Raw genomic sequence first — 72,089 nt, 5'->3', positions numbered from 1 at the left:
TGTTTACATTCCTTGCTTCGTCCATCACACGTTATTTTGTTTCCAGATTAGCAGAATGTCTTCAGTTCAAATACTACCTGATACCCAATTTTGACCTTAAGTTTTTTTGTATATTTACTCCAAATGGTCAATTAGCCAATTTTATTTCTTCACGAAATATTGTAGAGCAACGGGGTATTTCGGAGGACGTTCGCGTCTGTGATGCATTGATGGGAGGCTTTATAGTGTGAGTGTGGCAGCCTCAACATTAGCACGGTGCGCCGTGGTGGGATAAAGACGTCACAGTGGTAGCACAAGAGGAGCAGCCAGTGTAAGAGGTGGGTGGGGGCGGGGGGGGGGGGGCGGAAGCTGGGGAGTTTGTTTTGAGGCTCGCGCGGTGTGACGGCTCCGCGGTCGGCCGGCGCGCCGGAAGGTTTTTGTCGGGCCCCAGGGATGAGGGATGATTCCTTCCTCTGCGCACGGCGCCGAACCTCCCTCGCCGCCCTCCCGCGCCAGTATTATTCATAATTGGATACGGGTGGCAGCGCTGGCTGACCGCGCAGGGGTTACCGCCCCCTTCCTCGGCCACTGAGAAAAAGAAGAATAAAAAAAGTAGCGTATATAGTAGCGATGCAGCGGGGGCAGTTTGGGGAAGGGCACGGCAGAACCGCAGAAATTGGATTAAGTCGGCTCTGCTCTCTTCTCTTCTGCGTTCTAGGCCGTTAAGCCGGGCCGCCCGCAAACCACCACGTGACTTGGGCCACGGGTAGGGGTGGTGGTGGTGGGGGGGGGGGGGAGTGATGGGAGCATGGGGACGGGGTATTAAAGGGAGGAAAAGAGCCGGCAGGGGCCGCTGGACGCTCGTAGCCTCCTGCTCGGACACGGTCATCCCTTGAGCCATCATCTCTCATCTCGAGATCAAGAGTGCTACAACTGCAAACACCCACTTGGCTTTAATTTATTTTGAATAATGTGAGAAATGTTGTGCAGTCAGCTTGATGACACCAGCTTTAAAGACAAGGTGTCCCAGGAGAGAAAGTCAATATTCAGGGATATGACAGGAACGATCATTTGAAGGAAGAGCCTCGCAAGGACATATAAGCTATTCAGACTGGTTTCCGAGATAGAACACATTAAATGTACATTGTTATTTATTTATGTATTATTGAATACATTCTCAGGATTACACATGTACATTTTTACAACAGTTCATAAACATTGAGACATGCAGTATACATAATATCAATTGAAAAATATATATTTTTAATAGATTGGCGTCTGCGGGTTATATACTGAGGTGACAAAAGCCATAGGATATCTGGTGTCGGACCCCTTTTTGCACTGCGTACTGCAGGAACTCGATGTAGCATGTCGTGAACAAGTCGTTGGAAGTCCCCTGTAGAAATATTGAGCCATGCTGTCTCTATAGTCGTACATAAATGCGAAAGCGTTGCCACTGCAGGATTTTGTGGAAGAACAGACGTCTCGATTACGTCCCAAAAGTTTTCGTTGGATTTGATGTCGGGCGATCTGGGCGGCCAGATCATTCTCTCGAACTGTAAACAATTTCGAACAATCGTGGCTCAATGACGGTGTAATGTCATCCATAAAAATTCCATCGTTGTTTGGGTACATGAAGTCAACGAAAGGCTGAAGAATGTCCCCAAGTAGCCGAAAATAACCATTTACAGTCAATAATCGGATTAGTGGGACCAGTGGACCCAGTTCATTCTACACTCCTGGAAATGGAAAGAAGAACAAATTGACACCGGTGTGTCAGACCCACCATACTTGCTCCGGACACTGCGAGAGGGCTGTACAAGCAATGATCACACGCACGGCACAGCGGACACACCAGGAACCGCGGTGTTGGCCGTCGAATGGCGCTAGCTGCGCAGCATTTGTGCACCGCCGCCGTCAGTGTCAGCCAGTTTGCCGTGGCATACGGAGCTCCATCGCAGTCTTTAACACTGGTAGCATGCCGCGACAGCATGGACGTGAACCGTATGTGCAGTTGACGGACTTTGAGCGAGGGCGTATAGTGGGCATGCGGGAGGCCGGGTGGACGTACCGCCGAATCGCTCAACACGTGGGGCGTGAGGTCTCCACAGTACATCGATGTTGTCGCCAGTGGTCGGCGGAAGGTGCACGTGCCCGTCGACCTGGGACCGGACCGCAGCGACGCACGGATGCACGCCAAGACCGTAGGATCCTACGCAGTGCCGTAGGGGACCGCACCGCCACTTCCCAGCAAATTAGGGACACTGTTGCTCCTGGGGTATCGGCGAGGACCATTCGCAACCGTCTCCATGAAGCTGGGCTACGGTCCCGCACACCGTTAGGCCGTCTTCCGCTCACGCCCCAACATCGTGCAGCCCGCCTCCAGTGGTGTCGCGACAGGCGTGAATGGAGGGACGAATGGAGACGTGTCGTCTTCAGCGATGAGAGTCGCTTCTGCCTTGGTGCCAATGATGGTCGTATGCGTGTTTGGCGCCGTGCAGGTGAGCGCCACAATCAGGACTGCATACGACCGAGGCACACAGGGCCAACACCCGGCATCATGGTGCGGGGAGCGATCTCCTACACTGGCCGTACACCACTGGTGATCGTCGAGGGGACACTGAATAGTGCACGGTACATCCAAACCGTCATCGAACCCATCGTTCTACCATTCCTAGACCGGCAAGGGAACTTGCTGTTCCAACAGGACAATGCACGTCCGCATGTATCCCGTGCCACCCAACGTGCTCTAGAAGGTGTAAGTCAACTACCCTGGCCAGCAAGATCTCCGGATCTGTCCCCCATTGAGCATGTTTGGAACTGGATGAAGCGTCGTCTCACGCGGTCTGCACGTCCAGCACGAACGCTGGTCCAACTGAGGCGCCAGGTGGAAATGGCATGGCAAGCCGTTCCACAGGACTACATCCAGCATCTCTACGATCGTCTCCATGGGAGAATAGCAGCCTGCATTGCTGCGAAAGGTGGATATACACTGTACTAGTGCCGACATTGTGCATGCTCTGTTGCCTGTGTCTATGTGCCTGTGGTTCTGTCAGTGTGATCATGTGATGTATCTGACCCCAGGAATGTGTCAATAAAGTTTCCCCTTCCTGGGACAATGAATTCACGGTGTTCTTATTTCAATTTCCAGGAGTGTATGTAAACACATTCCACACTATTGTGGAGCCACCACCAGCTTTCACAGTGCCTTGTTGGTAACCTGGGTCCATAGCTTCGGGGGCCTGCGACACACCCGAACCACACTGTCTGCTCTTACCAAATGTAATCGGTACTCATCTGACCATGGTACTGTTTTCCAGTCTTCCAGTGTCCAACCAATGTGATCATGAGCCCAGGAGAGGCGCTGCAGGCGATGTTGTCTCTTAGCTAAGGCACTCGCGTCGGTCTTCTGCTTCCATAGCGCATTAGCGCCAAATTTCGCCGCACTGTCCTAACAGGTACGTTCGTCATACGTCCAGCATTGATTCCTGCGGTTATTTCACGCAGTGTTGTTTGTCTGTTAGCACTGACAACGCTACGCAAGTGCAGCTGGTCTCGGTCGTTAAGTGAAGACCCTAGGCCACTCTGATGTCTGTGGGGAGAGGTAGTGCCTGGAATGTGATATTCTCTGCTCAATCTTGACACCGAATCTCGGAATATTGAATTCGCTAACGATTTCTAAAATGGAATGTTCAGTGCGTCTAGCTCCAATTACCATTACGCATTCAAAGTCTGTTAATTTCCATCATGCGGTCATAGTCACGTCGGAAACCTTTTCACTTGAACCAGCTCAGTATAAATGATACCTCCGTCAATGCACTACACTTTTATATCTTGTTTACCATTACGAGATACTACTGCCATCTGTGTTTGTGCATATAGCTATACTATGACTTGGCACCTCAATGTAGTACACGTCACGTTACGGCTATTGTACACTCCGCTACAAATGTTCTAAGATCCCAGCGTCAAATTCTGTGCATTTGTGCGCTCTTGAGTTGCTTGTGCAGGTGCTCCTGCACATTCCGTAATGAGGGGAGAGAATTTCGTGTCACATATTCACCTTTCGTTTGTACGCCTCAGACTTCATTTAACTCCATAATGAAATTCTAATGGCGTAGGGTGTGTCGATCTAGGTGGCCAGTTAATTGTATTATCACGACCGATGCAGCGATTAGGGTAAGTGGGCTGAGATATTCCCTCACATGTGTGGTAAAATGTGGAGGAGCTCCGTCAAGCTGGAAGTATATTGCAGTCCACTTGGCGAAAGGAACGTCCTCGCGGTATTCAACAAACCAATTTTCCCAAAAAATGCAAGTAATTCTGTCCCATCATTAGCTCTTCTAAAACGACTGGACCTATCAACATGTTACGGATCATGCCGCACCAAACATTGGTGGAAAAACGAACCTAGTAAGTGGCTTCCATTGTAGCGTGTGAATTGTCCTGCGACCATCGATGTGTGTTGTTGATCCCATTCCGTGTAAACATGGCTTCATCAGTGAATAGCAGTAATGGAAGCAAATGGAGACTGTCGTTTAATCAGTGACAAAATTGACGCCTTGGGGCAATGTCGCTAATTGCAGACTGTGAATACGCTCAATGTGAAATAAGTACAAGGTTCCCGCATGTAATCTTTGCCATACACATGTTCCTGCATAAGATTCTGAACTACACGTTCAGAAGAAAAACGAAAACTTGGAAGAATACCTGTTTCACTCAATGTAGGTCTACTGAATGATCTGGTAAACACTCTCCGATCAGATTTTCGGTATGCTGGAAAGCACTGATTGTATTCTTCGACAGCAGAAGGAGCTCTACAATCGCAGAAGTCCTAAACATAACCCATTTCTGCCGGTTCTCCATTATTGTAGTTGTATGGAATTTTAGCCACAGCGTGTACAAACACAGTTAACCATGCCTCTGTCTGATACATCCTCAGTCCCTCGCACTACTTCATTCATAACACTACATGGACAACTGCTCTTACTAGGGGCTAGTTTAGTGGCAGAAAGACATCCCGAGCAAAGAAGTTGAAAGAAACGAGGTAGTTTGGCTAGGATAAAGAGCCAAAAAGCTTGCTTGGGTAAGACACACACGTGCGTTCCACTATCCCAAAAACAAATGTACATTAAACTTGTTGTATCTTGGAAACCATTCGGGATGGTGCATAAAAGCACATGAAATTTTTATAAATCTAACGAATATTCCTATCACATCACCGAATATTGACTCCTCCTCCTGTGATACGCTGTAAGTATCTGTATGTAATAATTTAAAAATGAAATGATAGAAAAATTAAAGAGCTACACGGAGAAGACCAAAAATCGATTTCGGAAAGAGGTAACGTACCAGATTAGACTTTTTGGTCATAATCTTAGAAGAAGAAGAAAGAGCAAAGAAAATCAGAAAACTTTAATTCATCCATGGGGATACTTGAAATTGCTGATAAAAAAAGAAGAAATATTTTGGGCGAGGTGACAGGAGGGTAAGAACTTTATTCCTTTATTTTGAAGAATTGTGAGAAGAATTCCTGTATCAAACAACGGTTCAAACCTTGAACCCTGGCATTCACGAGGAATCTGCTACCAACAGCACAATATCCCTCCAGTACAAAAAGTTACGAGAGTGGATTAGTAATAGATAAAAATTAAGGAGATGAATTTAATGTTTCAGTCTCCTATCACTTGAGTACAATGCACAAAACGTTCAAACAGCTACATGGAGCCGGCCGCGGTGGCAGAGCGGTTCTAGGCGCTTCAGTCCGGAACCGCGCGACCGCTACGGTCGCAGGTTCGAATCCTGCCTCGGGCATGGGTGTGTGTGATGTCTTAGGTTAGTTAGGTTTAAGTAGTTCTAAGTTCTAAGGGACTGATGACCTCATATGTTAAGTCCCATTGTGGAGCGGCCAGGAAAGTCTTTCTTTGCCATGTTGTTCAACTTGTGAGTCACAGTCGTACATTCTTCGACCTTGGCGAACTATCAGAGACCCATTTTGCACTTCGTCGTTTTGTGGCGGGTTCGCATTGATAACAATGGGAGGAATTTTCTTGCAGGGTTAGGAGATATTTTTTATTGTTGATTCTAATTATTTTTATGCTTTCTTATCTAGTGATTGGTTTGTGGTTATGTTCTCTTATGTGTTCTGCAAACGTTGAGTGGTTTGTCCCATAAAAGAATAATAACACACCACAAAAAAGAAGCAGAACATTGTGAACAGTGCGAAAAAGTTTGGAATACAAAATTGTGCTTATGTGTCGGAAATAAAAGTGGTTGTGGGACCTCCAGACCAGCTGAGAGGAGAGGCAGATCATAGCAAACTGTAAGTAATTACTTATTTACGTAAAAAACGCGAAGTGAACTGTTTGATAATCTAAAAATAACAAAACAGTATCATTATAGATCCCACTTTAGAGCAAGAAAAATGCGAAACGCATCTGGCAAAAGTAAATTGAATTGCACTAAGAAAAGGCGGTTTTATTTACAAAACAAGTATTTCTGTGCTTGCCGTAGAGGATGGCCACGCAAACAAACTTGCTTTTGTTTCACTTTTGCAACGTCATGTTCCATATTATTAGAGATACGCTATTGCTTTAGAGTGGTGGTGTATATATGTGTCAGTCTTTTACTTTGCTTTGTTTTCTTCCTTACTATTGTTCATCCGCTTCCAAGATGCTACTCCAGGCGGGTGTAAAATGAATGTGCGCGACGGAAAATACTGAACGCGAAAATGAAGACTTGGCCCTGTCTGACACCCCCATGAAGCAGATCTTAGGATCTCTTGATGGTGATATTATCTCCTCCTTCTTGCTCTTTAACATATAAATTACAACATCAACATTAATGAATAATTAAGGGAACTAGTAACTAGAAACGATAAACGCTGTTTCTGCTTATACATTTACTGTGGATTAAAACCCCTTTATATATTACAAATATTTATATATCAATGTCCAATGGACATAAAGAGGTACTAATGGATTTCATAACTAATATGATTGATCAGTTGCCCAAATCTGCCCCTTTTTATGGCTACGCGATCTAATATAAATAACACAAGATGACTGACATCACCTATGTGCTACGCACACGTGATGACATTTATTTTGTTCTCTTTTGCTGTCAATATTTTTCGAAGCCCAAATATATATGCAATTAAGTCCCTCCAACCTCACGATGTACGTAGCAGGCAGATGAACAGCAATCTCTGCCTTTGCTGATTTTGCACAGATGGCTTGACGTCTTTCCTGATGTTATGCAAAACATCACCAAAGTGGTTATTGACGCTCTTGTGCGACAATTTGGCTTGAATCCAACAGCTTTTCTGAAAAGTACGACTTCAAATAAATTATGGAATATCCAGGTGGGGATAATATTTTCAATTTACTCACAGACGCCGATTTTCAGTCATATTTGATCGTAACGCCTGATTTATGTAATTGTAGGAGCATGTCATTTATTGAGGACAAAAGACATATAACGTAACATGTCCAATGCAATGTCCCTCATCAAAGTATTTTTTGGTAACTAATCACTCCTCACTGTAATTCAGTACAAAGCCACATTCTTCATTTACAGCTTGCATATCAGCTCCTCTATGCTCTTACATCACTTGCAGACTTCCACCAACTTGACTGTTAACAAAATCGCTTGTGTAAGCTTTACATACGGTTGGTAGATAAGTATTTGTGGTTTGTACAGTGATGAATACAGTTTTGTAATACAGTTTCCTTAAATGAGATATTTTCATTTTATATGGGTGATGGTCTGTTGTACGATTGGGTTTTGTAATTTCAATAAAAATACTGGTGTGCAGCTGTTTCAGTGTTACATTATAACATCTGATAATAAATATACAGTAATATAAAATAATTACAAATACCAAGGGAGTGTAGTAAAGGCAAAATGCAAATGATTTCATGTTAGTGGTGCGAGGACTCTTAACACAGAGCTGCAGTTTAACGCCACGGTTATTTATTTGTACGTCGTAGAAACGATGATATAAGTGACAGAAATTATTAGAAGAAGAATAAAAATCTCAGAAGAACTTACATCAATCAAAAATTCGGACACGCCATGATATGAATTAGGCGAACAGCTGATTGTAATCGACAGGCTGATTGCCGTAAAGCACTGCGTACCTAAGTAACGTGGTGAAGATGTTGTCAATTGTGGCCTTTAATCATTTATAACACTTTACTCAAAAACATTACACGTGATGAATAAATCAGTACACTCTACAGAGTGCTGCTGATAATCCTCTCTTGAGATAAAAGTTAACTACATGTACACTAGTTACCAAGTATGAAACAAAGAGAGTTACACTCCGATTGTGCAAAGTCCTTACTTTCCCTGAAAAGCGAGTCGCCTCAGTACCAAACTGGAGATGTGGGAATGAAATTTACCAGCTATCAATTACAGTTTTAATTTCAATAGAGTTACTCACTCGACTGGGGCAGCTATTTATACATTTATTGGGCATATAATAAAATTTTTAGATGCTAAAATATCACAAGTTTGCATCCTTTGCAATTAACAGAAAACATTTCTTTGTTTCATTTCGATAAACTGTTAGAGATGTTACTTTTTCATGACACACATACTTCATCCCAGACATGGTTTTAGGCCCGCCCCCTTTTTTAATGATGTAGTTAGTTTCTCTGGGATCTTCGAGTAACGCTGATAGGGACCTTTTTGGAAAGAAATCAGACTGAGCTTTCCGCAGGATTCTATCATGGTTAAAACTCATTAAAAAGCGAAGATCGCACAAAATATTTTTTTATTGAATACAACCGGTTTCAACAGCCTTAGCTGTATCGCATCATGCTTGAGCTGAACTTCCCGATCGACATCAAGCACGTTTGTGTTGGCAACACTTCACTCCAGTTGGACGCACCAGAGGATTCGGTCAATATATCACCGAATTTCGCGATCAATCCGTATGAAATTTAGACGTTCTGCCAACAAGAATCGTACTGTACTGCATAGTTCGTCTCTGAAGTTCATTTTTAGTTACCGCGTCATTTCAGTCATACTCTCTCTGCTGACAATGCGCCACTGTCATAGCGCTATGGTCTAAGCGCGTGTAACTTGTTTTCTGAAGTCTCTAAGTACAATAATAAAACCAAACTTCCGTCTAGTGAATCCACCTTTGGCACAGTAAAGAGTGAAATACACTGTCATAAAATTCTTTAACAGTAGTGTTCTAGACATAAAACGCCCAACAGACAGCGGAAGCGTTTTCTAATGCAAAGTAAACAGCACGTAGTTTTTTTATTATGTATGCAGTCTTTCGTTCAATTGCCAAGTTCCATTTCATAGCGTTTATAGTAAATGTGCCTATGGAACATGGAAATAACTAACAGACTAATGGAAGCGATGCCTAACTCACGGCAACAATTTCCACTAATGTTCTAAGAGCTGCAGGCAACCTAAACCACGATCTCTTCTGAACTGCTATTCAGCTGTGTAGCGAACTTTTATTTAACAACGAGTTCAGTTCTGCAATTCGTGTAAGGAAGAACTTAAAAGTGTGGTAAATATACACTCCTGGAAATTGAAATAAGAACACCGTGAATTCATTGTCCCAGGAAGGGGAAACTTTATTGACACATTGCTGGGGTCAGATACATCACATGATCACACTGACAGAACCACAGGCACATAGACACAGGCAACAGAGCATGCACAATGTCGGCACTAGTACAGTGTATATCCACCTTTCGCAGCAATGCAGGCTGCTATTCTCCCATGGAGACGATCGTAGAGATGCTGGATGTAGTCCTGTGGAACGGATTGCCATGCCATTTCCACCTGGCGCCTCAGTTGGACCAGCGTTCGTGCTGGACGTGCAGACCGCGTGAGACGACGCTTCATCCAGTCCCAAACATGCTCAATGGGGGACAGATCCGGAGATCTTGCTGGCCACGGTAGTTGACATACACTTTCTAGAGCACGTTGGGTGGCACGGGATACATGCGGACGTGCATTGTCCTGTTGGAACAGCAAGTTCCCTTGCCGGTCTAGGAATGGTAGAACGATGGGTTCGATGACGGTTTGGATATACCGTGCACTATTCAGTGTCCCCTCGACGATCACCAGTGGTGTACGGCCAGTGTAGGAGATCGCTCCCCACACCATGATGCCGGGTGTTGGCCCTGTGTGCCTCGGTCGTATGCAGTGGCGCTCACCTGCACGGCGCCAAACACGCATACGACCATCATTGGCACCAAGGCAGAAGCGACTCTCATCGCTGAAGACGACACGTCTCCATTCGTCCCTCCATTCACGCCTGTCGCGACACCACTGGTGGCGGGCTGCACGATGTTGGGGCGTGAGCGGAAGACGGCCTAACGGTGTGCGGGACCGTAGCCCAGCTTCATGGAGACGGTTGCGAATGGTCCTCGCCGATACCCCAGGAGCAACAGTGTCCCTAATTTGCTGGGAAGAGGCGGTGCGGTCCCCTACGGCACTGCGTAGGATCCTACGGTCTTGGCGTGCATCCGTGCGTCGCTGCGGTCCGGTCCCAGGTCGACGGGCACGTGCACCTTCCGCCGACCACTGGCGACAACATCGATGTACTGTGGAGACCTCACGCCCCACGTGTTGAGCAATTCGGCGGTACGTCCACCCGGCCTCCCGCATGCCCACTATACGCCCTCGCTCAAAGTCCGTCAACTGCACATACGGTTCACGTCCACGCTGTCGCGGCATGCTACCAGTGTTAAAGACTGCGATGGAGCTCCGTATGCCACGGCAAACTGGCTGACACTGACGGCGGCGGTGCACAAATGCTGCGCAGCTAGCGCCATTCGACGGCCAACACCGCGGTTCCTGGTGTGTCCGCTGTGCCGTGCGTGTGATCATTGCTTGTACAGCCCTCTCGCAGTGTCCGGAGCAAGTATGGTGGGTCTGACACACCGGTGTCAATGTGTTCTTTTTTCCATTTCCAGGAGTGTATTAATAAGTCTGAGGCATATTGAAGAATTTAAACTGAATTTTGGGATTTGTATTATTTCGGCAAGTCCGTTTTGTGTTTTGCATTTGCGGAAGTCGGAGAGGTTAGAGGCTCATTTTTGTTCGACATAGATGTTAAAATAATGTCGAAATAAATACAGTAAGGGAAGGCAGTTGCCGAGGTCTACTTGAAGGAATCATCCCAGAATTCAGCTGAAGTGGAATCTTAATTTACCATTGGGTCTTATCGCACTCCTTTGCGAATACAGTTACACTGTGCCTCATCGCTCAGTTGGGGGAAGGAACAAAGATTGAGGAATCGGGAGACATAAACCGCCGAATCCCCTATGCGGGAAATGTTTGGTTGGTTTGCGAGGTGCCGGGGCTAGCAGTGTATTTAACACTAAATTCTTCTAGGATCTACATATGTAAATGATGCTCTAAGCCCCCCCTATTCTAACTCCGACTTTTGCTGTTGCACAAGGATTAAAAAAAAAAAAATACGCGAACTGACTCTAATCAACCCTGCCAGTGGAGTAGAAGAGAGTTTGGCACCTGCAATAATTTAATTTGATAAATAAGTTAAATAAACGAAGGTTTCATTAACATAGTGAGGAATGATAGGGTTGCTCTACCGATTAACAGAATGAAAGTTCTGTCCAAAATAACAATATGATTTATTAAGACTAAACACAAAATAATAAACAAAAACACATGAAACATTTACAATACATCAAATTGGCTCAAATTGGATGCTCATACAAACACTGTAAAGGTGAAGTTGTCCCTAAACTAGATTGTGAGGTTTAAGACGAAGTGGTATGTGGAGCCAATTCCTTGCCACTCAAATCTCAAGAGAGACACACAGCTAACCCAACATTAATTGCTGCTACTCAAGACAGAACAAAGTTAGAAAAAGACAAACAGGCGCGCTCTGCTGAGCTCTGATTATCATCTAGGAAAATCCCTATCTGCCGGTGCTGCGGACATACATTACCAAACTGTCTTCTTAACTGCCAGAACACGATCTGGCGTACCGGAGGCGATGGCTGGTTGCTTCGAAGTCCTCGACCGAAAGGGGAGAGCCGACTACCCCTGAGTACCCGTACAGGCCGAACACAGAACATTCCCGCCCCCACGACAGTGGCCGTGGTTAAATGTTCCAATCAGCAACTCGAAAACCGGCGGAAAATACCACTCCATTGCCGGAGCACTACCATTCCACCAATGGAGATCCTTGGCGCCAATTTCTGCGCTGATTTTGCTACGTCACGGAACTATGCCCTGAGCAAGCCAATCACAGTTACTATTTTGCAGAAAACGCGGGAATTTTCCCGCCACAACTGCCTGGGTACACAAGTCATTCCCACGCCTCGCTGGTAGTCCGCCAGAAAGTGTTTTCGCTAAGTTTCTGCGAAGTAACGGAACCTCTAGCCCAGCCGCTACTTCAGGCCCCTCCGGGCGTGTCTTTTGACCATGTCGGCGTCTGGAAAGCATTCTCTCGACTGCCTCACACCCGTCGGCTTAACCCTCTCGAGATCCGCAGAGCCCGCCTGTCACCGGACCACCTGGGTGACGAGAGACGCTGCGTGGGAAGTCCGCGTGTGAAGGAATAGCAACTTTTCACCGCATGCGATTAGAGAGGAAAATCGTAAGATAGAAATATGAGAGGGGGCTCATGCCACCTCTCAGGTTTATTTTGGGGGAGGGAACCAAACAACGAGCTCATCATCCCATCGGGTTAGGGAAGGATTGAGAAGGAAGTCGCCCGTGCCCTTTCAAAGGAACCGTCCCGGCATTTGCCTGAAGCGATTTGGGGAAATCACGGGAAACCTAAATTAGGATGGCCAGACGCTGGTTTCAACCGTCGTCCTCCGAATGCGAGTCCATTGTGCTAACCACTGAGCCACCTCACTCGGTATATGCTGGAAATGCTAATATTCAAGATATGTAACGGGTTTTCGAAACTTGGAGAGGCACTTATCTGCAATCATTGCTTTAATCTAATCGGTTGTACAAACGTGTTCATTATATTTCAAAAATTGCATGATCCTTTTGTTCCTGAATAAAAAGCGGTAAGCTCAAAGGTAAATGTGCGTCCATTTCTTAGGTAGCAGCCAAGGAACACTGAAGAAAATATGGAATATTTCAGTTGCATAATTACAGAAATAAAGTGCCGGTAGGACAAAGAATACAGTTTTTACAATTGAATTTAAGTTTTATTTGTTTCCAAATAAAAATTTTAATCAGTTAATATTTTTCTCCTCCATATTCAGTACCCACTGAATCCTAGAAATGTTTTCTCCTTTTGTTGTTTACTGTTGTGTGCCTTCTGAGTTCATTTATGCATTTGAGTGCACTTACATCTCCATTCCGAATTTGTGAGAAACAGATGTTTATTTGTACTCGACTTGTAGTATTCGTTCCTGGATTGATTCTTTCTCCAAGTTTCTCCAATACCTTCATCAGTAAAACATGAAACAACTTCCGACATAGGAAATTTTCATAGTTTATAGCATGCAAACACTGTTCTAGGTATACAAGTTGAAATTACGGACTTTAAACTTCCACTGAGTTTCTGTTTTACCATGTCAGTATTTCTTATAAGGTCTTCACCAGCAAGCTTATTAAACACAGTTTTTTTGGCGTTCTTAATTATGAGTGCTAAAACTGTGGATGCTCTTCATTTTTGCTAGAACATAGATCCCTTTAATTTTATACTAATATTTAGTACCGTTTGTTTTTATATTTAGGTATACATATAGATCTTTTTTCCTTCTTAGTTATGACTGGTATTGTTAATACATGCTCTTTGATATCCAAAGAATTTTGCATGCTTCGCGAAGCGTATTTACAACCGCATGGAATAACGGGAACTGCGGGAACGAATTCACCAGACGCGGTGAGAGCTAGCGGCAACTAGCAGTAAGCTGTTATTTCTCCATTTATATGTCAGTAACATAATGCAGCGTTATGACTGGAATAAGGTGGACTGTCTAACGTTCAGGACCATGTAGCTCAGTGCAGAAATGGCAACTAATGGGCAGAAGAGGAAATTCAATGGCCTACAGAAAGGTAGAAGTGAAACATCAGTCGTTGGAACTCTCGAACTGTGATTAACATGTCTGGAAGAGAATTAACAAAAGAGGAAGATTCAGTTCTATCGAAAGGAGGCAACTTTGCAGTCACGCCATTAAAGGTTCCTACGGAGGACATTATAGCGAATGTGAAGGCAGGAATCCGTTTGTTATCATCGAATTCCGCGGATGAACTCAGGACTGAAACAGCCAGAATATTACGCCAAGTGAAACCACCTACCAGCAATTTGTCTCAAGCGGAAAGGAGGGCACTGAAGGAAATCAATGCTGATAAGAGCATTATTGTACTTGCAGCTGATAAAGGAAATGCTACGGTTTTGCTGAACACCGAAGATAATCACAAGAAGATTGGTGACCTTTTGGATCCCACAACGCATAAAAAGCTTCAGAACGATCCTACAACCAAAATTTTGGGGAATACCAAGCAACTGGTAAAACAATCTTCTCTTTCTTCGGATGAAGACGAAAGCTTATCCACCCAGACTATATGGACTCCCAAAGGCACGTAAACGACAGATCCCGTTGAGACCGATTGTGAGTGCTATAGGACCTCCAACACAAGAGGTGGCCAGATATCTCGCCTGCTTGCTGCAACCATACATTGGCAGAACGGACAGTTACATTAAAAACTCGGCGCATTTTATTGAAAAACTGAGGGTGATTGAAGTTAGCCCAAGTGATACTCTTGTGAGCTTCGATGTAGTGTCATTGTTTACCATGGTGCCTGTAAACGAAGTTATTTCATATGTGCAGATATTTTTCTGACTGATATTGTGACTTTATTTAAACACTGCCTGGCGACAACTTATTTCCAGTACAACAACGAGTTTTCCGAACAGATCGTCGGGGTGGCGATAGGAAGCCCTCTCAGCTCAGCTGTTGCCAATTTATTTATGGAGATCTTCGAACAGCGAGCACTGCAGACTGCCAGTAAAAAGCCAACCAAATGGTATCACTATGTTGATGACACATTTGTAGTGGGGTCTTATGGTGAAGAAGAGCTGGATGACTTCTTGGTGCATCTGAACAGTATTAACCCAAAGATACAACAGTTTACGATGGAGCAAGAGAGCAACGGTCAACTCAATTTCCTGGATGTATCGATAATCAAACGGGTGGATGGGACGCTGGGCCACAAGGTATATAGAAAGGATACTCACACGGATCGATACCTCCACAAGGAATCAAACCATCATCCTAGGTAAAAAAGAGGTGTCATGAAAATCTGCGGGCCGGCTTAGTTGCAAGATGAATTAAATCACGTACGGTCAGCCTTCATGAAAGACGGATGTACCACCAAGGAAATTGATCGAGTCCTCCATCAAAGAAGAAAAGAAGCCAGAAGTCCAGAGCAACAATGGTCACCTACTGGAAAAGTTTTCCTACCGTTCATTAATCAAGTCACGGACCGTATCGGGAAAGTTCTGGTCAAGTATGGGATCGAAACAACCAAGAAGATTAAGGAATATTTAAGAACTGCAAAAGACGCCCGACACCCCCTAGCAACACCTGGGGTATACAAAATTCCATGCAGTTGTGGACAAGTATATACTGGCACAACGAAAAGAAGTGTAAACACCCGCTTAGCCGAACTTAAAAGAAACTGTCGTTTAGGACACATCGAAAGATCGGCCGTAGCTGAGCATGTTTTTCGAGATGGGAACCACGAAATTAAATTTAATGAGACAAGCGTTCTAGCACGAACATCCCATTATCATGCGCGCATGTTTAGAGAAGCAATAGAGATTCACGAATACCATAATAATTTTAGTACAAAAGAGAATGTTTTAAAGTTGGACAAAATATGGATGTCGACGTTGCGCCATCAGAATGACAACGCGATTCAAAATGTTTAAAAGTGTGTGAAATTTTATGGGACTTAACTGCTAAGGTCATCAGTCCCTAAGCTTACACACTACTTAACCTAAATTATCCTACGTACAAACACACACACCCATGCCCGAGGGAGGACTCGAACCTCCGCCGGGACCAGCCGCACAGTCCATGACTGCAGCGCCCAGACCGCTCGGCTAATCCCGCTCGGCGACAACACGATTACTCTTAATCGAGAATGATGACGCCTTCCAAAGATAGGCATACCGTCGGCATCACGTGACCTATGGTGGTGCCCTCTATGCGCTCTATAAATGTGAGAATACCTGGAGCCTCAGTGGCAGTAGCCGGACGACCTCAGAAGATGTCTCCCGCAGAGGGAGACGAAAAGTTAGGTGGAAATTTTATGCATCGACCACGGACTCTCAGCCCGGAAGTTTCATCTGAAGACATCACCGGCCGTGAAAGCCTCCATTGTATGATTAAATTTCTTCATTGTTGACATATTTTCACAGTAACAATGGAATTTGCTATAGCAATTAAATTGTGCAAAGAAAGAAAAGAAACACCCCTGCATTTCACAGCAAGAAACATTGTTGATGTATCAAATAGGAAACAGACTTGGTAATAGTTGAAATATGAACCAAAGACGCCCACATCTCTTAGGGCGTACGCAAACTAATACGCCCGAAAACTTGCTGTGACGCGAAGTTGGCATGGCACTTGAAGCGCAACGTATTGGAAATATGTCACTGTCTCGGGATAAATCATCGTATTTGTGTGACATACAACTGCATTTACGAAGAAAGCAGCAGGGCATTTGAAGGGCGAAAACAAAAATTTTGAGATTTTTGAGCCGAATTCAATAATATCTCCCCTTACGCCTCGTCAACGACAGCGTCATTAAAGACGTAGAAGATACTCGTATTTGGGACGGAAACGAAGGAGGTAGCCTGTGTCCATTTCTGAGGAACCATCCCGGCATTCGACTTACACATTTTAGGGAAATCAAAGGAAATATAAATCTCGATGTTCGAACGGGGGATATGTAATTCAGTCCTTCCGAGTGCGAGTTCAGTGGCTTCTTACTACGCCACAACGCTCGATCCACTCAGCTGACCTCCGAAAGTTAGTTCCGGTTTGCAGATCCAGATGTAGGACATGAGCGGCAAATGCACAAGCAGTGCCAAACGTTGGTGCACCACAACGACGGGTACGGAACTCTGAATGTAGGAGCAGCCAGATGTGTGTTAACAGCCGCAGCTAGGCGGCTAGGTCATTATATCTGCACGGCTGCACCGCACACGAACAGTTGGCGCTAGTCGGGTAATGCGGTTAGCATCTGGATTCGCTACAGGGGACACTTCCCTCCCCTCTGCAGTGTTCTTTACTGCGTGACTGCTGGAGCGAGATAACAGCCTACTGCCTTTCTGCACCCAAAAGTGACGGACCGAGACTATTTATATGATAAATAGTAGAGGACATCCTTACTGATCTCCGTTAGATGGGCATTAGACCACTGTGCGAGACATATTTCTGTCCCTGACGTTGTTTCTCCTAGTGCTGGGGACATCCTTGGAAGCTAGATGATTAATTTGTTGCTTGATTTTAGAAATAAAAACAAACTCAGCATGCCGGACCTTTACTTAACTAGACGAGTGCGAGGTTACGTATCAACAGTTCGGCCTGCTAAGCTCGTTTGAGTTCGTAAATCACCTAACAAACTAATCAGCTAGCACCTGTGGATGCTTGTACCACTAAGAGATGAAACACGCTGTAGATCACGGCCTAATACCCAAATAAATAAGATTACCCAGGATGTAAATCCCGGCCGTGAATGCGTGTAAAATAGTGGGGAATAATTTCGACGTCTTAGAGTATATGCTGCAGGCCATCTCGCCGTGTGTGGCGGTGAGCACTTCATGTACTTGTGTCATATCCTCTCCTTCCTCTTCCAGTCGCGAAACGTGCTCGGGAAGCAAGTCTGACGGTAAGCCTCCGTGTGCGTCCGAAACTCTATAACATTACCTTCTTGGTCTTTTCGCAAGGTACGAGTAGAGAAAAAACTGTGCGTTGGTTAGCTCTTCTAGAATTGTCATTCTCGCAATTTTAACGGTAAACCATACCGTGATGCACAGTTTCGATGAGCATCTACAAGACGCTTTCGCGCTTACTAAAAGATCCAGTAACGAAACACGTTTCTCTTCCGTAGACATTTGCCATGTCTTGTATCAGTCGGTCCTGGTTACGGTTTCAGGCAGGGAGTGATACGTATTTGGCAGAACGAAGGTTTTGGAAGTTACCTCTTCTGTGGGTGGACTACAACTCCTAAGGACTCCTCCAATGAAACTGAGCCTGGCATGTACAGTTCCTCCTATTAGGTCTAGGTGGTCATTCTACTTTAAATCGCGCAATACGTGTTCTCCCTTATATTTATTGGCTACTATTGTCTCATTAATGTGTGTTTCCGTCTCTTTATGTGCAATACATTACAATTATTTATGTTGAGGGTCAATTGCAAATCCCTGCGTCAAGCGTCTATCCTCTGCAGGTTTTCTACATTTCACTACTATTTACAGCATTGTGGCATTTCTACTTACAGCAATATCTTCCACGACTAGCTTCGTTGATCTTCCGTATTTGTCCCCTCGTTCGGTTATGTTGTGTAAGTAGGCTGTTTAGTTTTTTTTATTGGTAACGCCACTTCAGTATGAAAATCACCGGCTGTGCCGTGTGCAGTCTGTGGCTGCTTTGCATTGTTGTAATACTCAACCATTGTAGTGTTAGGCAGCTGGCTGTGAACAGCGCGTAGCGTTGCTCAGTTGGAGGTGAGCCGCCAGCAGTGGTGGATGTGGGGAGAGAGATGGCGGAGTTTTGTAATTTGTCATGATATCAAGGTAAATACATTGTTTGTTCTCTATTAATATCTTTCATTTGCTAACTATCCCTATCAGTAGTTAGTGCCTTCCATAGTTTGAATCTTTTATTTAGCTGGCAGTAGTGGCGCTCGCTGTATTGCAGTAGCTTGAGCAGCGATGATTTTTGTGAGGTAAGTGATTTGTGAAAGAGATAGTTTAATGTTAGTCAGGGCCATTCTCTTCTAGAGATTATTGAAAGTCAGATTGCGTTGCGCTAACAAAATATTGTGTGTTGAAAGTCAGATTGCGTTGCGCTAAAAAAATATTGTGTGTCAGGTTAAGCACAGTCCTGTAAAATTGTTCAAAGGGGAAGTTTCATATGTCGACCCTTAGCCGAGGATACCTCACTGGAATCTTCTGATTTTTTCTTGTAGTTTGTGTAATTAGTGTAGATTTTGTTTATTGCTAGCGCGTAATTATAGAGAGAATTTCCTTTGTAGTTGTAGTTTTTCATTGTTGTACAGTAAAACAGGTGTGGCATGCATGTAGATTTGCACCAAGTATTTCGCAGCTGCAATTAACTAGATATTATTTTCAGTGTTATGTTAATGTGTTCTCTTATTTTTGCTCTTCAAATTGTGTTTTTCTGTGTTGTCGTGTGAAATACTGTGACAATAATGGCGTGTGAAAATCGTAATACTAGGCTCCAAACTAAATTGAGAAATGACAGTGAAGACGAAAGCAGTATGTTAGCGCCGCAGAATAATGAATTAACTAATGTTAACAGTAGTAATTTGGTAATTGCGCATAGGGAAATGGAGCGGGTTGCAAACAATGGCGTAGACAATGAAACAATCAGTGAGCAGGAAAGCATTATCGATCGGTCGGTCGGCAATAGCTCGCCTCAGGAAGCCGAAATGACACGACACGATCTCGCAAATACTGTAGATTCAGGTTCTGGGTCATCACCGTTTTCTCAAATGAGTCAAGACACATTTTCTGCTTGTCAAAATGTGAATGTTGCCGGTGAAAATGCACTGCCAAAAAGCATAGAGAAACAGATTCCAGACACTAATACATTATTATTGCAATTAATGCAACAAATGGGACAAAATCTTCAAAAGTTAGACGCAATGGGACAAAAGCTTGAAAAATTAGACACAATTGAACAAAATCAGAAACAAATGTTAGACAGAATGGAACAAAATCTTCAAAAGTTAGACACCACACTTGAACAAACACGTGAAGATTTAACTACTGAGTTACATCCCATTGAATCGAAATGTCAAAATGTCTGTAACGACGTAAAAACACAAATTTGTGAGCATTTCCAACCTATTTTTTCGCGGCATGAAAATGCACTACAGAATCACGAAGCAGCCATAAAAGAACTGCAAACTACTGTTCATGAAAATCATGAGACCTTGCAAGCTAAATTTGACTGAGTTGCATCTACCGATTCGGTTACGCAACTTGCAAAAACTCAAGAAAACTTAAAGGACACAGTAGAAAGACACATGGAGGAAATTAGTACATTATCAGAGAAAGTAGTTGAACTTTCGGATCAGGTCACTAACTTATCTACAAAGGTAGATGATGATCTGAATGACACAAGACCTGTAGTCTTCACTGACACAGAAGAGTATGAACAAATTAGAAAATTCAAACAAAATCAGAATCAAATTAATACGCAACACCAAAGAGAAATCCGCGAAGTACAAGATCAGCTGACACAGGTAGTACATGAATTACGTATTTCAGAGGACACTTGCGCCCCAATACGGAAAGAGGGACATAGAAATACGGAACAACCACAACATAATAACACAGGACGATTCGGAAATTATGAAAGAAATTGGCAAGGCACACCGAATTTAGAGATGGAACCGCCGACACGACCTAGCAATGACCGATATGCTACTCGCCGACACAATGATTTTTACTATAAGCTGTTAAGAAGAAAAAAAAAAAGGAAAAAGGGGGCAGAATAACTTCAGGCGCAGCGGTTCGGCGCGCAGTTACGATTCCGGGAGAAATTCTCCACCACATGACCGACAAACAAGAAACTATGTAAACTACCGATATAACGACAGACCTGAATTTCATCAGAACTGGCGGGATTATAACAGAGCTGGGCCCTCTCGGCAAGGCGAATTTCTAGAGGTTCGGTCTCCGAATCCCATTAACGACGCGCGCCAACAGACAATGACCCGCACCGCAGGGAACCGCGTGCGCCGGCTGGCTCCGAGAAAAATATCATAGACGCTAACCTTGAGAAAAATTCCAGTATTCTTTACCGACGTATACCGCACGATAATTGCATTCAAGTTCACACTCTGAGTACTAGGAAGAGTAAAGGTTTACACCACATTTCACACGTAAAACTGTTTATTGAGAGATAATGTGCTTTCTTAACTTGAGATTTTAATGCAACATTTTGGTTTACTTGCAAATACATTATGGATTCAAGGTGCTTTCTGAGAGATACCAGGTGACACAGTGGTTAGTTTATTTGACAGCTACACGACTATATCACGACGCTACTAATGTGTGACACAATTCACCTTGTTGCTTTTGCGGTGTATCTGTTTTATATCTGCACAGTTTTTCTGACTTCTTGTGGAAAGTAAAACACGTTTTAGTATTTAACTTTTGTGGTATAGCAACAATGAGACAGCCTTTTCCGTGGCACAACAATACGTCACAGCACAGTACTTTCCTCATCACAACAATAAGCGTAATAACTAAGATATCTATACGCAAAGCATTTCACTTTTGTGTATCATCAGGTAAGTACATTGACTTCTGCAGAACTTAGCTTTCAGAGGACGATAACTACGACACTTCCACAGAATTATCTTACAACAAGACGCACAGTTTAGCGCTACAGGACACGTATTTGAGTGATTAATTTTGTACTTAAAACATTTATTTTTAAAGATTTTTGAATTACAAAGAAAGTTTTCCGAGATATATTTCATTCCATTGCTGTAATCTGTAACACATGAGGATATAATTATATTTATCCTCAGGGGGGTACACGTTTACTTTGTGTACCATGTGTGTGGCAACCACAAGGAACCCTAGCTAATATGGTATTTGCTTATACAACTTTACACATCGGTACCATATTTCTCCAACACAGTATTACACAGCTATCAGATCATTTAACTGAAAGACAAAATTTTTTTTACTACGTCAGTTACAGATGTTTACGCAATTACACAGTTGGATAACTTCACACTTATGAAACTGTATTTTGTCTGTACTTTGTAAACTGTTCATATTTTTTCGGAACCATTGTGGTACTATGAGAGCTTTGAATGATGTATTTGGTATGGGATCATGATTTTTAAAGTACGTTTGAGGTAGATAACACTTTTGAAATGAGCAGAGAATTTTTTTTTAGGTTTTAAAATATTCAGGAAGCTACGACGATTTTGAGATTTGGCTGAGGTTTTATGATGTTATGACGACGATGTGTATTATGCTGCTGAGGTATGTTTATGGTCAAGGAGCTGATGCTATATGAGTTATTTGATTATGTTATGTATTTATTAACAGGAAATATTGAAGAAGCGTCGACGAATTTGTATATGTGTAATAAGGTAAGGAGTAATGAATAATGATTAGGGCACTCTGATTTGTGGAAAAGGATGTTGGAAACCAAGAATCGTACTTTAAGAGTTATGAAATGTGTGTAAATGCGTGAATGTATCACAATGACGGCGAAAATTTCTTGGACACTTATATTCATAGGATTTTGTTTCTACAGATTTGCAACGCTAATTCTTGACCTGTGAAATATTTTTATGTGAGACTGTCGTAGCGGAAACTGCTGTCGTAAATATTTCGGTAAGAAAGTTCAGTGACCACCTGCACGTAATGCGTCGTGGGCACGCAGCTGGGCGACAGCCACCCGAAAAAAAAAGCCATTAGCCTTCCAGCGGCACAGGTAAAAAAAAAAAGGGGGAGGCCATTATCCTCGCTATTGACGTTCCTTTAAAGAAAGCATCGCAACATTTCACGGCTATTGTCGTGCTAATTGAGAGAAATGCCATATGGCTTGCTTTATGTATTTATTAACTCATTATGTTTAATATCTAGTTTCTAGCTACAATGCAGCACTGGTTAAAATAAAATTTTATAGATGTACTAATATAAATATTTTCTGTCTACAGATCGAGTAAATAATAATTTTTGTCAAAAAAAAAAAAAGGAGTGAATGGTAATATTTTTTTTACAATAAGTTGTTGTGGTGCACCACTTTAATTACTTAGACATTAAGATGTGATTATACATTTCCCTTATCTGCATTGTTATCTTTAGTGTACTATTTTTTCTGCTTGAGCTATGTCATGTTTAGGTATAAGTTGCTGCTGTTTGCCAGGCATAGTGTTATTGAATTTGACTTTGTATTATTCTGTTAAGCCAGTTTTACTAATGATTTCTTTTTATTGTTTGCTGCACATTGCCTTATATTAGTTGTAATATTGCAATTGCTTCGCTAATTTCTAAAATGCTGCTTCGCAAATCTGCGTTTTTTTTATTGCTGTTTATATTAATTGTTTTATGTGATGCTGCATTGCCTCGTCCCTTAGTTTAACATCTGAGCTCAGTAGATATAAGTTAGCTTAAGAGGGGGTAGCCTATAAGATAATGAGTAGCGATTAATTGGGAAAAAAATGCATTGAGAAGCTATACGAGTAAAGTACAGAAAGCAGGTATAGGTAGGATTTTCTTGGGAATAAATAATGAGGTAAGAAATATGTGAAATAAATACAGAAAGCATGCTTGGATAGGATTTTTTTGGTAGAAGCAAAGGTTGAAATAAGACGAAAGATCTATGGAATGAAGTTTTAGGTTGGACTGCAGTACCAAATGTTACACTGAAAACGAACCCTGTCCTTTCCATTGTGTTATCCCCCTATGTGTTTGTGTACCATTGTGTATTTGTTTTCTTCCTGTCTCTGTGTAGTTTCATAGAATTTTTTTCTCTTCTAATACTAAGCTACATTCACTATGATGAGGAATACTGTTATCCTCAAATATAATTGGTATTAATAATATGTTATTTACCTTGTAAATATGCTTAGACTTTATTTATTTTATTTTGTTTTAATGCTCATGTGTGAAGTTGATGTTTGAATAATTATTCTGATCTTTATGTATGTACTTATGTCATTATTTTTGTAACATTGATGTATATGTTTATTTCTATTCTTTTGTAAAGCCCCTATTACCGCAAATGTTATTTGTATTGTTATGTTCTTTAATGATGTATTTTGTATCTTTGTAATTGTATTCTTATGTTCTAAAATTGTAATTGACACCAGTTCATCAAATTAAGTAACTTCTAAGTTACATTTCACTGCACACGTTTCTGTTGGTCATAGTATATGGACAATATGTGAGAAGTAGGGACTGTTAGTGTTTGCACGTGTGTTAATAATTCAGCAAGGGACTGGATAACAGCATTGCTGGTTCTAAGGACAATTAAAAAATTTTTTTGTGAGTGCACAAGTGGTGGTTATGGCCTTGCTACATTATCCGCAAGACTCTTCGATGGTGATTGTGCACCTGCACAGTCGCAGCAGATGGATGCTGGCCATCTCTACAAGGACTACAGTGGGTCTGCACCTCTGGTGGCCCACCAGTACCGTCATTTCTACAAGGACTACAGTGGGTCTACCTCTTTGATGATCCATCAATACCATTATTTCTACAAGTACTGCAGTGGGTCTGCGCCTCTGGTGGCCCACCAATACCATAATCTCTACCAGGACTACAGTGGGTCTGCTCTGTGATGACCTACCAAACGATATTCTTCAAAACTTCGATAGACTACGCTGTGGGTTTGCTCTGTTGTGGCCCATTACGTGTCAGCATGTCAAGAGTCAGCACTGTCTTTCCGTTGGAAGGACAACGATACTTCTTCAAAACTGCATGGAAATCCACTACGTCTATGTGCATTTTCTTTTACTGCTCAGACTTTGAGAAAAACACTGCAATGTGATGAATGATCAGGACTGTCTTTATGGACTGTGAGAAAATTTTAGCTTTTGACCAACATTGTATCAATAAGTGTGTGCATTTGATTTCTTAGTTATTGTAATTATGAAAATTTTTTTCAAATCTGTATTGGGCACTGCCCTACCCAATTTGTAAAATTTTTTGTGGGGAGCATGGGGGCTATGTAAGTAGGCTGTTTAGTTTTTTTTATTGGTAACGCCACTTCAGTATGAAAATCACCGGCTGTGCCGTGTGCAGTCTGTGGCTGCTTTGCATTGTTGTAATACTCAACCATTGTAGTGTTAGGCAGCTGGCTGTGAACAGCGCGTAGCGTTGCTCAGTTGGAGGTGAGCCGCCAGCAGTGGTGGATGTGGGGAGAGAGATGGCGGAGTTTTGTAATTTGTCATGATATCAAGGTAAATACATTGTTTGTTCTCTATTAATATCTTTCATTTGCTAACTATCCCTATCAGTAGTTAGTGCCTTCCATAGTTTGAATCTTTTATTTAGCTGGCAGTAGTGGCGCTCGCTGTATTGCAGTAGCTTGAGCAGCGATGATTTTTGTGAGGTAAGTGATTTGTGAAAGAGATAGTTTAATGTTAGTCAGGGCCATTCTCTTCTAGAGATTATTGAAAGTCAGATTGCGTTGCGCTAACAAAATATTGTGTGTTGAAAGTCAGATTGCGTTGCGCTAAAAAAATATTGTGTGTCAGGTTAAGCACAGTCTTGTACTATTGTTCAAAGGGGAAGTTTCAGTTGAGAAAAAACACAACACCTTGAACGACTAGACGTAGAATGTTCATATTCACAGGACATGTATATTAGTATGTTCTGCAGAACTGATTAGCATTTGAATTATGTCGGCCGATGGGGTCAAGGTCGATATCGATATCGGGCACACCACCTGCCGGTAAAATGTGTGTGCGGCTCTCGTTGTCGCTGTAAACTGTAGGCAATTGGTCAGTGTGACTTGAGCGAACATGCAGGATGCTTCGCAGACGTATGCGACAACCGTATTTTCAAATCAATGAGTTTGAAAGAGGGCGCATTATTGGCATGAGAGAATGTAGTGCATCCATCCGGGAAACTACTATTAGTGTGGGACGAAGTGTTTCGGCAGTGCAACGGGTGTGTGCAGAATGGTTCACGGTAGGCTGTAGAACACGACAAGATGGGTAAGGTCGCACCCTACAGACCAACCCCGGAGAAGATCGACACCTCATCCGAATGGCATTGCAGGACAGATCTGCATCCTCCTCGGTTCTGGCGCAACAGTGGAACATTGTAACACGTCGACACTATCAGGAGTGACAGTCCGACGTTGTTTATTGCGGCATGGGTTACGTGAGCGTCGTCCGTTTTTCCGCCCACCTTTGACGAATGTGCAGAAACGTACTAGACAGCAATGGAGTATGGAACGACGTCACTGGGAACAGAAATGGCATCAGATAGTGTTTTCGGACGAATCCAAGTTCTGTTTTTTTGAAAATGATGGTCGCATTTTGGTTCGCCGCAGACAAGGGGGCAGCATCACAGTGACTACATTTGCACAAGACACAAAGTGCCAACTCAGGGCCTTATGGTGTGGAGTGCTAGGGGGTACAACAAAAAATAGCAACTGAAGCTTGTCCAGGACGCTGTGATCAGTCTGACCTACGTGAACGACATTCTGCCACCTATAACCCCACCCTTTCTGTACAACGCCATTTTGCAGCAAGAGAATGTACGACCACATGTTGCTGCACGAACAAGTTCCTTCTTGGTGTCACAGGATGTCAGTCTTTTGCCCTGGCCCACAGGATCACCGGACTTACCGCCAGTCGAAAGTGTGTGAGATGTGGTGAAACGACGGGTGCAGCGCTTTGATTCAATGTCAACCACCACAGATGCACATTGGAACCAGGTGAATGCAGCGCAGATGATTCTTTACAGGACGCTTCGATACCATCACGCATGGAACAAATTATTAGGGACCATGGCCGACGCTGTGCCTACTAAGCAGCAGGACACCTACTGATCCAAGGTGAGTGAAATGCTAATCATTTCTGCAGAACATACTAATGTACAATACATCTCCTGTGAATATGAAAGTCCTACGTATAGTAATTCAAGGTGTTCTCTTTTTTTTCTGAACATGAGTGTATATTGTGTATAGGAATGGTCTTAAAACACTTCTCGTTCACAACTGGTATCATTAGCGCACGGTAGTGCGACGATTGTCGACTCGAAGATATTCGGTTCGAGTAATTACCATTTCTTGAACAGAAATGTAGGTGATGGCTGTAGTAGTTATATATATGACTATAAAAATGTGCTTTCCCGTGTTATTATATCTTTGTAATAATTAATCACAATCCGATGACTTTCTTAGAGCCACATTTATATCTGCGCCATTTTCAGGCCGGCCGCGGTGGTCTAGCGGTTCTAGGCGCTCAGTCCGGAACCGCGCGACTGCTCCGGTCGCAGGTTCGAATCCTGCCTCGGGCATGGATGTGTGTGATGTCCTTAGGTTATTTAGGTTTAAGTAGTTCTAAGTTCTAGGGGACTAATGACCACAGATGTTAAGTCCAATAGTGCTCAGAGCCATTTTTTAGCCATTTTCAGACTTTTTGATGTACTACAAACTCTCGAATGCTCTTTAGCGATCACATCCTGTTCCGATGTCTTTAGCCGAATAGGTGTAAATGAGGTAAGCCCAGGCTCAGGTCATTCTCAAAATTTATTCTTTTAACTAATAAATGCGCTACCACAATACTGGAAATTAGATATTACTTGTTATCTGAAAAATCAACACTCATCTTAAGAATGATTCTTTTCTTCTAAACAGTCGTTACGAAGTTTCATTTTGTTTCGTGCTTCAGATGATGACTGAACGATCGAGCATCTTGCTTCTCTGTCGTTAATCATCTCATTATTACAGTCGAGTCTGCTTCTTTTGGCGATTTCATCGAGTTTAATTGTGATTTCCATTTACTACTTAAACATTTTCTTTTATAGTCCACATCACCAGGTATTTCACGAAGGAATACCGGTGCGGTAATCCAAGAATGTTGCATAAATACTGACGCGCTATATGTACGTAAAAACTTACATGCACTCTTTTTAAAAGCATAATTTGATATTTTCAGTCTCTCTTGTAAAAATTAAGTGGCACCGGCCTTGCCGGTTCTCGTGAGATCAACGAAGTGAAGCGCTGTTGGGCGTGGCTGGCACTTGGATGGGTGACCATTCAGTTGCCATGCGCTGTTGCCATTTTTCGGGGTGCACTCAGCCTCGTGATGCCAATTGAGGAGTTACTTGACCGAATAGCAGCGGCTTCGGTCAAGAATACCATCATAACGACCGGGAGAGCGGTATGCTGACCACACGCCCCTCCTATCCGCATCCTCCTCTGAGGATGACACGGCTGTCGGATGGTCCCGGTAGGCCACCGTGGCATGAAGACGGAATGCTTGTAAAAATTAAAGCGTGCAAGTGTTCATGAACGACATTGCGTTAATGGCTTTTTTATTATTTTATTCTCATTAATCCAATTAGATAATTGACTTACCTTGATCAGTTTCACTTAATTATATCTTTATGGAGATAGTTCGTGACGTACAGTTCCTGATCGTCAGAATGTACCTCATTTATTGCAATAACAAATAATTTCAAAACTTTTTTCTAGTAATGAGTATGTGGGACAATTGATGGTGATGCGAACGTTACAATAGCCATTACCAATATCTTATTCTTCTTTATTACCGTATTCTAGTTTCATTAGGGTCTCTGTATAACTTAGGTAACCCCTTCAAGAATTGGATTTCTGTCTTCTCCAGCAACTCTTACAACCTGTGTATCAGGCTCCATTGAAGCTGCTGAGCTCTTATATTTTTCAATTCTCTTCGTTCGTAAAATTACTTTCCAGCCAACAGCTGTATTATTGATTGTCATATATTCAACTCGATCGAATTCAGAGTCGCTATTCTCCATCGTGAGGCCTCTTAGCAGCCGTCACGAAATCGTAGATGGCGCAGATATTAGCTCAAACGCGTGATCGTGTATGCTTTACAGCATATTAGGATTCAAAGAAGACCTGAAGAACAAATGACGAAAGTGACTTATAAGGAGTGATTAAGAAACTTCCATTTGAAGGCGTTGTTGCAATCCAGGGCAGCTTCGATACGGGTATATAAGCACCGACATGTGAGCAACGGGTTAATGTAGCTTTCGAACGAAAATCTTTCGATCGCCTGTTATGTATCGACATATTAAAAAGAAAATAGTACAGGTTTATAGTGAAATCGCAGCACCAGTTGATGAAATGGTTCAAATGGCTCTGAGCAGTATGGGACTCAACTGCTGTGGTCATTAGTCCCCTAGAACTTAGAACTACTTAAACCTAAGTAACCTAAGGACATCACACACACCCATACCCGAGGCAGGATTCGAACCTGCGACCGTAGCAGCAGCGCGGCTCCGGACTGGAGCGCCTAGAACCGCACGGCCACCGCGGCCGGCACCAGTTGATGAGTTTAAGTGCGTGCAGATAAAGAATGACCATGACGATGACTTCATTTAAGGTTGGATGATGTCAGTAGAATGTATGTAGGAGGAACATGGATGCCTATTCCTGAAGACCATATTGCGTGCAGATGTCTGGAAGAAGTAGTTGTTAGGTAGGGGATGACATCGATGATGATACGATGATGATATAATAATAATAATTCCACATTATTCCTAACTCACACCACACAGCAATATTTACGTTTTAGTATTTACTGTGTTTGCCGGTTATTCATTGAGCGGGAATGTACAAAATACTTAGTATCTGACCTCATGAGTTATGACTCCAATGGAAGAAATTATAGAAGCATAAATATGCGAGAGCTACCCAAAAAGTAGCCTCCATTACCGTACGAATGAAATACTAGAATAGTCACAGAAAACTAATTAGAAAATCTTAAAAATGCACTTTTAATTAATCCTCTCCACTATCACCTCATAGGTTTAAACATTTATCATATCTCTTAATGAGTAGAAAAATTTCTTTTGCATAAAATTCTGCCACCTGAAATTGCAGCTAGTCTGTGACAGCGTCTTTACGTTCTTCGTCGGAGTCATAGCCTTGGGAGCCGGCCATTTATCTGTATACATGATGAAGCGGAAATAACTTGGAGTGGAGACTTAGCTACAGGACAGATGTCCAAGGATGTCTCACTTGATGTTTTACGGATAATTCAGAAACCTCGTTCCTTGATTTGAGTGGCTTTAGACAGTTTTTCTAATGTCTACAACAGGCTTCAAAATTGGTTGTCCTACGACGTACCACAAAATCCATAAATAAGATTCTTCTAACGTCGCGAGAAAAGTAAGCATAATCTTTCTGTTCTGCAGAGTTTGGCATGCTTTTTAGGTTTATTGGGTGCTGAGTTATGTCTCGTCAACGGTCAATGGGCATTGTTCTGTTCTCCCTCTGAATTGTGAAGATGTAGTCGTGATCCGTTGAGTTTTGTGTCTGTCAAAAAGAAGGCTTGGAACTCAACTAGCTCAGAACTTGTGGTGCCTTAATTATTTAGTAAAAAAAAACAAAGACACATCAGTCTATAAAAAGTCCTACGACAGCTGAAATATCATGGAAGGCCAGTCTTTTTCGTTTGTCCTCTTGTAATGCTGGTTGCAGGTTATGACCACTTCTGTCGCCATCATGAACATTCATCCCAACTCTCTTAAATGAACAACGTCATTGACGCATAGCACCTTCACGCACCACGTTCTGTTCATGCACGGAAGTACTTTCGTGATAAAAAAACCGGTAGAAATCCTATAGCAAAACGGATTTCTAATTTGACGGGATTTTCAGTTTGAATGTACGTTTCGAAAGATTAATGTAAACGAGTGAGAAGCAGTGTGTCTTTATGGGTGCAATAACTGACTGTTTCGGTTCCCATCATGTTGCATGAAAATGAAGTTTACTTTCCAGTTAGCACTCATAATACAGTATTGTCTCCAGGATCTTGGGTGACATACAGTGCTACCCAGTAAAACTGCAACATAAGGAAGGACAAAAATAATTAAAATTTGCTTGTTGTGCATATACAGTACCCTAAAATATGATGAACACACGATAAAATTTATAAGCGATCTGGCGGCATACAAATGCCAAAATTAGTACATAACGCTGCTATTTCTGGCCACAAACATGGCTCTAACCAGGTTGGAGAAGGAATCGAACTGAACTTAGGTGACACATACCTGTATTTCATCCATGCTGCTTCAACTTTGTAACAGAGTTCATCGATCGAGTGATGAGGTATTACTCTCTTGACAACCTACGACCAGCTGTTTTCAGTGAATGAGAGATCTGCAGAACATGCTGGCCAGGGCAACAGTCGAACACCTTCTGTGTTGAGGTAGAGTAGGACAGAACGGTGAACATATGGTCTTGCAATATCTTGTTGAAAGAAAGCGACCCTTGGAGAAATGACGGAACCATTGGCCATAACACTCAGAAATGCAATGCCTGTGTTGAAAATAACCGATTGTGCAAACCAGATGTAATGATGTTGCGCATCAAATTTATTCCAAGACTGTCGCTACCGTTGCTGGGTACGCGTGAGGATGGCCAAAGCAATCTGGTAACATTTGTTCTCCACCGAGGCCCCACATGCTTTTATGACCATCGTGACGCTGTACGTACAACTGGGATTGCCTGTGTCCAATGTGGTTGAGCAGATCACTTTCAGGGTGATTATCTCCGCTGGCACCTCAAGGGAAGCTGCAACTTTGGAGGCCAGGCTGGCATTCCGTGGTGCTCCAGAAGACGTCAGACAGTCAATGTGGATTAACGTCTGCGTTGTCGGGCCACACGTGGTACCCGTCAGTGAGCCGTGTAGCGACTCATATCGACAGAGGTTTGCTCTCTGTGATAATCTGTGTAACACAGCAAGGAGTACGACGTCGTCCCACTTGAGTGCGTGATCTGCCCTGTCTGCCTGGGTTCAAAAATGGCTCTGAGCACTATGGGACTCAACTGCTGTGGTCATCAGTCCCCTAGACCTTAGAACTACTTAAACCTAACTAATCTAAGGACATCACACACATCCATGCCCGAGGCAGGATTCGAACCTGCGACCGTAGCAGTCGCACGCGCGCCTAGAACCGCGAGACCACCGCGGCCGGCGTCTGCCTGGGTTTTGAGTATCGTGCTGTCCGAGAGGGCGGAATCTGTTTTGAAGTTTTTCTGCTGCAACTGACCAGTTGAGAGGGCACCTTCTGGGCACAACAGCCCATGTGCTGTTCACTCCAGCCAGCTGGAGGTGAAGCACTCGCTGTACTGCATTTATAGACACGTGTTGTAGTGTGAAGGCTAGAGCTAATGCCAGACGGCGGTCGATTAGGTCTAAGGTATTAGCTGTTGGCGACTTTTTCCCATGCACCAACAACAGAATGCCGAAGACTTAATTTGGTGGGATGGCTCTTAAAAGACGAGCCTTTCAGCCGTACAGTGTTCTATGGGCTATGCGTGGTGTACTAAATCAGGTGAACTTAAGTTGAATTCATTTCAGTGGTCAAGCTTCATCGGGTTACTTGTGTCGGGGCAGTGATACCACTGCACGTTTTTACAGTCACAGATCACTGTCTGTCTCTCTGATATAAGTACAGCCAACCTAGGTTATGTGTTATCATAATTAATATTTGGAACTGGCATTAATTACTGTCTGTCCTATTTTGAATGTTTAGCCTATAGATCTTCTAATTAATATTCTCAGATTTTGGTTATACAAGTACCTATTGAGACCTCTGTCATTTTTGGCATTTACATTATCTATGTGAGATGTGAAGTTGTCGCTTTTAATATTATAATTATTATTGTGTATTACTGGTTCAGTATCGTGTTGAATGAGCACTAGCTTTGTTATGTCGTAGTTAACATGTACAGCCAATTTATCACATGAAATTTCCACATTGCCTACCGGAGTACACATCCACTCTGGAACACAGAGGCTGGCTTCCGTTTGTAAACTGTCTGCGTTTTGTTATACTTTTTCAACTTGGCAGGTGATTAAGCTCTTGCATTTGTCGTTAAGCCTTACAACAATGAACTCATACACCATTTTGCTGCAGTAATGGCCTTGGAAAATAAATAAGTTGTTTTCTTGCCATTACTATTTTCTTGGTCTAGCTCTTTCCCTCCCAGATCCTCCCTTTTCTACGTCTCAACTAGTATCTCAGTTCCCTTTATGATACGGTGCACAAGCCCTTGGCAGGCCGCACAGTGGTTACATTAAAACGGTCTGAAACTACTCCATCCCCATCCTAGCGTAACAGAAGTTCCCAGGCAATACAAAATGTGCATAAGAGGTAGTGTGCAGTTGTCTTCGGCTGGAACTCATCCAACATGGTGCGAAAAGTTACACCAATACGAGTGGTAATATATTCATAATCCTGCATCTAAGATCTCGGAGGAACTTGGGTGTACGAGGTGCGGCTAGAAAAAAACCGGACTGATGCTGGAAAAAACATTTATTTACAATTATTTACAATTTCATGTTATCTCCTTCAATGTACTCTCCTCCTCGATCTCTAAACCGCTCCATACGAATTTTCCACTGTTCATAGCAATGCTGCAGATCATTTTCGGTAAGTCCATACATTACTTCCGTCGCTTTTTCTTTTACTGCTTCAACAGTCTCAAATCTAGTTCCTTTCAAAGCTGACTTGACTTTAGGGAAAAGAAAAAAGTCACAGGGGGCCAAATCAGGTGAGTAGGGTGGATGATCTAAGATGGGAATGTTGTGTTGTGCCAAAAACGTCTTCACTGACAACGCACTGTGAGCTGGGGTATTGTCTTGGTGAAGGATCCATGACTTTTTTCTCCACAAATCGTTCCGTTTTCTCCGTACTCGCTCACGTAGGGTAGCCAGGACGCTAATGTAGTAATGCTGATTCACTGTTTGTCCCTCTGGTAGCCAATCAATGTGCACAATCCCTTTGATGTCGAAAAAAACAATCATCATTGCCTTGAATTTCGATTTTGACATTCGTGCTTTTTTTTGTCGTGGAGAACCAGGAGTTTTCCAATGCATCGATTGGCTTTTAGTTTCGGGATCGTAAGTAAAAACCCACGATTCATCGCAAGTAATAACATTTTGTAAGAAGGTGGGATCACTTTCAATTTTTTCCAGGATGTCAGAACAAATCATTCTTCGGCGTTCCTTCTGTTCAATTGTGAGACACTTTGGAACCATTTTTGAACACACTTTGTTCATGTTGAAACTTCCATGAAGAATCTGCCTAACACTTTCCTTGTCAACTCCTGTTAACTCAGACACTGCTCTGATTGTTAAAAGGCGATCTTGTCGAACAAGTTTACCGATTTTTTCAATGTTTGCATCAGTTTTTGCTGACAATGGTCTGCCAGTGCGAGTGTCATCACTGGTGTCTTCGTGGCCATCTTTAAATCGTTTAAACCACTCAAACACTTGTGTTCGCGATAAACAATCATCGCCGTACACTTGTTGTAACATTACAAACGTTTCACTTGCAGATTTTCGTAGTTTGAAACAAAATTTGATGTTAACACGCTGTTATTTCTTTACACTCAACATTTTCCGACGCACAGACAAAACGTCAACTACTTAAAACAGACGCCACGGGCAGACTGAGTGCAGGAGGCAGATGAAACTCGAGCAGTAGGCGGAGCGAGAGTCACGTGACAGGCCACGCGACTTTCAGCCTTATTGCATTCGTTTTATTGTTTCACCAGTACTAGTCCGGTTTTTTTCTAGCCACACCTCGTAACTGGACTAAATTCTGGTAACTCAGAGAGAATCGGTTTCGACAATGGACAGCTCTGTCCAAGCAGTTTCTAAAGCGTACTATGACCCCAGTTGGACGCGATGCTCACTGCAGGGGCACAAATGCTGAGTTACATCAATTTAGAGAAGCAATGTGACGTAAAATAGACATGAAGCGTACTACGTGTTTTGATATGTAAATGACTCGAATTTCAACACACCTGCACGAAGCAGACTCACGTCAGCAGCATTCTGTATGCAGGATACTCTAAAATTCCCGTTACAAACTTCTAGGACTTGTAGAGAGAAATAAGTAGACAATATTTTGAATTGGAACGTCATCTAATGACGCTACAGTGAGCCAAAGTCATAGGCGCCGGTGCCTGTAAATGTATGTGTACACAGGGTGATTTCGTTATGATGTTACAGGCACTGGAGACGCTCTTTAGCATCGTGGGATGACGTTTCCAGACATGGGTTCCATTTCAGAACATTGTGTACTAAGTCTTCTCTACAAACTTAAAAGTTTGTAAGGGGAATTTTAGAGTACCCTGTATACAGAATACTGCTGACGTGACACCTACTTCTTGCGGGTGTGCTGAAATTCTAGTCATTCACATATCAAAATACGTAGTACACTTCATGTCTATTTTACGTTTGTTGTACGATACTGGGAGCTTGAATTAATTCTCGCTTTTTTCGGAGAGTAGCAGTAGTTGTGTTAGCGCATCTTAGCGGGCAGGAACAAGAGACGTATTTAGCAGTCGAAACATTAGGCTTTGTGGTCTGTGTGTGACTTTCAGGTGGAGCGAAAAGACACGCCCATCTCGTGCCTTGAACATGTCTGGATTTTTACCTACTAAACAGCAATTGCGAGATGTGTTACTCTTCTGCTTTCATGTCACGAAATCTGTTGCGGAAAGTCACAGTTCGCTAGTGGAGGCGTATGGAGTACACGCTCTGTCGGAAACAACGTTCTGAGATTAGTTTCGACGGTTCAGAGACTGCATTTTGAGGTGCATGGCAAGATGCGTCATGGTCGGTGTGGTTGTATCATGCGCTGCAGAAGCCGGATCAAATGATGAATGCAGAACGCTTCGGAGCACAATTATTCAAAGATAGAAGACCCAATACGCTAACAGACATCAAAATTCATTCTGCTTCATGACAGAGAAGGTAACCTTGAAGGGATTTCATTGGGCTGTCTTATTCCACCCGCCATATTTGCCAGACATCACCCCTTCCGATTACCATTTCTTTCGGTTCATGCAGCATGGTATTTCGGAAGAACTCTTCACATACTTTAACGATCTCGATAATTGGGTCCTTGAGTGGACCACCTGAATTCTTTCTGCGCTGTTTTCACTTGTTACCAGGAAAGTGGGAAAAGGTTGTAGCTGCCGGACAACAATAAATTACCTAATACCATTCTATTAATACATACTTGTGTTTTCTGTTCAACAAACGGTGACAATTTATTCACTTACAAAATGCCTTCAAGATGTTGAAATTTTAGTGGACAGCTGCGAAGTTAAGCACAAATGAAATAAAAGTATCCCTGTCCATGCAAGTGCTGCCGTAACAAGTACGACAAGCGTTCCATAAGTAACGCAAAAGTTTTTTTCTTGACCAGCTTCGGTTGAAAAAATGCGGAATTTGTTGCAATATTCCCGCTTGAGCCTTTATAATTCCATAGAGGGAGTTCTGTGGCGGCACTATAGGTAGCCTTTAAAGTACGCTCCAAACAGAGAGCTGTTACCGAGTTTTCTTTCGGTGTAAAACGAGAGCAAAGGAGATATTCATAGGCACCTGCAGAATGTCTACGGAGACCTGACAGTGAACAAAAGCACGATGAGTCGTTGGGAAAGGCTTCTGTCATCACCGGAACAAGATCGCTCAAACCTCACCGATCATCCATTTGCTAGCCTGCCGGCACGCCTGTGACTAATGACACTCTCATTAGAGGTGATCGACGGATCACAATCACACAACTCGTTGCTCAAGTGGACGTCTCAGTTGGTAGTGCTGAGACACTCGCCCACCAGCTGGGGTACTCAAAGGTGTCCGCCGATGGCTTCCTCGCCTCCTAACAGAAGACAAGAAAGAGCACCGAAGGACCATCTGTGTGGAGTTGCTTGCGCATTACGAGGCTGATCGCGACAATTGTTTGTCTAAAATCGTCACAGGCGACGAAACATGTGTTGCTCACTTCGAACGGGAAACAAAAAGGCAATCCGTGGAGTGACGCCACATCACCTCTCCATCGAAGAAAAAGTTCAAAGCCGGATCCTCAACGGGGAAAATCATGTTGATGGGGTTCTCAGACACTATAACGGTTATACTGTTTGTTTCCCCCTCATGGTGGAGCAATGAACTCTGAAACAACTGTGCCACCCTCAAGAAATTAAAGAAGCTACTTCAGAGTTGATACGCCCTGCTTAACCCGCAGGGCAGGACAGATGGAATAAATTGTGGAAAGGGGCCAAAATAAGGGGCTGTCAGTTACACTCGAACATATAACTTTATAAATCTTTAACATAATGCAGCGCGTCAGCAACCGTATATGTATAGAAAATAAACAATTTTTTTCAGCCTTCAGTTTTTAATGAAATTACATTAAAAAAATAATCAGTTACTTTTTTTAAAATTGTTTTTAGTTAATTTATCTTTCTTTCAGTCAGTACGTACGAACTTTGTTGTAGAACCTCTTATTTACGTGTGGTAATAAAAATTCATTTGGACAGAATTAAGTACATTTAAAATTACGTGAACTTAGTCAACCCTCTCATGCTGAATTCATATTAACTGATTAAGAATATTTAGTTGAGAATTAAATCCTTTACATAATTCGGCCTTGGCACACATTTTCTAAATGCAGTGTTTTTTTTTAAATATTTACTGAATTCTTTCCCGGCGTTAGCTATGGAACACAAGACTGTCTCTATTAGCAGAAAATGGATAAATATTGCCAAGCCGACGTTTAATTATCATTGATAAAACACACTTCACTATATATTTAAGTTATTTGAAAGAACCAAAATTGTTAAATTTCAACGTTAACTATCCGCCTATGAATGCACAAATGTGAAACTAGTAATAAATTCCGTCAGTCTCAGGATCGCTGTAAAAGAAAAACATTTTCTTAATTCACTGCTAATTTACGGGTTTGGTTAATTTTTCTTAGAGGAACAATTTTTTAAATGTGCCGCCGCTGCAAATCGTTCGGTCGCGGCACAGCACAGCAACACCGCTAAAAATGCTGAAAATTCTTTAAAGAAATATTATAGATGACATGGGCAAGCTAATTTACATTAGTAATACACACTTTTGATAAATTATAATGTATTTAGACCACAACAATAATTCAACTTACATTAGTTTGTAATTTCTCCTCTAATGGCGGCTAACTCTAGCTACAGACAGAAGAAGTCTACCCATTCATAAAATGCTACGTCACAGCTTCCTCTCACTCTCAGCTCTCGAGGAAGACGACAAAGAATGCACACTATGTATTCCTATTTATATCACTATCAACCGTTAATGTCTCTTTGCAATCTGCGGCTGTATTTTACATTTTTGTTATCGCAGATATTGACACATTTCGTAATTACATTATGAGTATAGAAATATTACAATCATAAATACATTCAGAATATTACTACAGAAAATATTACAATAATAACGAATGTCCTTTACACAAAATTAAATAATATTTTTTGTTAAATAATTACAGTATATACAAATTGCTTCATAGCGGCGTATATAGTACAGTTAAATTTTAGTTTATTAATAGTGTGAGTGTTGCCAGGGAACGTTACAAGTTGCAAGGTAATTTTTACTCGTTTACCTAGGTTTCGATTCCAGTAATGGAATCTTCTTCAGAACCTATAAATTAAACCACATATGGACATATATTACTCACTGAAATGCATCATCAGTTTAATGATTAAATAAGGAAGAAATCGTGATACTTACAAAAAATTAAATTATTTTGAGAGCCAATCACTGGCCATGTCACAGATTAAAAATTAATACAATAACGACGCATAATCATAAGATTATGTGTGTCAAAATTAAAACCATCAAGGCGAACGTAGACGAAGCTACGCCGGCCAGAAATAAGGACCTTATGTGAGCGGCACGGAAACTAGGCGTTTAAATGTAAAAAAAAAAAAAAAAAATTATACCTTGGCTTTGTAGTTTGTTCTCAGGTAAATTGTTTAATGTTGCCATACCAGTAGATAGGTTTGTCCATTTGTAAGACGGCTTTCAGTCACATTTTGTTTATATGTATATTTGCTCTAAATAATTTTGAGACAGTTTGTCTCTCGCGCCTGCGCTTGCGCTTGCGCTCGCGCATGCGCTTGGCCGCGGCCGAGCCTCACCGCGGAACTGCTCGCGACGCCTAGTTTCCGTGCCGCTCACATGTGGTCCTTATTTCTGGCCGGCGTAGCTTCGTCTACGTTCGCCTTAATGGTTTTCATTTTGACACACATAATCTTATGATTATGCGTCGTTATTGTTTTAATTTTTAATCTGTGACATGGCCAGTGTTTGGCTCTCAAAATAATTTAATTTTTTGTACGTATCACGATTTCTTTATTATTCAGTTATTAGAGTAATATATGTCCGTATGTGGTTTAATTTATAGGTTCTGAAGAAGATTCCATTACTGGAATCGAAACCTAGGTAAACGAGTAAAAATTACCTTGCAACTGAAGGCTGAAAAAAAATTGTTTATTTTCTATATAACTTTATTATTTGATCGAACATTACAAGAATCCAAAATTTTTTTAAACACACAGCTTTAATCTTTGGAACTTAATTACCGGCTGAAGGCCACTTTTAATTTAAAAATGGCTGAAGGCCAATAACTTAAAACGCAAGCATAATCAGAAATTTAGAAGGCAAGCCTTATCTTAAAACAGTTCTTTAGTTAGGCTGAAGTAAACAAGTTAAATTCAAATCGGCTGAAGGCCGAAGACTTAAAAATTAAAAAAAAAATTAAATGCCAGAGGGCTTACGTGAAACCGTAGCTTAAACTAGGTTGAAGGTCTTAAAACAACTCTAATTTGAAACACAAAACTGGCTAGTAGTCGTACAAGTACCAACAACAAGAACAAATTAAAAAAAATAAGGCAATACACACAAGGGCGCCCAGATGTTCAAGTGTCGGCCTGTAATTCCAACACTAACGCTCGCTTAGGTGAGACAGGCAGTCGGGCCAACCATTCACGATTCGACGACAACCCAACCGACCGACAGTCAGCAGACCAACCGACAAGTTAACTTCCACTTTACCCGACCAGGGCACAACAGGGAGTTCAACGGAACAACGTAGAAGATATTGGCACCCACAACCAATCATACATGGAGCTGTCGAACTACACACCGTGCTGGACAGCAACAACACGAAGAGGAAAGTACACTGCCTGAAATTTACGTCAACGCCCAGAGCAGGTAACCGGAACGTTAACGGCCACAAGGCAGAAGATTCCGGTGGTACACTTCAATTCAAATCACCAATTACAGTGAAACTCCAGCGGAGGGTGGCTAGAAGCCTCCAACATGAAAACCACATTATTTGCTCGCGGGAATATCCCAACAGCCGACAACGAACTCCAAGCGACACAATGTGAACAGTCTTGACTTGCTGGTAGGTTAAATCAAAACTCAACTTTCGTGTCTAGTGTCGGTGAGCCACGGACCTCGTAGCAATGGGAACAGCGCCACACTCTCCAACACCGTGTAGAGACCGCCAGCGGGCCCCGGCAAAACTACGCCCCACCGAGAATGCCGGCCGGAGTGGCCGAGCGGTTCTAGGCGCTACAGTCTGGAACCGCGCGACCGCTACGTCGCAGATTCGAATCTTGCCTCGGGCATGGATGTATGTGATGTCCTTAGGTTAGTTAGGTTTAAGTAGTTCTAAGTTCTTGGGGACTGATGACCTCAGAAGTTACGTCCCATAGTGCTCAGAGCCATTTAAACCATCTGAACCACCGAGAATTCCTCACTGCTCCACGCCAACCGACCGACTCCTCGCACACCGCCCAGCCGGAAACTGTAAGCGCCAGGTCAAAGATAGTCCAAGGTGCGAATATCGATACACACTGCTGCTGCCAACTGCGGAAGGAGAGGATAACAGTTAATCGCAATAACCGCGAGAGACTAAAGACAGAATCGCAACGAAGGTTTAATCCAGCGCATAGCATGAGCCAGCCACGGCTCAAGAGTGCCGTCGCCATGAAAATGAAAATGAACTTCACGTTTTCCATGACAACGCGTGGTCCCGCACAAGTCAACACACCCGAGAGGAGCTCTAAAATCTTCATTGGACTGTCCTTCCTCATCAGCCATACAGCCCTGATCTCGCACCTGCTGGCTTGCATCTGTTTGACCAATGTTGGGTGCACTCCGTGGGAAGGAGCACGTGGGTGACGGGGGAGGTTACTGATGAAAGAGATGATACCACGCAGGCATACAGGCCCTCCCAGTAAAGTGGCCTAAGTCCATCACATTGAACGGAGATTATATTGAAAAACAGAGTTTTCTAGCCAAAAAGAAAGTGGTACAGTATGGTGTATTGGAATCCTGAAAAAAACCAATCTACTTCCTGAAAAAAATGTGTTGCATTACTTATTGAACGCCTCTCGTAATTACCTCGTTGCCCGTCTTGCCCCTTACGTACCCTCTGGCGGTGAACACTGTGAAAATAGCGAATTGTTAATGATTGGTGTAAAAACGTGAAGTAATGGTGTAAGACATGTATATTTCTATTGTTTATTGTCAAATCACAATTTATGAAAGATATTTATATTTTATTAATAGGATTAAGTATGAATAATTAATATTTGTCATGAAACTTCCTGGCAGATTAAAACAGTGTGCCGGACCGAGACTCGAACTCGGGACCTTTGCTTTTCGCGGGCAAGTGCTCTACCAACTGAGCTACCCAAGCACGACTCACGCCCCGCCCTCACAACTTTATTTCTGCCAGTACCTCGTCTCCTACCTTCCAAACTAACAGAAGCTCTCCTGCGAACCTTGCAGAACTAGCACACTCCGCTGGAGAGTGGAAATCTCATTCTGGAATATTTGTCATGTTGGAAATAATTGTGGTAGCAGGGAATGTCTGCACCAAAGTACCGTTGACAAGAGAGACCGCAAATTGATATAATTTTAAAAAGGGCGGGATAGACGACGTATGGATACATTTTAAGAAAAGAGCGGGAAAGACCGCGCATTGATACATTTTCTCATGGTAGCAGATATTGTCTGCACCAGAAAGCATTAATGATAACCTTCCCTTTTAGAATAAACTATGAAACCTTTCCTTAGGATTTCTATCTCTTGCTTAATAAAAAGAAATTTAATCTTCCCTTTGAAATTTATTCTCTTTCTCAATCTTCGCAATCCAAATTTAATTGCTGCTTATTAAAAGTGATTTTCTGATTATTTCGACGAAACATAGAATGTGTCGTCGTCGTGGCCCTCAGTCGTTATCTGCAATAACCCAAATCTGTTCCTTACCTTTTTCACTGTTACTGGATCGCCATCTGACTGCTACATCGAACTGCGACATGAATATACTTATACTCTAGTTTACTATACTGTATTAACTGCTGGTGGGCTGTCATAATAAGTGGCTGTATTTATTACCAAAGCTGACGTTATTCTTTAATAGCAAAGCTGACGTTATTCTTTAATTAATTTGACTGAAGCTACGTAATTCATAGTTACACTTTTTCTTGACAACAATAAAGTTTGCCGGCCGGAGTGGCCGAGCGGTTCTAGGCGCTACAGTCAGGAACCGCGCGACCGCTACGGTCGCAGGTTCGAATCCTGCCTCGGGCATGGATGTGTGTGTGATGTCCTTAGGTTAGTTAGGTTTAAGTAGTTCTAAGTTCTAGGGGACTGATGACCTCAGAAGTTAAGTCCCATAGTGCTCAGAGCCATTTTTGAACAATAAAGTTTTGCAAAGTTTTACGTTGGTGGTTTTTGGGATGGATTATAATTAGAAATGCAATATTGCTGGCAGAAGTTAATTATATTCTGAAAACGCTTCAAATATTTACCGTTGGTAATGAAATGATTTTACAAACGTTCTAATGGGACTTACTTTTTACAATAATCTTACAACTAGCAATGCCCTGATTTTCTCAAAAAATTAATTCAATAATATTAGTTGCTCTTATTATAATAGTTAGCTGACGTCTCCATACATCCGTTTATAATCTCTTGTAAATCATAGCTAGTGGCTGGCAGGCACTCCTCTCAACCTCTCGCTTCAGACCTGCTACCGACTCGCTTCACTTCTCGCTTACTACTGACATCCTACGAACGCTTAAGTGCGGTCTCTCCTGCCAAGAATGCTTTCTGGTGGAGGCAATACCTGCTACCACAATTATTTCCAACATGACAAATATTAATTATTCCTACTTAATCCTATTAATAAAATATAAACATCTTTCATAAATTGTGATTTGACAATAAACAAAAGAAATACCCACGTCTTACAATGGGATCGGAGAGCCCAGTGGGAGGCAATAGCTCCGTTTGCCCGCCGCCCCCGTCGCGGTGTAGTGCAAACCGCAGTATAGCCTCCCCAGCGGCCGCGTCGTTGTAAAGTCTAATCACGCCGCGGCGGCTCGAGGTGCGCGTCGGCGCCCCTGCCGGGCCGCCACCACGTGGCGCGGCGTCGCGTGGCGTCGCGTGGTGTCGCGACGCCGTGTCGGGAGTTGGGCGGCGTCCCAACAGGGCCGCGCCGCTGTCGCCGCCGCTAATTGCCGCACCTGTTGAGACCTCCAGCCGGGGCCGGCAGATTGTGTCGCGCGGCTGCCTACACGCCAGGCGCGCAGCGCAGGGGGCCGCCGCGCGGTGTCCCGCACCCCCACAGACAGATTGCCGGCGACGTTGTAGTCGCGCGATTTTGCATGCCGTCCGCTGCGCTCATTAGCGACGAAGTGATTCCTCACTCGGGAACGATAAACTGTAGGGGGAGATAATGCTGTTTGTAAGCGTCTCATCCACAAAATACCGAAGATAGCAAACAAAAGTAAACGCGAGAATTATCGCACTACCTGATTAACAGCTCGTGCATCTGCGTTGCTGTGGAGAATAACATGCAGACGAATGGAAAAGATAACTTAGTAACTATTAGATGACGATCATGGCTTTTGGGAAGGTAAAGGCATCAAGAGGCATTTCTGACAATGCAACATTATTTTTTGATATTTGAGTAATTTTCTTTGTTCCTGAAGTACTTCTTGCGCTGATTTCACATTTAATATTAGTCTTTATTGGAATGGTTCAAATGGCTGTGGGCACTATGGGACTTAGCTTCTGAGGTCATCAGACCCCTAGAACTTAAAACCACTTAAACCTAACTAACCTAAGGACATCACACACATACATGACCGAGGCAGGATGCGAACCTGCGACCGTAGCGGTCGCGCGGTTCCAAACTGTAGCGCCTAGAACCGCTCGGCCACCCCGGCCGGCACACCCATTGGGAAACTTAAGTTCATTTTAATATACTATAGTGTTGTGGGGCTACACCAGGTGGTTATAATTAAAGTACTGCTACTCGCATAGGTCAAATGTCAGCTGTAATCATCATTTGGCAGCCAATCTTGGTAGGTATGGTAGTTCACTAAAGTGGAACCGATGTACGCTGGGAAACAAATTAGTTCCAGCTGTGGCCAACATGGGCAACTCTGGCGCTGTACCTGTTTTCATAACGGTGTGACATGGACGCTGTCATTTGACAAGTCATAACCTGAAAGAACTGTATGACTGTCAAGAAGAGAGACCGTGCAGTGTTAAAATGTGAGGGCATGGATGTGTGTGATGTCCTTGGGTTAGTTAGGTTTAAGTAGTTCTAAGTTCTAGGGGACTGATGACCGCAGAAATTAAGTCCCATAGTGCTCAGAGCCATTTGAACCATTCTTTTTGTTAAAATGTGAACGGCATCACTTACAGTGCTGCAATGAGAGAATATCGCTGACTGGATGGTCTGAGGACAGGCCGGATTTCATCAAATGATTTAAATAAGATGATAATGAAATTGTAAAAGCTGGTTAGCTTGGTGTGCCATATACAATGAAGAACCAAAGAAACTGGTACGCCTGCCTAATATCGTGTAGGGCACCCGCGAGCACTCAGAAGTGCCACAATACGACGTCGCATGGACGCCTCTAATATCTGAAGAAATGCTGGAGGGAATTGACACACGAACCCTGCAAGACTGACCATAAAACCGTAAGAGTACGAGGGGCTGAAGACCTCTTCTGAACAGCACGTTGCAAGACATCTCAGATATGCTCAATAATGTTCATTACTTGGGGGTTTGGTGGCCAGCGGAAGTGTATACACTCAGATTGCTCCTGGAGCCACCCACTCTGTAGCAGTTCTGGACCTGTGGAGTGTCACATTGTCCTGCTGGAATTGCGCAAGTCCGTCGGAATGCACAATGGACATGAATGGATGCAGGTGATCAGACAGGATCCTTACGTACGTGTCACATGTTAGAGTCATATCTACATTTATCGGGGGTCCCATATCACTCCAGCCTCACACGCATCACACCACTGCAGAGCCTCCACCAGCTACTGACATGCAGGGTCCATGGATTCATGAGGTTGTCTTCATACCCATACACGTCCATCCGCTCGATACAATTTGAAATGAGACTCGTGCGACCAGGCAACATGTTTCTAGTAATCAACAGTCCAATGTCGGTATTGACAGACCCAGGCGAGGCGTAAAGCTTTGTTTCGTGCAGTCACCAAGGGTACACGATTGAAACTTCATCTCCGAAAGCCCATATCGATTATGCTTCCTTGAAAGGTTCGCACGCTGACACTTGTTGATTGCCCAGCATTTAATCTGCAGTAATTCGCGGAAGGGTTGCACTTCTGTCACGTTGAACGATTCTCTTCAGTCGTCGTTGGTCCCGTTCTTACAGGATCTTTTTCCGGCCGCAGCGATGTCGGAGATTTGATGTTTTACATGATTCCTGATATTCAAGGTGCACTCGTGAAACGGTTGTACACCTGGAGATGGTGTGTCCTTCGCTCGTGCGCCGACTGTAACACCACGTTTACACTCACTTAAATCTTGATTACCTGCCACTGTAGCAGCAGTAACCGATCTAAGAACTGCGCCAGACACTTGTTGTCTTATATTGGCGTTGCCGACCGCAGCGCCGTATTCTGCCTGTTTACATATATCTGTGTTAGAATACGCATGGCTATACCAGTTTCTTTTTCGCTTCAGTGTAGAAGACGAAAGCGTGCTATCCCGGTTGAAGTTATTGACAAGGCTGCTGTTGCTGTAGCTGACCGAGCAGCACGTGTTCCGTGTAGTCCTACTACTCAAGCAGTGTTACGAGAATTATCCATCCTATGGTCAACAGTATACATAGTTTTGCAGTCTATTTTACACTCGTATCCGTACAACCTCTAGACGATGCAGTGACTGAAAGCTCATGATCAACGTTCTAAATTTGCTCTTTGCTTTCTAGCTCAGATCTCAGTTGATGAAATGTGGCCGGGCAATATCCTTTAGAGTGACGAGGCACATTTTACACTACAAGGTGTAGTGGATGCACATAACTGCCAAATTCCGGGCACTGTTAAGCCGCGTGTTGGGCACAACAGCTTGAAGGGGGAGACCAGATGGCGCTATGGTTGGCCCGCTAGATGGCGCTACCATAGGTCAAAAGGATATCAACTCGCCGTATATGATTGGGTGATGTGGATTCACAAGAACCTTTATTCTCGGTCCGTTTTTATTTCCAGAGAATACACAGAGGGCTATTCAGGTGTACCCCAGCGCACGTGTGCATGTTATCGAGACCTCGTTGTACAAGATGTGATTCCTGCTTTAGCAGAGCACACCTATGTGGAAGCCATCGTTTTCAAGGAAGATGTAGCACCACCTCATGTCACTCACCCAGTGAAAAATTTTCTGAATGCAGACTTCCACGAACGTGCCATCTCCAGAGGTTTTCCAGATGCATGGCGTGCAGGGTCACCTGATCTGAATCCATGTGACTTTTGGCTCTAGGAATATCTAAAAGAGCGTGTTTACCAGGGACACGCTCGGTCTCTAATCGATATGAAAGGCAGTGCACAGAAACACTTTAATCAGGTCCGGCCGGTTCTCGGTTTCTTGATCACGTCGTTTTACGGGTGAAGCATCTCGCCGACGCCTTCTATGCGGCAATTGACAATAAAATGAACATGTAGCCTTTCTCACTTGTTTGGTATTTTATTTTCTGCCCACGTTCTCTTCATACTCCATTACTTACGGATACATTTCTAAACCTCCTTCTTGTTGCAGACACAGTGCCAGATTTACACCTGGTGGGCAAAATTGGTGTGCGTGTGTTTAGCGTAAACAGTTTCCGCATTAACTCATTAGAATACCTCCCAAATTTCTGTGCTGTAATATTAATAGTTTCGTAAAAAAAGGCTATCACGCTTACTTTGTTATAAGGCTTGGTGATCATGGCAAAAGCTGGGCACCGTACAAGGTATGGCATAAAGGTGTTGAAGGACTGAGACGGTGAAAAAATGGGAAGAGACAATCAACGATGCCTTTGGCATTTTTCATGATTTTGAGGAAGGCGCAACATTATGTGGATGATTGTTATTATTGTACGGTTAACATTGAAGTTCATAATGCAAAACGTAAGAAGAATATAAAATATCCTAACATTGCTTCAGGCTTACTACCACTTATGCACAGTGAATCTCTTTTTATGCCAATTCTACTACCGTTCTTGAAGATCTGCAACATAAGAGCAGATCAGAAAATAAATGTGTCAATTCTGATGGTTACAAGTTTGAAGAACATTAAGCAACGAAAGTATTTAGTCAAAACGAACATAATGATTTACTTCGTGCCTAGAATCTGACAAAAGATGGTGCCGAATTGATTGGATCAAAACAGAAAGCAAAACAGCTCCTACTAGCCGAAATATCGTTGTAGTCGTACAGAAACAGAGAAAAGGAAACGATCATATGGATTTTCGCAAAACACTGCCTCTCCAGGTAACAAACTGGAAATGAAATTTATTAACTGTTGTACAATCATCATTTTTTGACATAGAATTGACGTTGAAGAGAACTGCGAAACATTTTGTTCGTTGATTTCTGTGGCACTGAATATGGTGGTAATAAAACTATCATAATTACAGTAACGGTTTAGGACTTTAGATGCAGATTAATGATACTGAGGTAAGAAGAAGTGTAACGTAACGTTGTTAACTCAGTAAAGCAACGGAGAATTAGGTTATAAAATAAAATATGTAGATTAATGGTAATGAGTGTAGGAGAAATGTAACCTAACGTTGCAACGCTGTAAAGTAATGACGAATTGTAACTTTAATAAAGTAAGTTGTAAATTAAGTTATGGAAGTAAACGGTACTTACCTGTGGCAATGAATGTTGATGTAATTCATTTTAATTGCGCAGTTCACAATCCTTGCTCAAAGAAAATAAACTACTCCAACGGTCGCTGTGCAAAATGGTAATATAGACTGTCAATAGACTGGGTCTTCTAAATTCTTTACATCGAGGTGTATGACCAAAATTGCTTAGAGACTACGCTTGGGTAAAGAATCTAAGCAACTGCAACAGCTGTCCTGCATGGTAGTAAAACAGATTGTCAATGAATCTACAATGGTTTTATAAAGGTGTCTTCAAACTTAAGTTTTCTACTGGCAACAAAAGCTTTAAATCAAGTGTGTATTTTTCATCATAAGGGCTTAACTAAACCTTATAATATCTCAGTCATTAATTTTGGTTAAGAAATACGGGAGATATGCCGTACCGACAGAAAACCAACATTGAGAAATAATATACACGATATGCGTTCGAAATACGTATATTCTTTTTGAAGCACCCGATATTTGTTAGGAAAGATTATACTTTTACGTCTCTTGGACGACGAGATCATCAGAAACAGAGCATAAGCACGGATTAGTGAAGGATGAGAAAGGAATCGACGTGTCCTTTCAAACGAACCGAACTGGCAGTAACCTCAGGTGATTTTATGGAAATCACGGAGAAACTAAATCTGGAAGACTGAGCGGGCATTTGAACTGACACCGAGTCCAGTGCCTTACCACTGCGCCGTCTCGCTCGTTATATGTGTTTACTGTCTATATTTTGTAACATAAAACGTGAACCAGTAATGGTCCATTTTTCACTTCTAGTTGAACTTAAGCAATCTAATTTCTAATGCATTTTTATATTTTTGACCACTAATCACTTTCGATTAAAAATTCACATATCTATAGGAATCAATTACAGCTCATGATTAATTTCAGTTTCATTTTTTTCCATATGATATTTTCAATTGTTAAGCGTTTAACATATTTTAAATTATATTTGATTTGCATTTTTGCCCGTGCATAAAAACGTACAAGCAATGCGGTGTAAAATTGTTACTACTACCGCCTGAAGTACACACATCAAAAAAAGTTTTGCATTACCCCTGTTCCCAGAACTCCTGAAGACAGGCGTTGACTGTGGATATTGTATTACAGACACAGTCTCTTTGACTGTGCAGAGATGTCACTAAACCCGCCCAAAGATGTAAACAACCATGATTGAGCAGCGCCTATTAGACGGAGGGGGCCCGATAGCCTATCAGTTCCAGTCGTTCCACCAGGAAGGAGGTACACGGCTCGTGTCGTCTGTAGTTCAACCATGCCTAGACGGGTCTAGAATGAAATTTTCACTCTACAGCGGAGTGTGCGCTGATATGAAACTTCCTGGCAGATTAAAACTGTGTGCCGGACCGAGACTCGAACTCGGGACCTTTGCCTTTCGCGGACAAGTTCTCTACCAGCTGAGCTACCCAAGCACGACTCACGCCCCGTCCTCACAGCTTCACTTCTGCCAGTACCTCGTCTTCTACCTTCCAAACTTTACAGAAGCTCTCCTGCGAACCTTGCAGAACTAGCACTCCTGAAAGAAAGGATGTTGCGGAGACATGGCTTAGAGCACTTGCCCGCGTATGGCAAAGGTCCCGAGTTCGAGTCTCGGTCCGGCACACAGTTTTAATCTGCCAAGAAGTTTCATGCCTCGACGGTCAATGCCGTGGATCGATCGTGTCCGCATTGTTACTTTGTGCTAGGAAGGGCTCTCAACAAGGGAAGTGTCCAGGAATCTCCGAGTGAACCAAAGCGATGTTGTTCGGACGTGGAGGAGAACAGAGAGACAGGAACTGTCGATGACATGCCTCGCTCAGGCCGCCCAAGGGCTACTACAGCAGTGGATGACCGCTACCTACGGATTATGGCTCAGAGGAACCCTGACAGAATCGACACCATGCTGAATAATGCTTTCCGTGCAGCCACAGAACGTCGTATTGCGACTCAAACTGTGCACAATAGGCTGCATGATGCGCAACTTCACTCCCGACGTCCATGGCGAGTTCCATCTCTGCAACCACCACACCATGTAGCCCGATACAGATTGGCCCAAAAACACTGCGAAGGGACCGTTCAGGATTGGCATCACGTTCTCTTCACCGATGACTGTCGTATATGCCTTCTACCAGACAATCGTCGGAGACGTGTTTGGAGGCAATCAGGTCAGCCTGAACGCCTTAGACTAAGTGTCCAGCGAATGCTACCTCTGATATAACAAAGGTAGAGGCGGAGGACATACGGTGCCATATGTAATTTTACTTATGTTGGAAACAGGCTTATGTCTGTTGAAGTTATTTTATTGGTCTTTACTCAGCCGCTGGGTTAAGACATTTTTCATTTGTTAGTGTGTATGACATCTGAAGAAGGCTATATTATTATAGCAGAAACCATGGTCAAGGTTTAATATAAACATCATTTATTGCAACTCTAAGATGTTTTTCATTCGAGACAATCGAATAAAATATTTCGGTAGTTAATAAGGTAGTGTATTCAGTTCAGATCAGAAGAGAACAGAAGATTTTGAAATGTAGTACCATACTACAAAAGGATGCTGAAAATTAGATGGACGAATCAGTCAACTCGTGAAACGGTAATGAACTGGACGTGGGAGAAAAGAAAATTATGATAAAACTTGATTAGAAGAAGCCATCGAATGGAAGTAAATATGAGTTGTTTTTAGATCAGCCTTTGATAGATCTGAACTAACATGGAACCTCCGATGACATTCCTTGTTATCACACAATGATCCGTAGCTTTCTGTTAAACTTTGGCTCTTTTCAGTCTCAATCCATATTACAATATTCAGTCTGTGAAACACAAGTCCGATATCTTGTTCTGTGGTTCCTGGAGGTGGTATGCTGTTCAGTAGATATTGTCTGAAGATAATCTTTCTTTGACTCTCGTATTATATGGATGTCTGTCCTTTCAAGTACTGTCTAATGTATTTTGTAATACAAAATCTTAAACGTGGCTGCGAATCAGCAGCTGTATAAATCTGAAGAGCTTGAAAAAATCATTTGGAAACCAAAGGTTTGTTTAGCCCTTGACCGAGATTTCGATGTTTCTGAAAATATCTTCGTCAGAGATCTTGATTTATAGAGTTTCTGATTCGCATACATGTTTATGATTTTTATATATGTGCCTGCCTGCCCTGGTATCAAAGGCTGTCACCAAGTATATGGTCATTAGTTTTAAAATTTTAAAGACAGGCCCACTCCTTCTGAAAGGATGTTTTTAGAAATATCGAAACGTAGGTCAAGACCTAACTAAACCTTTGGTTTGCACCTGGTTGGCTGATTTTTTTCTACCTCTTCTTATTTTGTAATTATTGTCTGTGCGACCCTGCACAACTTAAAGCACGACAGGATAGCTATTGCTTTACCTGCGTAACTCAAGAAGGCGAAACAATCATAGTTGATTTCCCTCTAGTACTACCAAATACTGTTTCATTCTGTTTAGGGTACTTTTTCACGAATATGATTTTGGGCTGTCTGGACAGATATTCTGGATTATCTTGCTGTTTGTAGTTCTCTCTGCAGCAGACAGGCATTCTGCCAAGTATTCCGGTGAACTGTTGGGAAAATTTTATTGTAGTCTCTTGTTTCGGTGGTTCTTGAAAGACCTTCCATTGTTTGAAAGCGAATTGACAACTTGAACAGAGTGCGTTCTGGTAAAGATGTGACCACCAGGTTAACGTCAATACCTGCACAAATGTGCTCGTCTCTGTAGCGAGAATAAGTACTGTCCGCTTCGCTAGGTCTGGTTGATGTCGGAGTTTATGAGCCGCCGTCACAAGCTGCCAGCGCCTCGTAATTCTTCCAATCATTTCTGATTCGAGTGAGATTGTAGTTATTCGTAACGATTTTTGTAAATATTTTCGTGAGTTATTTGTAGTGAGTATGATCTACTAACTCACGGATTGCTTCAACAGGGTTGATTTCTCAGTTCTCTTTACGAGGGAATTTCCTCAGCTCGTGGTCTAGTGGCTAGCGTTGCTGCCCCTGGATCACGTGGTCCCGGGTTCGATTCTCGGTGACGTTGAGGATTTTCCCTGTTCGGGGACTGGGTGTTCGTCTTGTTCTCATCATTTCGTTATCATCATCATTCGTGACAGTGGCTCGATCGGACTGTGTAAAAATTGGACTGTGAAAAAATTGGGACTTTCTATGGGCGCTGATGACCGCGCAGTTGAGGGCCCCCCAAACCAAAGATCATAATTTACGAGGGAATGTCGTGGTGCATCTTAAATGGTAGGGAATTTGATTTAATATGACTCAGCGTAAAAACACAGCCCAATTGCTAATTTGATGGGTGCACCAGAAGGATTTAATGGCTCAAATGGCTCTGAGCACTATGGGACTCAACTTCTGAGGTCATTAGTCCCCTAGAACTTAGAACTAGTTAAACCTAACTAAGCTAAGGACATCACAAACATCCATGCCTGAGGCAGGATTCGAACCTGCGACCGTAGCGGTCCTGCGGTTCCAGACTGCAGCGCCTTTAACCGCACGGCCACTTCGGCCGGCAGAAGGATTTAGATTCTCATTTTTGAAGTTGTCATTTTGTGCTGAAGTACAACCGTTATCAAAGTTCCATATTTACTTTAATTTCTCGGCAGTTGTATGTGATTAATTTTGGGAAAATAAATACACATTATTTAAATTATTAATTAAGGTTTCCGTCAGAGTTGCAGGCAGTGTATTTATTAGTGAATAGTTTCGAACATTTTCGCTCATTCTCAAACCATTGTCTACATTTGTAATGTATGACTGTACATGATACATTTCTTTTTTCATCAGACCGTTATAACAAAATTTTACTTGACTGTTTTACGATTGTCTTGAATGTATGAATTGCGTTGAATGTATCGAGACAGTTATAATACAGTCATATAACATTTCTTATATTGGTCTAACGTGAAAACAAATATGTTATGTATAATGACACATTACAAATGAAATACTGACACATGAGTGAATAAAGTGCCAAACGGACCCTCTAAGATTCCTTCTCCTTGGCAACACCTTTGCTGTCACTACTGCACCTTTGTTGGGAACTTTAAAAATGTACCTGTCCAGAGATTTTGACACCCATCCAGCTGAGTGACTCTTCTGCTACCGCTGTAGAACAGCCCCTTCGACACCCTTTACATTCCGCAAGCCTGCAAGCAGGTGATAGAGCAGGAGCGGAGCGCTACCTTGCTAAGTGATGTCTAAGTCCCTGAACAGGAACATTTTTAAAGCGCTGAGCAAAGGTGTACAGGTTGCATCGCAGGTGTTGCTGAACACGGACTCATTGCTGTTCTTTTCATGCATGTGTCAATATTGCAACCCCCTGCCCCGCCCATTTTCCCCACTTGATATGCCACAGGACGGCTGAAAAAGCATAAATACTCTTTGCTGTTTCGGATAACGTTGAAATTTCGAGGCACGTTCAAATTTCGTAGAATGGTTTTGAGGGAACCTTGTAGGTTCCACGGTCGCGTTACAGCAAGGGGGTCAGATTACGTTTAATGTGGTTGCAGCACCACGATGTCCTTACACAATGGTTGAGTTGTTCGTTCGGCGGGTGGGGGGTGGGGGGGGGGTGTCAACAGTGTCTAACGTTGTCAGGATTTTCGGCCTGATGCGTATCACAATAAGAACTGGCGTTTTCGATAGCGAAATGTCTAGGAATCAACGCCCCAAGGAAATGGTTGGTTTGGTTGACGCCATTTTTACCACTTCCCGAGGCATTTTCGTGTCGATTCTGAGTGGAAGTAAGCCTGAAATGTTTTACTCGGCCACCTACATGAAAACCGCTAATTTCAGCTCTGGGCATCACGGTTCTGACCTCTACCACATAAGCGTGAAAGAAGGGGTGAAATGTGGGCAAGAGGGGGTGTAACATTCTGCTCAACGTTTGACACGTCCATTTCGGTAGATTTGTGGTGAAATTTGGTGCCAATGCGACATCAGTAACCCATCACACTCCTCACATGAAATTCTGAGCTGTAACCTTATTTTCGCAGCATGCGTGGACACTTTGCTGTTTGATGCTTCACCGTGCCAGAGGGTTGCGTCACAGAGTGCCACGGCCTTGCAGCATTACAGAGGAAGGCTGTAGACATCTTGGAGCCAAATTTCAAACTTTTACGTTGCCGTGTGAGACGATTACGGAGTTTCAAAAAATGACTCTTTAATTGTTTTGCACAGTGTACAAGAGTAGGTACAGCCTTAAGTTTGTAGAATTTCGTTTGTGTTTTCTTTTTTGTTTTCCTTCCCAATATTCTTCCAACTGTCCTGCAGATAGCTTGAAATTTATTAACATTTCTAGTAGATATCTTTGTTTTAGTTAATACTGATATCACGTCCAAGATAACTGGATACTTTTCCTAAAATTTATTCGTTTTTTATTAATTTCGATCTGGCTGGATTCTTCCCTTCTAAAGCCATTAACTATCTATTGTCTGAAGATGTAATTAAACTGTAGCACAATGCGTTTTGCCTCAGTCTGTATGTTGCTCTTCGTGAATTATCTTATGTTTCCAGAACTTCGTGTCCTGTGTAGCTTGTTGTCTCATCAATCTATGTTGCAGTTACTATTAGTGTGATAGTATTATTATTGCCAGCTGACGCACGAGACATTAACCGTGTATTATTTTGCCAATTTTCTATTGCAAGCGAAAAAAAAAAAAAATAAACTGCATTTGTAGCGTAGTATGCCGGACAGCTCCGGTACGCTGAGCGCAACTGTTTCGCCTGTGTATAACGCAAGTTTGTAAACTTCTCTATGGCAACGCCTCTTCATAGCTCTATAGGTGGTGAGTGGGTTTGCCTACAACGCTTTGCGCTTCACATTGGACAACTGTCAAAAGCGTTGCTAAATTTCCAAAATTTCCTTAAGTTGACCAAACTGTGGACTGTCTTAGTAGTAAAAAGTAAATGTATTAAAAATTCATGCATGATGCGGCATTTTTTATGCATCTCAGTGTTTATGACGTCATATCCCTCGAAGTATGTGTGGTATCATAATGTCATTTGTGGTGCATTTTGCGGCAAATGTGGACACTGAGTCCGAAATTTATTGCGAATGCTGTTAGTAACACACTCCGTCTTCAGGCCACGAGTGGCCTACCGGGACCATCCGACCGCCGTGTCATCCTCAGTGAAGGAGCTGCTCAATTGGCATCACGAGGCTGAATGCACCCCGAAAAATGGCAACAGCGCATAGCGGCCTGGATGGTCACCCATTCAAGTGCCGACCACACCCGACAGCGCTTAACTTCGGTTATCTCACGGGAACCGGAGTATACACTGCGGCAAGGCCGTTGCCAGTTAGTAGCACAGAAGTAATAAATTTAAACGTCATACAAGACGCGGCAGTTTTTCACGTATCTAATCTTTTAGACGTCACATCTCCGGAACTATGATAGATGGGTTGTTCTGAGCCCGACAGTGATTTTTGCCAGACATAAGGGATAAGTGCGCCAAGTTTGATGGGAAACGCTGCAGTGGCTTGGGAAGACATGTGGAATACACACACACACACACACACACACACACACACACACAAGATACATACGTTTTTATAATATGCATGGAATTTTGGGCAGAATTTCAGGGTGAAATCATTAGCTTCCGACTTGCATTCATGCACAAAAAGCGATCTTATTTTAAGATAGATACCAGTTACAAACGGCGAAATTAAGCTTTGCAATTTTCCAGTGGCGTTTGGCGCTTTACGCTCTGAGACCAGAGTCTGTTAAAAAGCGTATTGCACGAATAATGCATGTGCATAGGAAACAGTACGGAAACGAACCAGCGATCACCGCATGACGCTCGGACAGGTTGCTATGACACCAAGGCAGATGGTGTATCAGCCTTAGCCGAGAGCGCAGACCAGAAATACGGTCACACTTACGATGCCTTTTTGCGGAATGATGGAGACTATCATGGGGCTGAGACGGGTCTCTTTCATATGTCCCAAATGGGATTCTAGAAATTCCTGAAACGTGTATTGTGAAACTCAGTAGTTCTTTCCACGCTCGAAGCACTTGTGATTGCCTTTAGGATTTGTGTGAGTCGGAATCTGCACGCTGTGTACAGAAGTGCGGCACTGTTCACGGAGAAGGCGGGGGGAAGCGTTTTACCTGTTGATCGCTGCGCGGACGTGTGGCGTGGAGCGAGCAGCGAACGTCGTAACTCAGGCTGCCCGCCGGAAGCGGCCGCTGCTCGTTTGCCTGCCGCGAGGTGCGTGGTGGGGGGCGCTTCCACCAGGGTGGGCCTCTCCTTAGCGCCGTCCGCTCACACTGCGGGACAGCCGCGTGAATTACGCCGCGTCTTCCTCGTAAATCACGGGCCACACGGCACCGCGAAAGCGTGTTGCTTCCTCGGCGGCATTTACACTCGCAGCATGGAGCGCGTAGTACCTGCGTGTCCCTTTGTACTCCACAAATCATTGCTTTACACCCTGAGGAACTCCCTCGGCACCTACAAAACATCTATCTTTCTTGTCTTTTCTGCGTTGACAACTTTCGGGAACAGTACGAATTACTGGCTGATATTTGTCGTAACTGGATACTTAGGTGCTTTTGCCAACCGATTTTTCTTATTTACCCACTGCGACTGATAGAAAGTTTTAAGGTTCCCAATCATGGGTTCCTTACCTTAATCACTAAAAAACGGAACCCTTATACCATCATTTTGTAGCCTAGTTTCTTTAGTTTCATCTTGTGTAAACTGACTGGGATTGCGGCTGGTCAGAGACTTGAAGAAAATAAATACCGACAACCGTAACTTTATTAATTATTTTATTTGTTACCAATTGCGGTGGGCATTAGCACCATCTTCAGGTTCCTATACACGTCATCTAAATATCTACGCTGTTATAAGAACCACTAATTTCAGCTGGCTTCCGTATATTTTTGTTTGTCTGTCTGTCGGACTGTTTAGAACCTTTTTTTCTCAGGAATTGTTGTACTTATCAAGATGCAATTTATGTCACATACAAAAGCCTATGGTCCCTTAACGGTGTTAAAAACCTAAGCAATTTACTTGAATTTACGATTGCCAAAAACTGTTTTTGTTGGCATGTCAGCTTTCCAAGTTGGTGTGGTGGCGGCCATAATATGATTTAATGATGGAGTAACAGTCAGATTAAAAAACCATGAGCAGAGTAGACATCAAAACTGGGGACAACAATTCAAACGGGCTGCCACGAGTGGACAGACAACGTGTCGCTTAAGCTGAGAAAACTCCTGAAAGTATGACAAAGGAGGCCAGAGTAGCAAAGAAAAGAAAGAAAACTAAAGAAGATAAAATTGAGACTCAGAAGCCGGCCGGAGTGGTCGAGCGGTTCTAGGCTCTACAGTCTGGAGCCGCGCGACCGCTACGTTCGCAGGTTTGAATCCTGCCTCGGGCATGGATGTGTGTGATGTCCTTAGGTTAGTTATGTTTAAATAGTTCTAAGTTCTAGGGGACTGATGACCTCAGAAGTTCAGTCCCATAGTGCTCAGAGCCATTTGAACCATTTGACACTCAGAATCAACAAGATAATGGAGCTGGAATATTTCGAAATGTTATCACTGAGACGAATATGACATGCAAATCTTTAGTTTCGGTGTCCCGTAATCAATATATTTTCAAACAATACGTATCATTACCTCATCCTATATTAAAGACACAAAAACAACATTTTGCATGAGTAATACTGCAGTGCTTGTCTACACAATGAATCCACTATTCAGAGTTGTATTAAGTATTTTAAGTTGTAGCGTGTCATATGTCCTTAAATTGTTAGGAGAATACATTAACTTCTAAAAGAAATTTTTAAAAAATTCACAGAAAAATGGATTGGTAAATATTCCTGGTTTAGTGTTTCAACAAGTTAATAATTGAAATAATGAAATTTGTTTCTACCTTTTATTTTGAATAGTGTGGAAGTACATCGTACCTAAAATAAAGGCCGGCCGCGGTGGTCTCGCGGTTCTAGGCGCGCAGTCCGGAACCGTGCGACTGCTACGGTCGCAGGTTCGAATCCTGCCTCGGGCATGGATGTGTGTGATGTCCTTAGGTTAGTTAGGTTTAAGTAGTTCTAAGTTCTAGGGGACTAATGACCACAGCAGTTGAGTCCCATAGTGCTCAGAGCCATTTGAACCATTTTTGAACCTAAAATAAAAATTATATATACTTGAATAACACGTTTAAAATCAACATTCATTCCATTATAAATTCTACAGATTTAAAATTTTTTCACATAGAGGTCACAAAATGCTAATTATTTGGTTAAAGTTTAAATTCCAGTATGTATTAAAGTTTTTGAGTAGGTATATTTGAAAATACTAGTAAAATTATAGGTAATGTCGTCCAGGTCCCCGTAAAAGAATATAGTATATATTTCTAATGTTACGACGAGTTTGATCTCCTGATCTGTAGAGACAAGTAAAAAAAAAAATAACTAATGTGCCGTGATTAGGTAGCACAGTTAAGTTATCAACCTACTCGGAAGGTGTCGCCAAGGCTGAGGATGCCTTTCCGCCGTGGAAAACGGTTGAACGGGTCAGAAAAGTGCCCAAGAGCCGCGCCACTGCGAGTCGACGGAAAGGAGTCCCGTGACTTGAAGCCAGCGCCGGTGTCGTGGGCAGCTGCCTATTCAAACACAGAGATATGTAAGCAGGCAGTATACGTCGCTGCGGTCGGCAACGCCTTTGTAAGACAGCAAGTGTCTGGCGCAGTTGTTAGGTCGGTTACTGCTGCTACAGTGGCAGGTTATCAAGATTTAAGTGACTCTGAACGTGTTGTTATGGTCGGCGCACGTTCGATGGGATACAGCATCTCGAGGTAGCGATGAAGTGAGGATTTTTCGGTACGACCATTTCACGAGTGCACCGTGAATATGAGGAATCCGATAAAACATCAAATCTCCGACATCGCTGAGGCGGGAAAAACATACTGCAAGAATGCGACCAACGAGACTGAAGAGAATCGTTCAACGTAACAGAAGTGCAACCCTTCCGCATATTGCTGAAGATTTCAATGCTGAGCGATCAAAAAGTGTCAGTCCGCGGACCATTCCATGAAACATCATCGATATGGGCTTTCAGAGCCGAATGAAAACTCGAGAACCCTTCATGACTGCACGAAACAAAGCTTTACGCCTAGCCTGGGACCGTCAAACAACGACGTTAGACTGTTGATGACTGGAAACATGTTGCCTGGTCGGACGAGTCACTTTCCAAAAAAAAAAAAAAAAAAAAAAAAAAATGGTGCAAATGGCTCTGAGCACTATGGGACTTAACTTCTGAGGTCATCAGTCCCCTAGAACTTAGAACTACTTAAACCTAACTAACGTAAGGACATCACACACATCCATGCCTGAGGTAGGTTTCGAACCTGCGACCATAGCGGTCGCGCGGTTCCAGACTGTAGCGCCTAGACCCGCTCGGCCACCCCGGCCGTCTAGAGTCCCTTTTCAAATTGTATCGAGCGGATGGACTTGTACGGGTATGGCGAAAATCTCGTGAATCCATGGAAACTGCATGTTAGCAGGGGACTGTTCAAGCTGGTGGAGGTTCTGTAATGATGTGGGGTGTGTGCAGTTGCTGTGATATGAGACCCCTGATACGTCTAGATACGACTTTGACGGTTGTACGCATGTAAGCATCCTGTCTGGTCACTTGCATCCTTTCATGTCCATTGTGCACTCCGACGGACTTGGGCAGTTCCAGCAGTACAATGTGACACCCCACACGTCCAGAATTGCTACAGAGTGTCTCCAGGAACACTCTTCTTCGTTTATACATTTCCACTGGCCATTACACTCCCCAGACATGAACGTTATTGAGTATATCTGTAATGCCTTGAGAGGTGGCATGAGCCCCCTCTCATATTTCTATCTTACGATTCTCCTCTTTAGTTGCATGCGGTGGAGGGTTGCTTTTCCTTAACACGCGTACTTCCCACGCAGCGTCTCTCGTCACCCGGGTGGGCCGGTGACAGGCGGGCTCGGTGGAACTGGAGAGAGTTAAGCCGACGTGTGTGAGGCAGTCGAGTGAATGCTTTTCAGACGCCGACATTGTCAAGAGACACGCCCGCTGGGGTGTGAAGTAGCGGCTGGGCTAGAGGTTCCGTTACTTCAGAGAAACTTTGCGAAAACACTTTCTGGCGGGCTACCAGCGAGGCGTGGGAATGACTTGTGTACCCACGCAGTTGTGGCGGGAAAATTCCCGCACTTTCTGCAAAATCAGCACAGAAATTGGCGCCAAGAATCTCCATTGGTGGAATGGTAGTGCTCCGGCAATGGAGTGGAATTTCCGCCGGTTTTCGAGTTGCTGATTGGAACGTAACCACGGCCACTGTCGTGGGGGCGGGAATGTTCGGTGTTCGGCCTGTGCGGGTGCTCTGGGTAGTCGGCAGTCGCCTTTCGGTTGAGGACGTCTGAGCAACCAGCCCTCGCCTGCGGTACGCCAGATCGTGTTCTGGGAGATAAGAAGACTGTTGGTAATGTACGTCCGCAGCACCGGCAGATAGGGATTTTCCTAGGTGATAATCAGAGCTCAGCAGACCGCGCCTGTTCATCCTTTTCTAACTTTGTTCAGTTTCGAGTAGCAGCAATTACTATTGGGTTAGCTGTGTGTCTCTCTTGAGATTTGAGTGGAAAGGAATTGGCTCCACATACCACTTCGTCTTAAACCTCACGATCTAAGTTAGGGACAACTTCACCTTTACTGTGTTTGTATGAATCTCCAATTTTAGCCGATTTGATGTTTTATATTTCCTGTGTCTCTTTTACTATTCTGCGTTTAATCTTAATAAATCATATTGTTATTTTGGACAGAACTTTCTTTCTGTTAATCAATAGAGCAACCCTATCATTCCTCACTATGCTAATGAAACCTTTGTTTATTTAACTTATTTATCAAATTAAATTATTGCAGGTGCCAAACTCTCTTCTACTCCACTAGCAGGGTTGATTAGAGTCAGTTCGCGTATTTGTTTTATCCTTGTGCAACAGCAAAAGTCGGAGTTAGAATAGGGGGGGCTTAGAGCATGATTTACACATGTGGATTCTAGTAGAATGTAGTGATAAATACACTACTAGCCCCGGCACCTCGCATAATATGGCGACCCTTGGCCTCGGATCTTTCCTGTGAATCTCTGATAAACAAACAGGATTCTTAGTAGGAACATTCAATTTTTTTTCTCTCTATTTTTTTTAATGATTAATACCCAAGTTTTTTTTGGTAGTTCCGCGTTTAGTTTTAAGTAGCGGCGCATGACTACAGTTTTTGTTTTCAGTGTATATATTTTTTTTGTTCATTGTTTTTTTTGTGTTTCGCTGATGTGGTGTCTGTACCGCATCGCACTTTGTCGGATTTGTGTGCGGTTTCTGTACCACATCAAATTGTGTTTGTGATTACAGCGTTGGAACAGCGTTGTTGAAATTTTATGTTTATGTGTAAAAAAAATATATGGAGTAGATTAATTTCATTGTGCATTTTAGATGAATTTGTTTTTATGAATGATAACGAGAAGTAAGGCACGACTATTATCGGGCGAAACTAAAACAAAAGAGGATAGCATAATGGATAAGGGGCAGTTTACTGACGGGAATAGGTTCGGAGATGAGATGGGCACATTTTTAGCAGGACAGGACGCCAGGGGCATTGATGAGGAAGGTGATTTGGACGCGATCTCAGAGCAGCGTTGCGGCCGTGATTATGATAGTGAAGTAGAGGATGAAACAGAGACAGGCACACAGGTGGAGACGGTAGCAGAAGTTTATAGTCAAACGAACGAGTGCAGACAGAGGCCAGCTCGGTCACGTCAGAGCTCTAGCGCCCAGGTGTCCAGAGTTACATCGCCCATGTTTGAAGAGGATCAAGAAGATGACGTAAACCCAATACTGAGCTTCCTACGATCAATGAAAGAAGAAGCTGACGAACAGCGTAAGAAGCAGGAAGAAGCTGACGAACAGCGTAAGAAGGAGAAGGAAGAAGCTGACGAACAGCGTAAGAGGGACACTGAGGCAATAATCTCGCATATAGGGGCAATTCGTGGGGAATTATTAACAATAAAGAAAGAATGTGGAGAAGCAAAACAAATGTCAATGGTAGCACAAAAAGTAGCAGGCCTAGCCAAAACTGCAGCTACAGGGGCAATGAAAATCGCAAGAGTAACTTCTAAACTCGCAGGGCGCTTGCGACGTGCGACACAAGTCCACTCGAAATCCCTAGCGGCCTTAAAGACTCAAGGTAATATTGCGGTTACGAACATCACGAAACGAATGAAAGAAGTAGAGAGTTGGATAGCAAAACTAGAGCGAAATGGGCACACGAGCACTGCGCGTTCGGATACCAATGATGGAGCACACAGGATTGTGTCTCCGAGGAAAAGCCCGCCGTGCTCTAGCCCAGTGACAGCGTGCGGAACAAACAATGCACACGCAGAAACAGCGAGTAATAGCTCCAATAATTGCAGCCCACTTAGAAGAGTGAATGCTGAATGCCACTTCCACTGTGATACAGACGTAGCACATCACAGTTATCAGCAAGATAGATCAGGACACTCCGCAGACGTGCAAGTATCGGAAACGTCTGACAACACCAGTGCGAGGATCGGACAGAATTTTGATCACAATCACTTCCTGTCGATACTCAAATTCCAGAAGTTCAAAGATAATGGAGGGTCGATGCATCCGAAGAGCTGGGTGATGCAATTTACTAATTCATTACCGTCGTCATGGCCAACCCAGGCCAAATTAGAATTCATGTGTGGACACATCGAAGGCCAAGCCGCGGAAAAGATGCGGGGCGTGGCAGCGACGTGTCGGACTTATCAGGAATTTGTTGGTGCATTCCTGCGGACCTACTGGTCAAAGGAAACGCAAGACAGGATTAAAGAGGAAATAATATTTTGTCCTGAACTGGAAGTGTCCGGGCATAAGAGCGCAACCAAATTTTTTGATGACTTACTCAAGAAGAATCAGTTTTTAGATAGTCCATACAGCAACGGAGAAATTATTAAATTTTGCTGTTCGAAATTGCCAGTTAGGTATCAACAGACACTTGTCGGGAAGTGTGGATCTGACATAGATGCATTCAAGAGTCTACTGCGCGAACTCGAAGTAGTCTTCGATAAACAAGACGCAAAGGACAGGAAGAAGGCGCAAAATAACAAATACCACGGGCCAGCAAGGGAAGACGACAACAGATCGCATAATCGCACTGGTCAGTTAGGAAACCAGGGTTACCGAGATCAAGGTTACGCTATTCAAGGTTATGGAAACCAGAGACACGGAAACCAGAACGTCAGGGAACAGGGTCAATCCAGACAAGCAATCTGGGACAGGAGGAATGACGAACGGCAAAGCGACCGTAATTGGAGGGAGCGAAATCAAGGACAACAGGAGAACCAGGAGATTGAAATTAGACCTCCAAATCCTAATGCACGTCAGAGGAGGGGGAGTCTAAGAAGGGATTGACGCTAGTCCATAGGACTCCACCACTTCTCTCACATAAAGGAGTTCGTAGAATAGTAGTAGTGTAAGAAATGTACATCGTAGAATAGGCAAAGATATGAACCTTTTTTCGGGGAACAATAATCGTTACATTAATAGATTAAGATTGCTAAAGTATTAACACGCTGCGTTGTCTTGCATAAGAATTTACTGCTGCTATCCTCTTTTTGTTTATGTTTGCGATCTCCAATGTCGATGGAGTAGGAGACACTACCTTTTCATGAGCAATGTTTTTGTCCTTTCCTATCTGGTGTCCATGTTAAGGGATAAGGATGAGTGACGAGACGTCGCACAAACGGGCGCATACAAGAACGTGCTCTTAGAAGCGTTCTGAGAGGTCGTGATACGCTCCATAGCGGCCACAACCAGTTCGTGAGACGTTCATACCAATGCTTGCAGGCACGCGTCAGTGCACTGCACGATTGTGGTATATTGCGCGATTTCGAGGGTGAATATGGGCAGTATAGTTTTTGCAGAGCTGCGCCGGTATCGTTGTCTTGCAAGTCGGGGTGAACCTGTGAGCATTTGACTCTAATGGTGCCCTAGACGAGAGAAATGAGGGCATAAAAGCCTACCATGCTAATGTGCTGGTTGGGGATTTAGCGTGCTGCTCGTTTTTGTCACAGATGAATCACCAAGGAATTGTACTTGGATATTCGTGACATACTGTGTAGCTGGCGTGTGTTGGGTGTCTGAATCCTCAACAGGAACCAGTCCTGGCTTGGTCATATTACATTGCTTCTGGAAAGGTGTACTTCGATCGCGAAAACCGCTTCACATAGAGAAGGAAGTTGCAACTATAAATTTATTGTCGTGTATAGCCATGGCTAACCCAGTCTCTGGAGTTTCAGTGAGGCGTAATGAAAACTCGGAGGTCATGTCGTACGGCGTGCACATCACTGTCGTCAATAGCGGCGAGCAGCAAGACATCTCAGCGTAACAGGAACTATGTAAGGGTATTGTATAAGGTAAATAAAAAAAAAAAAATAAATAAATAAATAAATAAAATAAAATAAATAAATAAATAAAGGGAAAGTACGATACTAGGATAAGTTAAACTGTAGGATTTAACAATAACTAGATTAATATTGTGGGGGTTTTCTACCACAAGTGTGGCGCGCGCCTGTTGAGTTGCTATTTTTCAGGTCACCAAACCACAGACCCGAGATGGAGGGACGACGGGCGAGCGAAAGTAGCGTAGTTGCATGTTCTTTATAGCACAGTAAAACTTAGACCTGCATAACAACATAATTTAATTAAAAGACGTAGAATGTAGATCGTTGGGATATGGTAGTTAATTCTTGAAGCATGTCTACTGTCGATCTATATAATTAATAGTAATATTAGTGCGGGCCCGCACATTTAGTTGTTCATCCATTACAAAGCATCAGTTATCACACACCATGTACATACTGAGATCGGTCTCTACACATATATCAAAATAAATTATTTCCATGTCTAGATTAGATGTTATAATGATTGCCATAGATTAATAACTATAAAAGTAAAATAAAAGTGTCTGAAATGACAGACCATCAATGTTTCATTATGTAAATTTATTATAACATAGAAGGTCATGGGAAAAAGTTAGGCATAAGACTTTTGTAAGAATTGTACAGATGACGAGGAACGTGGCAATGCAGAGGCCAGCCAGCGCAAAAACAAGAGGTCTTCGGCTACCTGCTAGAGGGCGAGCGTCCCGTCCTACACGCGGACAGTCACCCGGCTGCCTACCTGAGGGATTACACGGGACCCTTGCCCCGCCACAAGCGAAAGTGGGGCTGGCCGTTGACCCTGACACGCGACAGCCTGCTAGCTCTCCGGACGCGGCAGCCGCTTGGAGGGATTCCCTGCGGCAGACCACGTTGTCGTGAGTACACGAAGAACATCACATATCGTGTCAGAACCTGCGCCTCATGTGCCTCAGGACAGAAAGGGACGCTCTATACTCACCTGTTTGGGTTTTTACAACTCACTAGCATTGGCCGATCTGCATACACAAAGCAGTATCGTGCCACACTAACAAATGTATGGTCTCATGTCTTACTTCTCCTCTCTATTACAGAGCAGTTTTTAACAATAGTCGCTCCTAGTTCGATCCTGTATGGATGACCTCACACACTTGTGGAGTCACTCCACGTGCCATCATCCCTCGTCGAACTGCAATATTGGGAAACATAAAGTTCTGTCCAGCGAGAGAAGAGACCTAGACTAGTGATGTATCCCAACGAGTAGACCTCAGAGACAATTAATCGACGTGAGGAGAGCCTATCACTGTGTCTTCCTACCATACGGCCGTGATCATATGCGTGGGTCTGACTACAATCTCAACAGCGTACTGCAGACACTCCAGAACTCCCTATTGCTGTTGCCACAACGTAGCAACTACAACCGACGTTTAGCCTTATGTGATGTCAGTACAGTGGAATCAGTGAAGTGCCACGGATATTTCTAACAATGTGATTTAGTGCCTCATTCTCAGCACAGTCGTGAACTTTGTGCAATGTGCACGCACAATTTGATGCCACATGAACCTTGTTTTTTTTTGTTTTTCTTAAATTTCTTTCTCTTATGTTGTTTCTGTAATGTATGTTATACCTTGTATGCGTTTGTGTTTTACACTGTAATTCTTATTACAGATTACTGTATTGTTCTCCACATCATGTTTTTTTTGTATTTTGTGTTTATTGTTGTGTGTATGCTAACAGTGTGCCTGAAGTCCCCATAAACTGAAGCAGATACCACCACTGTCATTGTGAATGGACCATAAGTTCAGGGAACATTTTGTAAAGGTTATTCTTGCTGCAGGGAGACAGAATGAATCGGAGGTTGTAACTAGATTCTGAAAACTCACAAAGAGATTGTTAACTTAAATATTATCATGTGTGAGTGAGGTCAGGTTAGTTTAATGATTAAAATTGTTGTAACATCTTGGGCATTTAATTGCGGAGCACTCCAACTCTGATTGTAAAGAATAAACTGCTCCATATTTGGCTCAGATGCCCGGGCCATATTTAGAGAGTGAATGTCTGCGTGAATCGGTGTTTGGAAGGGGCTCCCTGGGTATGGATGTGTGATGTGAGTGTTAGTGTTCCATATTAAGAAGGTGAAGTTGGCTACATCATAAATAATCCTCCCTCTATGAGTTGCATTTTTCAGTTGCAATGATCTTTTTTATAGAGTGCGGTATGTGGAGTCACTTTGTAAGATTGTTCTTGGGCGATTGACTCACTACCTTGCTCCTAAGTGAGCCAACCGCTCACCAATTACAATCTAAAATGGCGTAGGGGCAATGAGAGGTGGCATGAGCCCCCTCTCATATTTCTATCTTACGATTCTCCTCTTTAGTTGCATGCGGTGGAGGGTTGCTTTTCCTTAACACGCGTACTTCCCACGCAGCGTCTCTCGTCACCCGGGTGGGCCGGTGACAGGCGGGCTCGGTGGAACTGGAGAGAGTTAAGCCGACGTGTGTGAGGCAGTCGAGTGAATGCTTTTCAGACGCTGACATTGTCAAGAGACACGCCCGCTGGGGTGTGAAGTAGCGGCTGGGCTAGAGGTTCCGTTACTTCAGAGAAACTTTGCGAAAACACTTTCTGGCGGGCTACCAGCGAGGCGTGGGAATGACTTGTGTACCCACGCAGTTGTGGCGGGAAAATTCCCGCACTTTCTGCAAAATCAGCACAGAAATTGGCGCCAAGAATCTCCATTGGTGGAATGGTAGTGCTCCGGCAATGGAGTGGAATTTCCGCCGGTTTTCGAGTTGCTGATTGGAACGTAACCACGGCCACTGTCGTGGGGGCGGGAATGTTCGGTGTTCGGCCTGTGCGGGTGCTCTGGGTAGTCGGCAGTCGCCTTTCGGTTGAGGACGTCTGAGCAACCAGCCCTCGCCTGCGGTACGCCAGATCGTGTTCTGGGAGATAAGAAGACTGTTGGTAATGTACGTCCGCAGCACCGGCAGATAGGGATTTTCCTAGGTGATAATCAGAGCTCAGCAGACCGCGCCTATTCATCCTTTTCTAACTTTGTTCAGTTTCGAGTAGCAGCAATTACTATTGGGTTAGCTGTGTGTCTCTCTTGAGATTTGAGTGGAAAGGAATTGGCTCCACATACCACTTCGTCTTAAACCTCACGATCTAAGTTAGGGACAACTTCACCTTTACTGTGTTTGTATGAATCTCCAATTTTAGCCGATTTGATGTTTTATATTTCCTGTGTCTCTTTTACTATTCTGCGTTTAATCTTAATAAATCATATTGTTATTTTGGACAGAACTTTCTTTCTGTTAATCAATAGAGCAACCCTATCATTCCTCACTATGCTAATGAAACCTTTGTTTATTTAACTTATTTATCAAATTAAATTATTGCAGGTGCCAAACTCTCTTCTACTCCACTAGCAGGGTTGATTAGAGTCAGTTCGCGTATTTGTTTTATCCTTGTGCAACAGCAAAAGTCGGAGTTAGAATAGGGGGGGCTTAGAGCATGATTTACACATGTGGATTCTAGTAGAATGTAGTGATAAATACACTACTAGCCCCGGCACCTCGCAGCCTTGCAACGTGCTGTTCAGGAGAGGTCGTCACCCCCTCGTACTTTTACGGATTTATGGACAGCCTTGTAGGATTCATGGTCCCAATTCCCTCCAGCACTGACCGAGCGAGGTGGCGCAGTGGTTAGCACACTGGACTCGCATTCGGGAGGACGACGGTTCAATCCCGTCTCCGGCCATCCTGATTTAGGTTTTCCGTGATTTCCCTAAATCGTTTCAGGCAAATGCCGAGATGGTTCCTTTGAAAGGGCACGGCCGATTTCCTTCCCAATCCTTCCCTAACCCGAGCTTGCGCTCCGTCTCTAATGACCTCGTTGTCGACGGGACGTTAAACACTAACCACCACCACCACCAACCTCCAGCACTACTTCAGACATTAGTCGAGTACATACCACGTCATGTTGCGGCACTTCGCGCGCTCGTGGGGGCACTGCACGATATTAGGCAGGTGTACCAGTTTCTTTGGGTCTTCTGTGTACTGCGCGCGGTGCAGGGTGCATGGTGAGCGCGCCGTCCGGTGCGTCTGTTGTGGATTGGTCGGTTCCTGAGTTGCCAACGAAAAACGGAGACGTCAAGTCTCAAGCGTGGGTCTGGGGGGTGGGGGGGGTGGAGCAGATCTGGGATTATCTGGCTTATTTTATAAGAGCACACAATTTTTAAATGCAATAATGAATAATTTATTTTCGCAGCTTTGTGTCTATTTAAACTATGGACTTTCAAAATATATAGATGCTTGTCTGTCAAAATAAATTTTGAGATAATAGATACATAGTTACAAATCAGTTTTCATTGCCCCAAAGATCGCTATATAGTCACTTTTCTATGTACCGTCAGTGTGATCACTGTTCACTGTCTGTTTCCTTCTCTCAGTCAAAACAAACAGCTGTTAAGCTTCCCACATAGGTTCTGTTAATATTTTAAATACTCCAACTTTCTTGAAGGAAACTCGTACAGTTCGTGTTCTTTTGATGTCTTGAATTCTTAGTCTTGTTATTCTTATGTGCTGAATCTCTTGATAAGTAACATCTTCCATTCTGTGGTCTTCGGTTTTCTTCTTCGTTCCCCCTCTTGACTTATCTTCTTCTCTGTTCAAAATTTAAAATATCGATGTTTCATCGTAGAGTTCAGTAACTCATTACCAGAATGACGCTTTCACATATCTCTAGCAAGATATTCATTCTGTTAACAGCTTAACTTCCAAAACGGATTCCTACTCTCTCAATACTTAGTGTCTTCTCCACGCTTTACCATTCGGTCTTTAGCACAAAAGAAGCAACTCCACCGAGGCAAAGTACACTAATTTCTCCGCTGACAAAACTGATATGCTCTCATTGTCCGTCTATGAGCTACCCACTCACATCACAACTGTCTCTTCCTCCTCGATAAAATTACAGCGATTATTTTTAACCTTTCAGACCATAGCACTTTCTACTTGCAGTTGGCATGATATAGAATTTTTCGTACTATCGTATATGCAATACAACAAACACGTATGTTACCCTGAGATGACTACGGTCATGGGATAGTAATATGCAGATATACTAATGGCGGCTGTACCGCCTACACAAGGCATAAAAGGGCAGTGCATTGGTAATTCATGTGAGTCCGCAGGTCGTGGTCTTGCGGTAGGGTTCTCGCTTCCCGCGCACGGGGTCCCGGTTTCGATTCCCGGCGGGGTCCGGGATTTTCCCTGCCTCGAGATGACTGGGTGTTGTTGCATTTATCCGCATTACGGTCGGAGGAACGCAATGGCAAACCACCTCCGCTGCGACCTTGACTAGTCGGCGGTGCGGGTCACCCGCACCGTCCCCTACGGTCCTCATCATCATGAATTAATGTGAAAAGCTTTTCGACGTGATTACTGGAAGTAGCAGACTTTCAACGCGGAATGGTAGTTGGAACTAGAATGAGACATGTCATTCCGGAAATCTTCAGGGAATTCAGTATTCCGAGGTCCACAGCGTCAAGAGGGTGCCGAGAATACCAAATTTCACGCGTTACCTCTCACCACGGACAACGCAATGGCTGACGGCTTCACTTGATGACCGAGAGCAGTGGCGTTTGCGTAGTATTTGTCAGTGTTAACAGACAACCATAACTGAGTTAAATAACTGCAGAAATCCTTTAGGACAGAGCGGCGAAATTTGGCGTTAACGGTCTATGGGAGCAGATGACCGACGCGAGTGGCTTTGCTAACAGCACGACATCGCCTGCAGTGCCTCTGCTGGGCTCAATGCCATATCGGTTGGACCCTAGACAACTGGAATACCGTGGTCTGGTCAATGAGTCCCGACTGCAGTTGGTAAGAGCTGGCGGTAGGATTCGAGTGTCAAGCAGAACCCACGAAGCCATGGCCTCACGTTGTCAACAAGGGACTGTGTAAGCTGGTTGTGGCTCCATAATGGCGTGGGCTGTGTTTACATTGAAGGGTATTGGCCTTCTGGTTAAACTAAAACCGATCATTGACTGGAAATGATTTTGTTCGACTACTTGGAGACAGTTTGCAGCAACCAACGATGGACTTTTTATGGGTGATGATGCGTTATGGCCGCGCGGGATTAGCCGAGCGTCGGCCGGAGTGGCCGAGCGGTTCTAGGCGCTACAGTCTGGAACCGCGCCACCACCACGGTCGCAGGTTCGAATCCTGCCTCGGGCGTGGATGTGTGTGATGTCCTTAGGTTAGTTAGGTTTAAGTAGTTCTAAGTTCTAGGGGACTGATGACCTGAGAAGTTAAGTCCCATGGCTCAGAGCCATTTGAACCATTTTTGATTAGCCGAGCAGTCTGAGGCGCTGCAGTCATGGCCTGTGCGGCTGGTCACGGTGGATGTTCGAGCCCTCCCTCGGACATGGGTGTGTGTGTTTGTCCTTAGGATACTTTATGTTAAGTAGTGTGTAAGCTTTGGGACTGATGACCTTAGCAGTTAAGTCCCATAAGATTTCACACACATTTGAACATTTTTTGATGCGTCATCCCCACTGGGCCGCAAATGTTCGCAATTGGTTTGAAGAACATTCTGGACCATTACAGCGAATGATTTGGCCACCCATATCGACCGCCATGAATCTCATTAGAAGTTTATGGGACGTAATCGAGAGGTCAGATCGTTCACAAAATCCTGCGCTGGCAATAATTTCTCAGCTGAGGACGAATACAGACGCAGATTGTCTCAATATTTCTACAGGGGACTTCCAACGACCTGATTCCACGACACGTCAAGTTCCTGCACTACTCGGGAAAAATAAGGTCCGACAGGATATTAGAAGGTATTGCATGACTTTTATTACCTCTGTGTATAGTACCCCCATTGCGGAGTGGAAATTATAAGCCAGGATGGCGCGAGAGGGTGGTGGAGGCAAGTTGGGAGCGCATCTAGCTCCAGAAAAAGCCAGCTGCAAAGGTAATAAGTACTTCAGTGAAGCATCTGCGCTGCACAGTTCACCAGGTCTGTTACCAGCTGGTCACTGAATTTTGCTGGGCTAGCTGTCTGCACACCCTGTGATGCTGACGTGGAGTCTCCGCGGTGTGCCAGTGGCCTCATTATGTAAGTTTGCCTTGTTGGCTCCACACCAATGCTGTGTGGATCCGACAATGGGGAATCCGCTGCGGGATCAGGCGGCGAACGGCTAGATCCACCACGATGAGGCACCCACCCTGCGACGCTGAAGGTGGCTGGTGAGCATGGGCAGTGATCCACTGCCACCTTGGCGGGAGTCGGTCGTGCTGCTGAAGTAGACCTGGGGCGGCTTGCTGCGCCGTGACACGAGGTCTGAGAGAGACTTAGCGCTTAGAGCTGTTGCCTTGCCATGCCATGACCTCTAACCGATGACTCGTACTGGCTGGTCCACGTGGCGACCTAATCTGGCACGGCCCTGTCCTCTTGTCAGGGACTGAGAATAATTTCGTTTCATAATTTCCAGTACTTACAGTCAGCGGTGACGTGCTTGTTGTGCATATGCGTCACTGATGTGGGATCTTGCCCACTCGTTTAATATAGGGTGCCTAGGAAGCTGTTTTCTCGGATAGCTAGACATCAATTCAAGCAAATCTTATTAATGGAGTTTAAATTAAATTAAAAATACT

This window comes from Schistocerca nitens, chromosome 9 (assembly GCF_023898315.1).
Source record: "Schistocerca nitens isolate TAMUIC-IGC-003100 chromosome 9, iqSchNite1.1, whole genome shotgun sequence".
Taxonomy (NCBI): domain Eukaryota; kingdom Metazoa; phylum Arthropoda; class Insecta; order Orthoptera; family Acrididae; genus Schistocerca; species Schistocerca nitens.
The sequence above is the reverse complement of the archived record's forward strand: the minus strand, read 5'-3'. Positions refer to the sequence as shown.